At 36.6% G+C, this 60,984-nt stretch overlaps 4 protein-coding genes across 4 annotated transcripts; 2 read left to right on the top strand and 2 right to left on the bottom strand.

The window, feature by feature from the left end:
• The first annotated feature begins 5,793 nt into the window (after positions 1 to 5,793).
• On the top strand, positions 5,794 to 14,372 carry LOC110728877 (protein RRP6-like 2). The gene is made up of 3 exons (XM_021908547.1): positions 5,794 to 7,021; positions 14,036 to 14,260; positions 14,368 to 14,372. Exons 1-3 carry the CDS (start codon positions 5,794 to 5,796, stop codon positions 14,370 to 14,372), a joined length of 1,458 nt encoding a protein of 485 aa, XP_021764239.1.
• An 8,843-nt stretch (positions 14,373 to 23,215) lies between these two features.
• On the top strand, positions 23,216 to 24,003 carry LOC110728831. Its single transcript, XM_021908500.1, has one exon. It carries the CDS (start codon positions 23,349 to 23,351, stop codon positions 23,754 to 23,756), a length of 408 nt encoding a protein of 135 aa, XP_021764192.1. The 5' UTR covers positions 23,216 to 23,348; the 3' UTR covers positions 23,757 to 24,003.
• Positions 24,004 to 28,126: 4,123 nt separating this feature from the next.
• Positions 28,127 to 31,156, bottom strand: LOC110728876. Its single transcript, XM_021908546.1, has 4 exons — positions 30,926 to 31,156; positions 30,657 to 30,721; positions 29,364 to 29,703; positions 28,127 to 28,369 (listed from the first exon to the last, which is right to left on the bottom strand). Exons 1-4 carry the CDS (start codon positions 31,154 to 31,156, stop codon positions 28,127 to 28,129), a joined length of 879 nt encoding a protein of 292 aa, XP_021764238.1.
• A 22,743-nt stretch (positions 31,157 to 53,899) lies between these two features.
• Positions 53,900 to 55,977, bottom strand: LOC110728875. The gene is made up of 4 exons (XM_021908545.1): positions 55,804 to 55,977; positions 55,198 to 55,647; positions 54,001 to 54,762; positions 53,900 to 53,914 (listed from the first exon to the last, which is right to left on the bottom strand). The coding sequence occupies exons 1-4, from the start codon at positions 55,975 to 55,977 to the stop codon at positions 53,900 to 53,902; spliced, it is 1,401 nt and encodes a 466-aa protein (XP_021764237.1).
• Positions 55,978 to 60,984: the final 5,007 nt, after the last annotated feature.

The following is a 60,984-nucleotide window of genomic DNA, read 5'->3' as shown; positions in this document are numbered from 1 at the left end:
AAACATTTGCTACTGATAAGATCTAAGGAGCTTCCAGTATCTATAAGGATTCGGCCAACTCTCTGGTTGGCCACTTTACACTCAATAACGATAGGGTCGTCATGCGGCCCCCTTACCCCTCCTAGATCTTCTTCAGTGATGACAATCTCAGGAAATGAATATTTAGAGGGTCGTTCTTGGTGAACGGAATTTACATCTAGCCGCCTGATATTGTCTTTGTTGCCCCTAATAGTGGGACCGCCTCCTGTGAAGCCGCCTGCAATGGTGTAGACGACTGCATCATCTGTATCAGAGCTGTCGGCCTGTTGACTCTTTTTGGCCGACTACTTTTTCGAGAAAGTGTTCCCCGTAGATTTCTTGACATAAGAGTCAAGATCGCCCTGCTCAGCCAGGCGGTCCAGATACCGCATGAGACTGATGCATTCGTTGGTTTGATGACCAACATCTTCATGATAATCACAGAATTTTTCTTGGTTCTGGTTGCTTGCAGAACCCTTCATGGGGACCGGCTTCTCAATTGAGATCCGTCCCTTGATTTCCTTTAGGATAGCTTGGCTATCCTTGCTAAACGCATACTTTGGGGAGTATGGTTTGAATTCTTTTTTCTTCTTCTGGGCCGGCTGTTTAGAGGAATCAGCCGCCCAGACCTCTTTTCTTTTCTTCTCATCTTTGTTCGACAACTGTTTCTTTCGCCCTTCTTTTTTGTCGAACCTTTTCCTGTCCGACTGTTTTGTACTATAAAGATTAGTCGCCTGAATATAGGCTTCCGCTTCAATCAAGGCCTCTTGAAGAGTCGCCACCCTTTTTCGGACCAAATCAAATTTGAATGTCGATCCGTCTTTGAGGCCTCTGAAAAAGTCAGTATAGGCTACCTCATCCGGTAACCCTTGAATCTGTATTCTCATCAGGTTAAACCGCCTGATGTAAGAACGAAGCCCCTCCTTCTCGCTCTGCTGAATCGTTCCTAAATCAAGGGTCGTCTTTTTTGCAGGTATGTTCATGGAAAAGTTGGAGGTGAATAAGTAAGCAAGCGTCCTGAAGTTATTCACACAACCAGTCGGCAGGTTGCCAAACCATTGTTGTGCGATTCCTTTGAGAGTCGCTGGGAAACACTTGCACCAAGTGGGATCATCCAACCCTTGAAGGTACATCAGGTTGGTGAATGCCATCAAATGGTCTTCTGGGTTAGTAGTGCCGTCATAGGCGCCTACTAATACATTTTTCACTTTGGCCGGCTGAGCAGCTTCGGCAATTTCCTTGGAGAAGGCCGACGGCTGTTCCCCAAGTCTAAGCAACCGTAGCTGCCAGTCCATAGGTTGGACATTCTTTGCTGCATGCCCACCAAACAGAGGTGGCTGCAAAAAATATTGTTGTTGCGGTACAAATGGTAAGTTTGGTACCGCCTGGTCACTATGAAAGCCGGACTGACGGGAGGTACCGCCTGACTGACTCTCATGATGCGACTGAGTATGCCTCATCGAGGTATTGCGCAGACTGTCTTGGAAGTTTGAAGTAGAGGCCGATTCTGACAATCGGTCATTCTTCTTCTGTTCTAGCAATAACCGAGCATCTGTGTATGTTTTCTTCGACCCGTCCGCCTGAATATGCCGAACAGGTTTCCTCTTTCCTGGAGTAGGAAAGCGGTACTTTGTTAAATCAAGGGCAGGCGGCTCCCACTTCCTAGAGTTAGGATGAGGGGTCGCCTCTCGCCCTTGAACTGGCTTCCTCTTCCCTGAAGTGGAAGGTTTCTTAGCCGACTGCTCCTTGGCCAGAGCAGGCTTCTTGTTGAGCAACTCTTGAATCTCTCCCTTGAAGCCCCTCATGAAGGTCATGAGTTCGTTTCTTGTAATGGGAGCAGACCCATCAGCCGGCTGCTGCTGAACAGGCGGTGCGCCGGCTGGATCACTGGGTCCAGTTTGAAAATGTTCCCGTTCCCTCCTTTCGGTATGACGGGTGCGTCGGGCCCTTAGGGTCCCGTCTGAAGCTGTGTGAGCTTCAACTTCAAATTCATTCTCAGTATCGTGGTCCGACTGAACTTGAGGGTCGTCTAGGGGACGCCTCTCTTCAGGAGTCGGTACAGACATGGATGCCATCTCAGAAGTACTCTCCCCACAGACGGCGCCAAAATGTTTCGGGGTTTTCTGATGTCCTGCGGGAGAGTTACAATTCCGAGACTGGAACCGGACGCCTGTACCTGCAAAACAAACGGATGCTCCGGATGATTGGAGATCCGCCTCCGACGGTCAAGTTAGTACTTGATTAAGGAGTAATTAATGCGGAAATAAAAGTGATTGGGTCTCTCTAGGTGAGAGTGTTTAATGTGCGTAATCTCCCTTAATGAGGTTTAAGGGAGGTATTTATAACCTTGGGAAACGTGTCAATCCTAGGTTTAGGTTAACCTTGGGCTGATTGGGCTTCCCTCGGAAGTTGGGCCTTGGTGGCCGGTTTCTCCATTAGGCATGGAGTATGCCACGTGTCATGACATAATAGGTCCAAGGTGGACGAATAAGCGTGTGCCACGTGGCAAGCCCTGACAGTTCCAACTGGGGGACACTTGGCAGGACCTGATTGGCCCACGTGGCGCATTCCGATTGGTGGGAGCAAAATCCCCTAATCACTTGTGATTGATTAATTATCACTAGCTATTATACATAGAATGATGGACCTTGAATGCACGCGGCATATAACTTTGGTTTGTGTTAGATTTCAGGAAAACTCCTCAATTTGGAGTGTGTACTATTGATCAATATATATAGAGTTTTACAAGACTTGTAATGCTAGTACGATAAGGATACAAAATATATACAAATATTATCATAACTATAATATCTATCACACCCCCGCAGTCATAGCGGGAGGAGGTCGTACGCTAAGACTAGATCTAAAATCCAAAAATAAGTCTCGTGGTAGGCCTTTTGTGAAAATGTCCGCAAACTGATATCTAGAAGGAACATGTATAACCGAACTTGTCCCAAAGCAACCTTTTCTCGAACAAAATGAATATCCATCTCCACATGCTTGGTGCGTTGGTGTTGTACCGGGTTGCCAGAAAGGTAGATAGCACTGACATTATCACAACAAACAATAGTAGCTTGTCGAAGAGGACAATGTAACTCAAGTAAAAGATTAAGAAGCCAACATGCCTCAGAGACAACATTTGCGATGCCTCGATATTCTGCTTCCGCACTCGATTTAGATAAAGTATGTTGACGCTGCTACCCATTGTCTCTCCCACGCCCCTCCCTTTTCTTTTACCAGGCCCACCGCGTCCGCGGCCGCGACCTTCACCTCTGTCGGCGGGAGGCGCGCCAAAACGTTGTTGCTGTGGTTACGGTGAGGCTGGTGCTTAGGTTCCGTTGGCGGCGTTGCTAGTGGTATCCTAGGCTACGGATGAAATAGGTTGGGAACCTTGATCGTTTGCACGCCCAGTTTCTTCAAGGAGAAGACGAGACTGGGTTGTCTCGAATGACGGGAAGGGGTCGGTCTGCTGAATGGGTGGCTACGGTGTCATAGTCCGCATTCACAAGTGCGGAAACAAGACGGATGACCAGCTTCTGCTCCGTAACTGGTTGATCCACCACTGCTAATTGGTCTTTTAAGACCTTTAATTGCCTACAATAAGCGTTAGTCAGAGAAGTTGGACAAATGAAGGTTGTTAAATTGATTCTTGAGGTACACCGCTCTCGTATTTTTATTATCTTGAAAAAGATCATTTAATTTATCCCAAATTTTTTGAGCAGAGTCACCCTTGCATAGAATAGATTGAAGAAGGTCGGTAGAAATCATCCCGTAGATCCATTACTTGACAATGGAGTCAAGACACAGCCACAAGGAGTCGGAGATATCAGATGGTCGAGACACGATTGAGTCAATGTGATCAAGAACGTTGAAAGCGTGGCAATGAACTTCGAACAACTCTACTCAATTTGAGTATTGAACCTTTTCTCTATCAAGGATCAAAGGGATAGCATTCTTGATATTATTGACAGAAAGTGTGGGATGATACTCCGTTGACGGTGGTGGCGGTGGAGGGGGCGTCTCCGAATTTGCCATTATGCAGGGGATGCGCAAAGAAGAGTGTGTGTGCTATGCGGAAACGAACAAGGAAGATGCACACTCATAGATCCCAAATAAATCGTGAATAGAGCCAAAATTAAAAAAAAAAAAAAAAAAAAAAAAAAAAAAAAAAAAAAAAAAAAACTTGATTGAAGAGAAAAAAAATTTGGAGCTTGAAAAATTCCTTAATTTGGAGTGTGTACCATTGATCAATATATATATAGTTTTACAAGACTCGTTATCCTAGTACGATAAGGATACAAAATATATACAAATATTATCCTAATATGTGACAAATATTATCCTCAATCTGGAGTGTGTACCATTGATCAATATATATAGAGTTTTACAAGACTCGTAATCCTAGTACGATAAGGATACAAAATATATACAAATATTATCCTAATATGCTACAAATATTATCATAATTATAATTTCTATCAGTTTGTAAGTATAGCAGTTTATATATTGATTATTGCATATGATTGTATAGGTGAGGATCAAGGAGATGGAGGGATGGTTCCCGTGTGACGGGGGTTCGAGCCACATCCCCCCTCCCCCCTCCTGTGATAGGAGGGGGCTTTCCGTGCACCTTAGCAATAAAAAAAAAAATATATGATTGTATAGGTGAATATTTTATAGTTCAATGATATATATACTTAGAGATATTTTAATATGAGGCAAAAACAAAAGGAAATTCTATTAAATACGGAGTATAACACAAATACAAAGTATTACTCCGTCCTTAAATATAGTTTCTATTCGACTTATTTGGGTCAAACTTTGAAAATGTTGACCATAAATTCCCGTTAATTTATAAGAGATAATATGTTCATGTAGGATTTTATTGGATTTGTCACATTTTATATTTTATTGATATCAAGTTTTTATAATTTTTACACACATAAAAATATAGATATAAACATTTTAAAACACGTCTTAAAAACCGTAAAAAGCTAAACGAGAATTATATTAAATTAAGACGGAGGGTATAAGATTAGAATGAAAATTCAGGAAATATAGGTCGGCTAGAGTGCTAACTAAAGTAATTCTTGCCGTTTTAAGAAAACTGATCAATATTTTGGAAATCGATCAACATAATGTCGGCAAGACTAAATTAATTGGATATATTCTTTAATGGATAATTCCTCCGTTTCTTTATAGTTGCAACACACACTTTATCACTGTATTTAAGAAAATTAGACCTCACATAATATAATACTTTTAAAATGGGGTTTAGAGGTTGTTAGGAGTATAATCAAGTGGGTCATGTGTTTTATATAAAGGTAATAGTACAATTTCCACCATAAAAACTTTCCTTTTATAATATGTTGTAACTATTGTGACATTTCTATATTAGAGAAGTGTTACAATTATAAAGAAACGGATGAAGTATTATTTTCTTCAATATATGTATATATATACATATAATTCTACAATTGATCTCATATACCCAGTAAAAAGAATGTTCTATTAGATATAACAGAAAGATTAGAATGCAAATTTAGGAAATATAACGTCGGCTAGACTAGGTTAGTAAGTAATTCTTGCCGTTTTAGAAACCAATCAATAATTAGGAAAGTAATCAATATAATGTCGGCTAGACTAAATTAATTGGATATTCTCTGTAATAGATTTTTTTTTTTTCTTCTATATATATAACTATTGCATCAATTAATCGATTTCATAATTCATAAACCCACAAATTTCTCTAAAATTTCTCCCACAACTTCAACCATGACCGTAGTTCCGTTTCATGCTTCTTGGATACCGAAACCACAAGATGAATTCAACATCCAAACTGACAATTCGAATACTCCTTTCACTCATCCATGGCTGCCTAAATATGGATCACAACCCATCCACCCGGCTACGCGTTACAATCCCCTTGACTTCGCTTTTCTTCCTCCCTTACCATCACACGTTACTAAGCCTATTTCGATTGAAACTACCCCTTTTAAACTAGTCGAGAACGTAGCCGATTTGGATTACTTGGCCACCAAGTTATCCGAGGTTCAAGAATTTGCCGTGGATTTAGAGCATAACTCCTACCGTTCTTTCCAAGGGTTTACTTGTCTTATGCAAATTTCAACTCGTTACGAGGATTTTGTGGTTGATACTCTTAAACTATGGGATGATATTGGAAGTTACCTAAGAAAAGTTTTTCAAGATCCGTTTAAGAGGAAAATCATGCACGGTGCTTGTAATGATATTAAGTGGCTTCAAAGAGATTTTAATATTTACGTGTGCAATTTATTCGATACCATGCAAGCTTCTAAGGTAATGGATTTAGAAAGAAACTCTCTTGAATTCCTTCTAAAGAAGTATTGTGGTGTAACGGCTAACAAAGAATATCAAACTTCGGATTGGAGAATTCGACCCCTTCCTCAAGACATGATCAAGTACGCAAGAGAAGACACCCATTATCTACTTTACATTCACGATGTAATGAAGACTACGATCTTATCTAAGTATGGTCAAGATTCGTTGGCCGATGTTTGTAGGTTAAGTCATAATATTAGTGTTCGATTGTACGAGAAAGAAGTGTTCAACAAGGATGTTTCGTACTTGTATTTGTACGGATTATCGGAAGCGGATTTGGATGGTAAACAACTTGCGGTCGCATGTGCTTTGTATGAATGGCGTGATAATGTTGCGAGGGAAGAAGATGAGAGTACTGGCTATGTTTTGCCTAACAAGGTTCTTTTGGAAATTGCTAAGAAATTGCCTAACAATGAGGAAGATTTGATGAGGATTGTGAAATGCAAACATGATTTTATGGATTTTGATTTTATTGTCAAGTTGATTGAAGTTGCGGTTGATATTGAATCTTGCACTGCTAAGTTCAAGGATTTGTCTCTACAATTAAGGCAAAGGATACCCGTATCGGAGATTGCAAGAAAAGTTCAATTCTCGGGAAAATGTGAAAGCCCTAGAAAATTAGTTATGTATTCTGTTCCTAAGTGTTTGCCTATTGTATTTAACCCGATTTATGCACATTGTGCTAGTAGGGTTCCAATTTATATGTAATTAAAGATTTGAAGTTGCAATCAATAGTATTGAATTTTACGCACATTTCTAAATTCTAATGAAGTGCATGCAATCATATAAGATGGTAAAATAATATATTTAGTTTTTATTTATTACGGATCTCTTGTGTGAATGAAGTATTATTGGTTAAGTAGTTCGATTAAATTAAACAAGTGATTAGGTAGCCTAAGTTTTTAAAAACTAATTAAGTTTATTTAACAAACTAATAATGATACCAATTAGTATATACTGTAATAATTTCAGTCCAAATAAAGCCATGAGAATTGTACCACAATGAGTCAATGATTGAAAATTGAAATCATCAAACGTTGTAAAACTATGCACACAATTTAAGAGTTAAAAAAAAATATAAAAAAATGTAATTGATTTTATCATGTTAAAATATACGTAATAGATTTATCTCTACTTTTCCTATATCATAATTTACATTGACAAGTCATGTCCTTAAAAAAAAAATGTGTCTTTCAAATAAAATTTGCGTGTAAAAGTAGACCATCATGTTAAATTTCCCTTATCGTATTTTATAATTAAGGATGTAGGAGGATGATTTTTGTACCAACCAAAGTAGGTATGTTTTTATCGTTCGAATCACATAATAGGTCTATAATTGGATTTTGACTAATAATATATTGATTTTGATTAGAGGTTTGTGTCTAATTGGTAATCGCTTTGGATAAATTGCTCTAACCTTCAAGGGAAGGGGAAATATGCAAGATTTCTCTTTCTTGGGCTCATGTGTGTGGAATATCAATCTTTGAATGATGAACTTTTCAAGTGAAATACTACATGGCCTTGACATAATGTTTTGCCATAGCCCCTTGCTTTTTAATTGAAGAGTGGCCACTTGATTGTTCATGTTGTGCATATATATATACCTTGTTTTCGAATTGGCTTGGCATGCATATATATAGTGCATTGCTTTGACATTACTTAATAGCTCAAATACTCTTTGCACCTCTCTTTTTCATCTGATCATATTACCCAATAAAATTGGTCAGGAGAGGTCACCCCCTTTGATAGTTTGGGTGACATGCAACTAGGTAATTTAAGTAGGCTATGACACTCTTTGCCCAAGTATAGATATGCACGGATGCACCTCATGTACAAGGATAAAAAAAATCTCATTTTGTGACAGGCTCGTGTTAGTCTTCCACATATAGGCTCGTGTTAGTCTTTCACATATATACAAAGTCCATGCATGGCCCAATCCGCATGTGTTGTGTCATTTTAGTAGGTCCCTTAACAATTTTTATTTTTATAATAAACTAGTCATAATTGGGCCGACCCATTGGGTTCGTGTTGATGATTTCATGTGAAAATTTGAAAATGATGTCCGTAAATTTTAAGGTGGACTTGCGTCCAGCTTGGCTGGTCCAGTGACCAGAAATGAACATTTACTAAAATAAAAATGAACATTTAGTAATTGAACATATTTGAAAAGTAGCTGGTTTTCCCCAACAAAAATGAACATTTACTAGAAAAAAATTAACATTATTTAGTAATTGAACATATTTGAAAATTAACATTGAAACTGCAAATGTATATTAGAAAATTGAGATGAATATTTCATTAAATGACAATAAACACTTTTTTTTTTAATGAAAAATGAATTCCAAATCAAAAAAAAGAAATATCTAAAACTTGAAATTAACATTGTAATATATAAAAATGAACATATATAATTGTACACACCTAAAAATGTCTCCCCGACCAAAGCCCGATGACGAAACAACCTCTCATTGCCTAATTTGATCCGGTTCGCGTAATGGATCTAAGAATTACTTGAATAGTCCTTTTGTTCTAGCCCAAAATTATTTTAAAAGCCATTTTATTCATTTCGTTAGCCCAAACTTAGCCTATTTTCCCTTTTCACAACTCCAGTCCCAAAATCGGTCAAAACTGAATTTTGTGCCTCTAAATTTTTATCCAAATCTTGTATGGTTGGATAGACCTTGAAATAAGCTTTCCAATGATATATCATAAGCCCAATTTCGATTAGAAACGAAAAAGATATGATTAAAATACCAAACTCTATCCAAACTAACACCATTCCACTATTTCGATCATATCTCAAATTCTACAAAAGACATCAATCTGATTTCAATTGGATTGGAAAGTAGAATTCTAGAGCTTTCCAACGATATATTATTTAACTTATTCCGATTATTAGATCAAAAGTTCACTAACTTTCATATGTGGCTGGCCACACGGTTTGGCCTGCCGCAACTTTTTTTTTTTTTTGAAATTCCCCTCTCTCTCATCCTCTCGTTCTCCTCTTCTCTTTCTAGTTTTTCTTCTCTTCCTCTTTCATCTTCTCTTTCTTTCTATCTTCTTCTTCTCTTTCATCTTTTAACCACCACTGCTGAAACTGACCACCGCAACAATACCAACACCGACATCAACAACCACCAACAACAAAACCGCACAATAACTACGGCGCCAAACGGAATTTTTTCTCTCTTTCTCTCTCTTCCCATGCTCAAACGAAGGTTTTCAAGTCAAATTCGACCATGTAAACTCTAGATCTAGCGTCTTCAAGGTCGAATCTGGCCTCGTAAACCCAATTTCGAGGTTTAATGTGGTTGAATTAAGGTATGTATCTCTTTTATTTTTATTTTTATTTTATTTTGTTGTCGTTTTTTCGGATCTAGAGGTTTTATTGTTTAATTTGTGGTTGAAAATTTATGGTGTTGGTGGTTGGTGGTGGTTGGTGGCTGTTGGAGTTTGGGTTTTAGGGGTTTTTTGGGTAACTTAGTCTACTAAGTTGGTCAGGGGTTACTAGGTCGGTTGGGGGTTACTAGGTCGGTCAGGGGTTACTAGGTCGAAGGGGTTACTAGGTCGGTCAGGGTTTACTTAATTGGTCAGGGGACTAGGTCGATTAGGGATTACTAGGTCAGTCAAGGGTTACTCGGTTAGGGGTTACTAGGTCAGTTAGGGGTTACTTGGTCAGGGGTTACATGTGTGTTAACTGGCCGCACCTTGTAGCCAGCCACACACAAAACCTGCTGTCAAAAGTTATGATAAAAAAAAATAACCACAAAACTGTTGTCCTTCGCTACGCGTTTTCGAAAAGTTATCTTCTTTCAAAAATCTATCTTCACCCGATTTTAAGCCTATAATACCACCATTATTTCTGATTTTTTTAGGAGGAGAATTTGAGAACCATACAAATATTTTATCAATCCCAAATCATCCCAAAAGGCTTAGACTTAAAGTTTCAACGTACAATTTCTATTGTTCTTAGTTTTATTTCTAATAATCTTATTCAAGTAATTCAAAGTCCAAAACAAGATCCGAAGATTCTACCTTTTTTACCAAGGCATAAATGTATAATCCAGAGGGTGATATTAATTTCTCTAACTCTTTAATTTAATTCTTGATAATTATTATTTTTATTGAAGTTACTAACAATTTATTCATGATGTAATATTCAAAGTTGCACATTCAGAGTGAATATTTAATTCTTTGTTTTTCTAATTATTTTTATTGCTTTGATTACTATCATCATGTTTAGGACCGTATTTTAATTTCTATAGTAACATGCTAGGATTGTCATTAATCTGTTTAGTATCATACCTAAGATCTTACTATTAACGATATTTTTAAGATGATGATTTTGATAATAATTATATGTTGCTTGATTATCATTGATTTGTTACTTGCACTACAAGAAATAGACTAATTTTCGACGGACAAGAATATCCGTCGCAAATCACAATATTTTCAACGGATTTTTAACCCGTAGGAAATTTCCGACGGATTTCAAACAATTCCGACGAAAATTCCGTAGGAAACTATTTTTCGACAGAAAAAACCATCAAAAATTAAATAATTTCAGATGGATTTAATTCAATCGAAAATTTTCGACGGATTTTCTGTCGGAAATTGTAGACACCTGATTGTGTCTCCCCAAAAACCAAACTCAATTATGAGTACCTTTCACGTCTTTGATTAATGAGTTCAGTAAAGTGTTGAAGAGTCTCGTGAAGTTCCCCTAAGCCTTGACCGTATTTCTAACCTTTCCTAAAAGTTCTAATCCAAAACCAGTCATTTTGTGCCTTAAAACCCAAAATCATTCATTTCGTGTCCTTAAAATCATTCATTTCGTGTCCAACTCATAAAAACGTCCAAACCAGATTATTTTGGTCTATAATCCCGGTCGAATTATTGCTTAGTTGGATGAGGTTTCAAAAGAGTTTTCCAACGATATATTATAAATCCAAATCCGACTAAAAACGAATAAGTTATGGTCAAAATATCAAACCGAGCCCAAACCGGACAAGGGTCCCCCTTACCTACGACCCAATGATCATGTGAGGGTCCAAATACCTTATTTCCAATCCTAAACCCATTAGCAATCCTTAGGAGCTTCTAGAATCCTCCAGAAGGTTCTAATTTATCCTTTCCGAAAAGATAAAGATCAAAGAGTTCGAGTTTGAATAAAATTTCTCTTCTTGATAATCCTTGTTCTATTCAAATTAAAAGACGTTCAAATATAATTTGCATAAAAAACCATTTGAAACCAAACTCCGAATAAAATAGATTATCCTTTTGAAATCATCGCGCCACAACAGCAATTTCGCACCGCGATAGAAACAACGCGGCATGATAAACTCCAACGCACCGCAATACACTCCAACGCACCGCGATAGTCCCATCGCGCCGCGATGGACACTGTCGCGTCGTGATAGGTCTATCGCCCCGTGATGAAACCTGTTTTATTCTGATTCAAATTCTGATCTTTTTTTATCGTAAAACTTTCTTTTTTCCTTGTAAATAGAGGTTGTTTTCCCTGTTTTCAAATCAACTAGAATCATCAATCATAAGCTACAATTAGCTATAACCACCTAGCTCTAATCATCATCAATCCTTATTAATCATCCATGTTCTTAGCCTCACCCTAAACACATTCTTGATACTCTCCCATATCAGTCACAATACCTCATTCACGAGATTTGAATACTCCAAGCCATACTCGACATTGCCTTTGACCTCGACGTGAAAGGTTGATAGTTATGAGGGTTTGTTCCCAAATCTATATTTCAATTCATATTTGATTTATTTACTTTATTAATTTAACTTTCTTGAAGTTTACTAATGTGTATTGTTTTAATAGCAAGAAGGTTAAGGCATCAAAGTGAGTAATTTAATTACCCTTATTTTTATTCTTTGATTTTGGAATAGAAATCATGTTTACAATATTATGTTAATTCCTATTATCATGTTAGCATGTTGATTATGATTTCTAGTATCATGTTTAGGATAACGCTAGGATTTTGATTATTAGTGACATGCTAGGATTTGTTACTAATCCGTTTAGTATCATGCCTAGGATCTTACTAACAATGTTTTGATGATGATTTTCTTATGATGATGATTGTTGTATTAATCATATGTTGCTTGATTATTCATGATTTATTGTTATTGTTTGATCACGCCTCTTTTTGCAGGTTTAAAGGGAATTTATACTTGAAATCACGCCTAATAAGATAATTAATAATTTAATTTAATTTAATTAGGCTTAATATGACTTTAATTCAAGTGATCACCAATAATAGATTTTATTGTGCATTAATAATCAACCAACGTAGATTAAACAGGTTTAGGATTAACTTGATGTATGTATGTTGATCAAAAAGCGCACATGAATATCATAAGAATTAAGTAGAGGCCGATTTAGGGCGTGTTCAATCTCTTTTAGGTTGGATTCGTACCATCATCCCCGAACATCCAGTCATGGTTCCGGACCACTATAGTTAGCAATCTCTGTGATTGTGAATGGGGTGTAACCTTCGCACCCGTGAACGGTTTATAAGTTCCTAAAACTTGTTGTCGACTCTTTTATCTCTAGCTTCCTTCCCTTGGAGCGCCGCCATGCCTAAAAGCATGAATACATTGGGGCTCAAAAGTTGAGTTTGAAAAATTCCCTAGAGAAACCAATTTAAAAAATAAAAAATAAATAAAAATAAAAAATAAATAAAAACGAAATGAAGGAAACCCTAAGAAACATGTTAGCCGCCACCCCTCTTCTATTTCTTCTTCCGTTCTCTTTTTCTCTCCTCTCCTCTTCTCTATTCTCCTTTTCTCACGATTCTCTCTCTCTCCTCACTTCTCTTTCTTTCTCCTCTCATCTTCTCTGGCTTCCCCTCTCTCTCTCCTTACTTCCCGTCTATCTTATCTCTTCTTCTCACTTCCCTTCTTTCTCCTTAATTCCCTTCTCAAGTCTCAACCGACCCCCACACACTACTACATTTTTGACCAAATGCAACGGCCAAATAAAGGCTAATACAACGGTATTATAATTGCCGTTGCAATAGAGTAGGCTAATGCCACCGATTTAACTCTAATGTTCTTAGAGGTAGAGCTATTGCCACGGCTCTAAAGAACCGTTGCATTAGCCTAGCTATTTTAACAAAAAAGGGAGTTATTGCCACGGTAGTGTATTGTATGATGAAAAATTCATAAACACGCGGTGTACTTCCCTCTATCTTCTTGCCCAAATATTTTGAACAAAATATTTCCCAAATTTTCAGTCTATACTACCCATTTCTCCATTTTCCCCAATTCTCCATATTCCCTAATTCTTCATTTCCTCACATTCTCATATTTACCCTAATTCACCACAATTACTTCCAAATTATGAGAGGAAAATTACTCAAAAATTCCGAGGGCTTTGTTTCTGAGGGTGAAACACCACGCACAGTGGTGTTAGGGTTAGGGTTCCACCACAGAACCACTCCAAAACCACCTCCGTTGACGAATTAGGGTTTCAACGAAGACAATTGGGCGCAAACGAGGATTAGGGTTTTCCGATTTTTTTTTTCATTTGGATATGATGTTAGAGTTAGGAATTTTGGACAAAGTTGAATTTGATTTTGGTTGGTATGGATTGTGTGATGGTTGTTGGTGATTTGTGTGAAATTTTTAGGGATTGGCGTCAAACGAAGGATTCTTAATGGAAGAGTAGAGGGAGAGGATGAAGATAGCTTCGGAGAATTCAGTACTGTCTCCTTCGAATCGCCTAAGGGTTTGTCGTCTTCGCCGAAATCGACTACATTCCTCTCTGATCACCGTGGGAAAGGTGGAGGTGGTGGTGGTAAGGCGCCTTGTGTGAAACCTCGTCATTCGAGGAAGGTTGTCAAAGTCAAGAAGGGTGAGTAAAATTTTATTCACAATGCTGTTAGTTTAATTTCCATTGATTTCTTCTGGTATTATTCATTGTGATTAATCTGCCAATTTTGTATGTGTTGTATGTTTTAGGTTGATTGATACACTATTTTGTAATATAAAGTACTGCTTTAAACAATGAAGATGAAAATCACTCTTTTATGTGTTAATATTAATCCTTTCCCTTATTATCGGACAACTTTGAGTTTTGAAGTTGAGTGCTTTCTTTCTTTTTTTGTTTTTCCCAATATTACATGTAGTAGTGTACATCAGCCACACAACATCACTGCAACGACAACAACTAACACCACCGCCCTCAATTTCAGATCTAAATCGTAAATTCATGCCGCAATTCGACCATGAAAACTAAAGGTTTTTCATTTTTTAAACAAACCAATGGTTTTTCATATCTAATTCCCCCGTGAAAACTCTAGATCTAGAGTTTTCATGGTGGAATTGTGCCTTAAAAACCCAATTTGAGGCTAATTTCGAGTATGCTCTTTATTTAAAGGTATGTTCTTTGTTTTTTTTTTAAAAAAAATATAATTTCTCTTCTAATTTGGTTTTTGGTGTTGTTTTTTTTTTTTAATGGTGGTGGCCATTTGAATTTCGGTGGTGATTTTATTTTTTTTATTTTTTTTTTACGGTGGTGGTGGCCATTTGAATTGCGGTGGTGATTTTTTTTAATTTGTTTTACATATGTTAAGGGTGGTGGGGAAGGGGTACGGATGGTAGGGAAAAGGGGTACGGGCAGCAGGTGGGGAAAGGGGAGGGGTTGACTGCAAGTGAATGTGCGTGAGGGTGGTTGGGGAAAGAGGTGTGCTGGACAAGGTGGCCGGAGGAGGTTTGAACGGGGTTATTTGGATTGAACGGGGGTTATTAGGGGTGGTGGATGGTGGTGGTTATATGGGTGGTAGGTGATTTTTTTTGTTTTTTTGCAACATTTTCCGATAGAATATCCCAGCGGAAAAATTTCCGTCGGAAATTTCCGACGAAATTTTCCGGGCCGAAGAATCTCGTCCGACGGCTGAAATTCCGTCGGAATACGGGGTATCTCCGACGGATTAATTCCGTCGAAAATTGGATGTTTCTTGTAGTGTTGATCACGCCCCTTTTTGTAGGTTTAAAGGGAATTTGTAAATGAAATTACGCCTAATAAGATAATTAATAATTGGATTTAGGTTTAACATGGTTTTAATTCAAGTGATCACAAGTATTAGATTTAATTGTACATTAATAATCAATCAACGTAGATTAAACAGGATTAGGATTAATTTGGTGTATGTATGTTGATCGAAAAGCGCGCATGAATGTCAACAAGGATTAACTAGAGGCCTATTTTAGGGAGGATTTGACCTCTTTGAAAGTCAATTTCGTACCATCATCCCCAAACATCCAGTCATGGTTTCAGACCACTATGAAGTTAGCAATCTCTGTGATTGTGAATGGGGTGTAACCTTCATAATCATGAACGGTTTACAAGTTCCTAAAACTTGTTGGCGACTCTCTTTCTCTAGCTGCTTTCCTAGGATCGCCGGCATGCCTAAAAACATGACCTATAGTAGGGTGAGATAAAAATTCCCCTCAATAATATAAGAGTAAAATAAAGAGACTATGAAACTGGAAAAAAAAAAAATTGTACATCTAATATTATTTGACTGAACATTTCAGTTGTAAATAAAAATGAACATATTATGTTGTTGCTTATTCGTCAACATTTTTCTAAGCTTCAAGTGAATCATAATGCATGAAAATGAACATTTAATTATTGAGAAATACAAAACATCTATAATACAAATGAACACCTAATTTCATATTTTTGAAAATTAAAATAAATAATAAAATATATATCTTTTTATTAACGTGATATACAAATGAACATACAATTTTATAATTATGAACATTTTTCTAATATTAACCATATAATATACTCTTCAATGGTAAGTTATTCACAAATGAACATAAAACATATAAGAATGAACATATATTGATTTCATAATGAACAAAATTGTAAAATATGTTCAGTTAGTAAATTTTCATTTTTGCTATAGTAAATGTTCATTTCTGGTCGTGGGACCAGCCAATACTAACTGAATGATGTCCACGCTGCACAACTCATGGTCCATCGATGTGTCTCTCATGATGTTCGGGACATGTAATAAAATTATTTTTGGTTGGACTATTTAAGTGTTGTGTCTAACTAACCCTTACACTAGTGTGCCCCATGCCCGGAATGAGGCATCTTCCTTCTTTCAAAAAACGACTATTAGAAAATAACTATGGGGAATGAAAAATTAGGGAAGTTTTTACACTTTCCTTAAAGCAATTTAAAAACCCACTATGATTGATTGTTTTTTTTTGTTGATGTACTTTTAGGATTTTCCTAGGTATTGAGATCAATATAACAATGTAATCGAAACTCCCTAAGAACAATGAGAATAGAATACGAATAAAATGAAGATATTTTAAGTTAAGTTACAATTGGAGGCTTTGAATGTATATAGTGTATTAAGTATTTAGTCAAGATTTATCATTTTCTAAACTTATTTAATTTAGATAATTAGATTATTTAATGAACAGTCACGATTATCTTCCTTAATTACTCATACGAAACTACCGACTGCACACTCACCCAATCAAACTAAGCCCGCCGGATCGGGCAAATAAACTAACGGAAATGCAACTAGATTCACACCTGATCAGGCCTTAAAGCCTTCAAAATACAAATTTGGCTTCTCGCCCGCTCGGGCTAGCGTAACCCAATTAGGCAAATAGACTATCGGTTTTCTAAATATGTTGTGCGCCCGACCACACTAACCTAGCCTGATCGAGCTCGAGGTCAAAGTCCTTGACTTCCATTAAATTGGTTCTTGTATGTTCAAAATATTTAAACTACTTATACACTTGTTTCAAGGTATACCTCTCCTATTCTACCAATGTAAAACTTTCTTCCCAATGTTAAGTTATAAATAAAATAAATCGATCAACTTAATTCTTCTATTCTATCAATGTGAGACTTTCTTCCCAACATCACGCTATATAGATTAAAGTGGAGTACTAAACTACATAAACCACCTTGTATTCTACCTATATGAGACTTATTTTCCATCATAAAATAACACACCTACTATGAATAATACTCAACTAACACATTGTGCCAAGTACACGTGAATGACCAGTCCTACATTCCCTACATATTCGCTGCGTGTTAATTTTTGGGCCCCTAATAAGATCTAGGGCCTACTTATCCAATGCAATCATGTTGAATAATAGGTATCCCAATTATCACCACATGTAATTGTCTCACATTGGTTAAAGAAGAGAGAGTTAATCACTTTATAAGGATAAAGGGCTACTCCTCTTATTGCCATATGGTTTTGGGATAGAACCTCCTTTGTACTTGTGAAGTGAACTCTCTCTCTTGGTTTGCGAGTGCGGTCTAGACCCATATTTTACATGGTACCAGAGTTAGGCTCACAATATGGGACCCTAAATGGCTAAAGTTCATTGGGCCAATAGTAGGTCCATGTGAGGGGAGTGAAAAAGCACTCTAACCCGAAAAATCACATGAGACAAAGATTTAAAAGGGATCTTACATGTGAGGGGGAGTGTTGAAGAATAGGTCTCCCAAGTATCACCACATCTAAGTATCCCACATTGGTTGAACAAGAAAGAGTTAATCACTTCATAAGGCTAATCCTATTGTCATATGGTTTTAGGATGTAAGCTCCTTTAGACTTGTGAAATAAACTCTCTTTCTTGATTTGCAGGTGCGGCCCAGACCCATATTTTACAATTCACTCAAATCTTGCAAAGTTGCAAAGACACATAAATCTCTTACCAAATTTAGAAATAACCAGAAAGTCCAGAATCTCAATACAATCTTCTTATGCTTCGCACGAAAATAAGACCCCTAATTTCGTTGGTATTTTGAAATCTTACCTCATGTATCTTTAAATTACATATACCGTGAATTTGTCTCTTTACATTTGCTCTATATTGACTCTAAGAATTACAAATAGTTTTGGTCAACTTTTGGCAAGGTATAATATTGTTGTATGATAAGAAATGTGTTTTTTTTTTTTTTTTTTTTATAAATAATAATAATAATGATGGATAAGTAATTCACCTTATACTACCTCCGTTTGTTTTTAGTTGACACATTTTGAGTTTAGCACTATCCACTCACACCCTTTTGACCGTGTTTTGTACTTTATACCTAATGAAAAAATATAGTTATATGGGATCTTATTAGATTCGTCATGATATATATTTTCAAAATATCAACATTTTATAATTTTTGTTTATCGATAATTAAAGATATTAATGGTTGAAGTTGTGCATTGGCAAACGTGACTAAAGAAACGTGTCAACTAAAAAGAAATGGAGGAAGTTTTTCTTAACATGTTTTTATTTAGAATTCGTATTGCAAATGAAATATTGAATTCTAAACTCTTATAATTTAAATGTGTAAGAAAATAATAGCATATATACGGAATTTGTTTGATTTTTATTTCAATTTGTAAGCTCAAAATATCAACTTTTAATCCCCACTTATTACATCACTAGGGCGGCTAACGCGTGCGCCATTGTTAGCTATGTCCGGATAGCTCTTTTGGTTGGGTCTTATGTCACAACTTTAGTTGTTTGTAAAAATTATATGTAAACAAATAGTTTAGAGGCATAAATATCTGCACACTATTCTTAAGGGTTAAAAAAAACAATTAACATTAATGAGGGCTAATAAATAAATAAATATTTTAGAGGATATAATTGTTCAAACACTATTCATAAGAGTTATCTCGTACTTTTTAAAAGATAGGGATTTCAAAACAATAATATTTATTAAGAGTAATTTAATTTTAATACAAATAATTTAAGTACAGCAAAAATAAATTTAATCGATAAAAATAGTAACTTCAAGAACTAAAATAATTATACATAGTGATTAGTGAATCAGTTTACATTTGTTTTAGTTTGGTAAATCTAACTAATTTAAGTTTAGCAAACATAAGGTGAAAGAACATGATATTAAGAGCAATTTATACAACAATAATATGTACTTCGTATTGAAAAAGTACCGATTTATTCCCCGTAAACAATTGAATTTGTGGGAAAAGGCAAAATGTAAACAACTTAAAAACCGAGAGAGTAGAAAGTTAATTATAGCCCATTTGAGTGATTTGACAACATTCGAAAATGGAGTTTTTTTCGAGAGTTTGTCACACTTCATAATTTTTCCAAACTTTTGTTTTTCTTCGAAATATTATCATTGAAATTCTATCTCCGCCAAATTGGGAAAAATAACAACACTTACAAAGTTTCGAACTACTATAAATATCCCAAATGAGTCACGATATTTCACGTGTCTAACACGAGAAATATTAAAAAAATCAATCCACAAACAATTTTTGTCCCAAACTAGAAATTATATCTATATTAAATTATTTTAGTAAAAATGTAACACCATACGAAATAGATACGTGTTACTTCCTAGCTTTTCAATTTTGTACTTTCTGACATTTGGTTGGTTGTCTTTGGAATTGGCCTTGTGTCACTTTCGATTCTAAAGGAGTTTTATAAATATTGGTTGCCATTTGGTTGGTTAATTTGGTATTGATGTCATTGTCAAGTGTCATTGTGGTATATACTATAATACTCTTCTAAAGTCATTGCTAACTTTTAAATGAATTATGAAGAGATTCTTAGATTCAAGCTTATCCAATCAAAGTTGTTACACAAATGATTCTATAATTAGGTCAAATTATGAAACTATAAATAATGTTCAATTACATACCTCATATGACTCATGAGAGTTCATGCAAATTGAAGTTGCACGAGGTGTTATGAACGAACCTAATCCCCATCACGGCTAGTTAATCTCACCTAGGAAGGTTGTTCACTATGAAAGTTCGTTATTTGTGTTTGATTTAGTGCTTGTTTAGTTTACTGTACATGCGTATTAACTTTAACACAACTTCATTTAGGAAAGTTAATACTTTTGAGAGCTTTCTAGACATTAACATGCATGATTATGTTTATTTGACAATTTAACATATGAAATTTATGCTAATAGACAAGAATTTGTGGCTGACCTAGAGGATATTAGGTAAGTAACTTCTCATGTTTTATGAATTTCAACTTTTCAAAGAAGTTTCACTTTCCCCCTTTCAACCTTTTTCATATCAACCAAACAACTAGTCATATAGGAAGTATGCATTTTTTAGGAACTAAATCAACTTTCCCCTTCTACTTGCTTGCACCCAAACACACACTTCTGCTCAAGAGATGAAATCACCGCCTTTCATCATTATAAATACCTCTATTCAACGATCACATGTGTTAGATTATTGCCCACAATAACACAATTTTATTTCTTGTCTTACTTGTAATTAAGACTTATATTAGGTCATGTGTGTGATAGATCACACATTCAAATCCCCCCACACCTTTATTTTTATTTTTTTATTGCCTTTATGGCCCTGGTGGAATTAGGTATTTAATTGGACTAATGACCTAAAAAGGAATAACCCATTCACATCAAGGAGGCAACTTCTATATACTGGTACAAAAGAGTACAATAATACTCCTAAGTAGATACACATGACCATTGATTAAATAAGCATTCTATTCAAGTCTAATCCAACATAACTATGACAATTTATTTCCTTAGTCTCTTAAAGTCTTAATAATGATCAATACTCGGTACAAAATAAAACAAAAGAACAAAAGATAAATAAAATATAATAAAAATAAAATGACAACAACACAAATTTATGACACAAACCAAATGAATAGCGATAAGACGGGAAAAAAGAATGAGCAATCAATCTATTTCTACGGTGGTCCGGACAAGTGACTTTGAGAGAAGTAATCCAATTTTCCTCCTTAGCTAGGTTCATGCACCTGTTCTTGTTTGCGCATCGAGCCACACCTCTTATACCATGACTCACACAGTCACACTATATAGACAGGCTACCTAATTAGAATAATCCGAATATAAATATTCAGATTATTATTGGATAAGATGTGAGGTAAGAAAAGCGAACGAAATTAAAGGGATTTATTTTCCTTTCTCTTTTAATAAATTAAATTCCTTTATTGTTGCATATTAATTTTGAGTAATGTTTTGAGCTAACGTATTAAGTATCATGATATCAACTTTTTTTTTTAATTTTTATAAACATTTAATTGTGTATAGTACCTAGTAATAGTCACACAGATGCATTGGAAATTATGTATGTTAAATGTGACTGCACAGGGCCAATAAGTTATTAGGGCCTCAAATCAATTTAAGCATATTAGAAATCAGTTATTATCATTTTGAGAATATCCGTGTTTAGCTCAATGGTCTAATGTTGGGGCTTTTTTTTTTTTAAAGCAGTTTATGGTTCGATTATTGTGGGCGTCACTTTTTTTTTTTTATCTTTTGGTACCTACACTTGTTTTTCTAATCCACACATGACACAATAATAAATGTCTGCTAAGCTTTAAAAATTCTTCATCCTACTATCTCATCACCAATAAGCAACACTCCAAAATCATACACATTTAACAAATACATTGAATCAAAATCAAGGAAAACATATCAACAAAAGTATAAATAAGGAAATTTTAAGAAAAAGAGAGCACATAATTCTATTTGCTAGACTAATAAAATCCAAAAAAAAGCAAGAAATGGTTTGATCTTATTCTTTAGATATCAACCCTTAAAAACTTTAACAACCTTCATAAATCATCCACAATTTGCTAGTAATTGTGATTGTTGAAAAGTTGCATTTAATTTTATGCTATAAATTGAATGAGGAGCCAATTTATTTTTCATCGCACAGGGCCTCCATATGCTGTGGGACAGCCCTGTTTTGAAATGTAGGGAGTTCTTACATTTTCTATTAACTACTTCACATATTGATAATACAGATTTATCAGTATTTCAAAAGCTACTATCAACTCAATACAACTCTTAAGATCATCTCCATTGGTGAGACTCAATTTTGAGTATTGAAATACAAAATGAATTGTTTTTCACCTCCAATGGTGATACCTAACCCACTTCTCAATTTAGCAACTCACGTAAAATCTAATTTTTCAATGGTGAGACTCTCTAAAGTATACTAATGTCACTTTCAATTAATGGCCCACCAAATCCATATGGTAAGTTTTTCAAAAAAAAAAAAAAAAAAAATTGAATAAATTACAAAATATATTATAATATTAATAAAGGGCCCACACTTTTTGTCCAAATGATACTCAAAGTTGACTATCTAAACTTAACAACTTTCCTTTGGAGTTTAAGTTTAGATACCAACTTATTGGTACCCTTTGTAAAAAATATTCTCTCTCTCTCCTAAAAAAACTCTCCCAAGTTTCACCATTGGAGATGATCTAACTCTCACCATTAAAGATGGTCTAATAAAGTGATACACATACATGGATGGCTCAATTTTCAAGGGCCGAATATAAAACTAAGATGGTCAATGTGAACCTTGTACTTATACCTGATCCAACATAAGAGAAAGAAACATTAAAGGAAGTGAATAGTGGAGTACTTTCCATAAAAACCAAATTTCAGGACCACAGGTGTTTCATTAACTCAACATACTCACATAAACAAACTAACTACTAGTCTACTACTAAATCCAAAACATATTTCATCATCATTAAGAAAAAGAAATAAAATTATAAAATAATTAAAAGATAATAATGGAAATACAATCCCATAGATAAATCCAAAAAAACCATGGGCACCAAAGACCTACAGATTCCATCATAATAAAGTTGCAATTCATTATAGTCCACAAATTTTATAAACCAATCAACTTTTTAATCATTTTGCAATAATTGTCCACTCCAACTCACTTTTTTAACATTTTAATAATAATATTCCCAAAAAATATTCCTCTTTTTTATTTATGTTTTTTCAAATCACTCCAATTGCCTATATATACTTCCTATTCCCATTTGTTTACCTTACAATTCTAAACTTCTAAAGTCTCTCATTTTTCACTCTTATTACCCTTCACAAACCCACAATAATTACTCTCTCTGTCTCAAATTAGTTTTCGTATAATATAATGGCGGATTTCTTTGAATTTGAAGAGTCGGAGATTGTATTCTCCGACGATTCCTCCTCCAATCAAGCCAGCAATAACAATGATCGCCAATCCAACTCGAGATCGATCTGTGTTAGAACAAGCACGATCTCGAGGTGGAGGAAGGATGAACAATCCTCTGTTCCGGTGAATATTCCGGGGAGTCCTAACTCTTCTTCATCATCTTCTCCTCCTTCTCCTTCGCCTCAATATGAGAAGGTAGATTTTGGTGGGTATTTTTTTGAAGATGACAATGAAATGGTTCCTCCTCATGTGATTGTTGATCGAAGATCAAGTGGTTTTGATAGTTATGAGAAGAATGTTAGAGTGAAGAATATGATTCATGTTCGAAATTCTATCCTTAAATTGACTGGTTTTCTTGAATCTTAACAATTTCTCTTTTGTCAAAACAAAATTATTGGGGCAGTTATTTGGGAAAAATAAAAATTATAATCTAGAATTCTATAGATAGGAATTTGTATATACTTCATAAGTTTCCCTTTTTGGGTATTTTTTTTTTCCCCATGTACAAGAGTTGATGTATTGTAGTTTGCGAGAATATATATGTTCTCAGATTTTGTAACCAAAGTTGCAATTATAATTTTTGCAATTAACAGAGTTTACTAATTTTATTTTACTTTTATTTTTTTTCTGTTTTTCTGGTGAAATCTTCGTTTAAATCAGCTTTTCTTATATAGTTATGTGCTAATGTCATAAGACAAGATCATCGCATGATTTCAATCATATGTTAAGGCAACGTCTGTTTCTTAAAGTTATATGGGTAATGATATATGTATAAGCATTAAATTTGCTTCCAAAAATAGAATTGAGTTGGGAATTCATGACAAAATCACTCACAGATCGATGTAATTAATGTTACTTTATTCTAAATATTTTCTTTTTTAGTTTTTAAGGGCTATGTTTATCATTTTCCAAGTTATATATATGGAATATACTATACACTTTCAATCTATTTTATTTTATTCTTGGTAAAATATATGAAGTATTTACTAGAATACTCCATAGCTTATACAACCGACTGTACAATACGGATAGGTTTTATAAGTTTCTGCTCTGATAAAATACGAAGTATAACTAATTACGAGTGCAAAAAATTTGCAATTTCATGCGCACATCTTATTGCGCTTAAGATTAAAGTATTGAGGGTTTTGTCAATATATATGTATATTAAAGTCTTGAGAAAAGACTTTTCAAACTTTTGTGTATTTTTCTTATTTTAAAAAAATTGCACTTAAACAAATACGAGTAGGTGACTAGGAGTTAACACCTAAACCAATTACGCTCTCTATCATTTTTTTTTCTAGGCACATAGTCCACACTTGACATTTGACAATTCAATCCTTGAGAGGGAATAAGAGCTAGAATGCAAACGGTGATTCTGTATAAGTAAATACTTCCTCTGTATTTTATTAGATGCATTATTTTTCTATATATGAATGTTTTAATTTAGTTGCAATATTTTTCATTTTAATCAATAAATTCTCTCTCTCTCTCTCTCATATCATATGTGCGCTTTTTATTTTTTCTCTCTACTTCTCTTTACTTCAAAAATTGTCTAAGAGCTTGTAATTTTAAAAGTGATGCGTTTAATTAAAAAGCAGAGGAAGTACTCCCTTTGTCGGGAACTAATACACATACAATCATTTGATTGTATGTGGTCCCAACATACATCATCATTGAGATTGCGCCATATCAGCAAGAGCCAAAAAAAGAAGAGGGAAAATTAGGGGGGAAATTATCACCTTTAATGGCGCCATCTTCACCAGTGAGCTGAAGGTGGGGAAAAATGTTGGCGCCAACTAGCATTATTACACAATTTCATTTGTTTTTATTGTTCAGAAATTTTATCCATTTATTTAGGATATAATTACAACCATTATACAAGTAAAAGTAAAACAACTTACCTGGAGAAGATGAGCAGACTGCCGGAGAAGATGACGAAATCCAACGCCGACGAATTTTTTGGTGAAGTAATAAAGTTTGAATTCGCGAGTTTGTTCAGTTTTGGTCAAACAAATTCGATTTTGTGTTCACCAATCCACCATGATCGATTTAGTTATAATACTTCTTTAATTTTAATTAATTTTACGGTCACTGATCTCAGTTTTAATTTCCATATTCAACGATCCACCATGAACGGGGTACGAGTTGTTCAGTACATAATATCAACTTAGTTAATATATGTCTTTATATTAAAGTAATGTCATTCATTTCTTGTATTAAAATTTCGACGAAATTTCGAATTACTTGATTCTGAACTACGTTAATTAATTTTCTGCCACGTCCCTGTGACCCAAAGATAGGTATTTATTTAATAACAATAACAATTGTTTAAGTAAAACCATATCATTTGATTAATCGTGTACAAATTAAAATGTGTTAGATACAAATCAACTTTCTTACGTTGTATTATTTATGTCACGATCAATTGCTAATTAGTCAAATAAAAAAACCTATCCCAATCTATATTATGAAAAAAAACTAAATATTTACAAAATAGCGTTTGATAAATTTTAGTACATATAAATGAGATATACTTTATGTATTAAAATTTCTATGAAGGGATGTAATCATTTTTTTTTTCTTTTAATTGTACAAGTGATGATTTTAGAAGGTCTTATCATACTCCCACAACGAAGGGTTGCAATTATATCACTAAATGTTACATTCAATCATTATTATACTACAACTTATTATTGTTATATAATCCCACGTGTTTAAAATTTATTTTATTATCAAAGAGATTTTTTTTTTAATGTCAAGCGGGAATAATTTTATAAAATCAAATTCGCTTCGAATCATCATCGATATCGCTTCTAGCAATTAAATGAGCTACCATATTTCCCGCTCTTCTGACATGGTTACAATTAAAGAAATCAAACAAAACACTCAAGCGATAAATGTCATCAGCACAAGAAACATCGGACTAGCATAATTTTTCAAATATACTTATTATCATTATTGTGATGCTTATCATTAGTAAGGATATGAGGACCAATAATACATTTAAAGTTTTATACTCCGTAACATACAAAGTTCCTTTGACAACTAATTTAAACGCTCTTTACTTATTGAAAGGAAGTTTCAACAAAATTAAAGTAATTCGTTCATAATTTTTTTTTTTTCATTCATGAGTTTGCACTAGAATGACATTGCATCTTACAATAAATGAATAGTTAGATTGCTATCAACTTATTACTGCTAAATTATCCATTGTATTTACAACTAAATTCATGAATTAGCATCCCATGTTACTAGTAAATTGAGTTATATATTAATTTTACACTAACTTATATACGGTTACCAATTAAATTACTAAGAATATGAACATAGATGGGAAAGGTAAATAAATTTACTAGTATTTAATTATGGGGTGTCTAAGTTATTTAACAATAATAATAATAATAATAATAATAATAATAATAATAATAATAATAATAATAATATATTACAATTTATTAGTTAAAATAAATAATGTAATAAATAATTTTATACAACAATAAACATACAATTAAGTTACTTTTCACGATGTTTCAATGTTACAACAATAAAAATACAACTTTAATTTATAATACAAATACATGATATAGGAAATATTAATATATAATGAGAATATAATATACAGAAATATTTATAGTCAATAACCACTAATAATGTATCATAAACAATACATATAATCAATTTAACTTGATACAATTTCAATGTTGATATTTTCAAAAAATCTTATCATTATTGTAATTCTATTAAGGATATGAGGAAAAATAATACATTTAGGGGGTGTTTGGTATGGAGTTAGTATAGGAAACGGAATGGAAATAAATTAGGAGGGGAAAGGGTAACAAATTACCCTTACTAGTTGTTTGGTACATCAAAGGAAACAGAAACAATTATTACCATTTCGTTTCCTCTTGTTTGCTATAACAAACGGAAATGAAAAATAAGAATGAATAATACAATATTGTCTATGCTACATATTTTACGGTTAAAAAAAAGATAAAAATAAATAAATAAGATAACCTGTATTGCATATATATAAAGCAAAGTTGGCACTCATTAATTATCCAAACATTGACTAATAATATGTCAATCATCATATGAATATCCCAAGACATAACCTATATTGCTCAAGTTGCATATGTTCAACAAAAAAACAAAGACATGGCAACAAGACCTCCACTGCCATTTGGTTCATGGACTATCATTGGCCATCTACATCTTCTCAGAGAGCTTTCTCACATAATAGCACACAACCAAATGCTACTTCTTCTTAAGAAGATCAATTGCATATTGTTTTTTCATATTAAATGGTGCTTGATAGAAGATGCGAAGCTTATGTTCCTCCGCCATGAGAATATTAGCAACCTCTAAAGCTTCGGATGGAGAAATACCATCTAACTTCATCACCTCGTCCAATACCTTGTTCACCTTTTCATCCATCCTTTGCTCCCTTTCTTCCGCTTTAGACCATGCACTAGCTATAGTCCCGAGATTAACATTGATATTTTCAAATATCTTCCCAAAATTGTTGGAAACATCATGGAGGGAGGCCACCAAATCATCATCATCATCATTCCTACACAAACTCTTCAAATTTACCTTGTTCTTTCCTTTCACCTTAGTCTCCTTCGCCTTTATAGAGCATTTTCCGGATTGAGTAGTAGAATCACTTGCGGAAGAATGAATTGTAGAAGCCTTCACTTTTGCCATTTTTGAAGGAGTTATATGATCATCCTCTATCTTCATGGGGCATTTTCCGGAATGACTTGTAGAAGAAAAGTGTCCGAATGAGTAGAATTCACATCATCTTTTTCATCACTCTCGACATTGAATGGTTGCTTATCAATCTCTTGATCCATTTCTTCTATAGCATCAACAAACGACTCAGTTGCATCTCCGGTAGTTTTGTCTTTTGCGTATATCTCCGCAAGAGTTTCATAGTGAATGAATGGAACTTCAAACAACCCTTTAGCTTTCTTATGAGTCTGCCATATAAGAGAATGCAACAAGTCAAAACATGAAAATCAGAACTGAACCAGGCAACTGATAAACTTGCACATCTCACAGTATCTATGAAGATGTTTGGTGAAATTGGCAAATAGAAGAGTCGATTAGCGATTCTCCCAGCCTACATTATTGAAGGTATTGTGGTCAAATTAAAGGCTAAAATAATGATCTTCATGACAATAGTGTTGACATTCTTAACAAGGTTCTTGCAGGCTGCTATTTAAAAAAAAAAAATCTAAAAAAAAAAATTACACTATTATAAGTAAAATCTCTACAGAGACCAACTAGCCATACGAAATTTTAGGCTTTTACATGACAAATCCAAATGTCAGTATCAGCAGATCAATCCTTTTCATCAGTAGCACCTTTTGAAAACCTTGTGTTACTTAGTATTTCTCTAGCTATCTATCTTACGTCTACCTGCTATGGTCGTATAGGTATTGTAAAGTTGTATTTGGATGGCTTTGAGCTGCTCCTGCTGCACTCAATCTTTCTTTTGCTCTGATGGCTTCTGTTAAAATTATGTCCTAAAATTATATCCCCTGCAACTTATTCCCCTCCCTGCCCCTTCCCTTACACACATTGCTTCTCTCCCTACTTCTCTCATATTCACTATAAGTAGTGCCTTTAAAGAAAAGCACTACTTCAGAAAAAATAAATCTTAATTTGGACTATCATCAAAACTCGTGAAATGTGGACAGAAACTATTCTAGATCATTTACATGGCATGAAACACCTATATCAACCAGCATATTATGACATAATCAGAAACTTAATTGACAAACAGATTAATGTAGAAGCAGTGGCAGTGAGTTAACAACAATTACAGAAGACCAAAGAGGGTGCAGACTACATATGAACTCAGGTCATATGAACTGTCCAGCAACAGTTCTACAGATTGACCTTTAATAGCATTACAATCTTCAGAAGAAGAAAAAAATGAACAAAGAGGAATGAAATAGCATTTCATACCTTCACCCATTCATCGTACACGGCCTTGTCTACTTGCAACAATTTCTTTTCAGCATCCCATCCAAATCTTGAGGTGGATAGCATTTCTGCAAATGCACTATATTTCTCCGACCAATGCTTGATCCTCGACTCAATGAGGGGAACCGCTCTTAAGCCACAATTAGGAAGTACACCATTGATCATCTCTTCCAACTTACTCATGTAACCATTCTTAAACCCATTCTCACACTTCCACTTCGGATCGCAACTCAACTCATGTAAATATCTTATTAGAACAACATCTTCTTCATACGTCCAATACCTTTTATTTTTACTTCTTCCTCGATTGCTAGCCTTCATCCTAAACAAATTGTAGATTAGAAATGAACATAACATAAGGTAAATTAGAAATGAACATAACATAAGGCAGATTAGAAATAACAGAAGGCAGATTAGAAATAAACAGAAAACAGAAGGCAGATTAGAAATGAACAGAACAAAAGGCAATTCAAAGTGGCAGTGGCTTCAAAATGAACAAAAACAGAAAATACACCTATATATATAATGTAATCGAAGGGAAAAAAAATTCATACATTTTTTGCTATTGACCATGTCTATCTCTCGCCCTCCAATCATTAAACATATCTTGGGCTAATTATTTCTAAAATTGGTCCAATGATCCGAAGTAGCAACACTTGTAATAAATTCCCTTTCATCATCGGAATCACTTTCGGAATCATCATCGGATTCATTCAATTCATCTTCGTTTATATCATCCGTAGGCATGAATTTTCTAATTAGATTATGCAATAAGCAACAAGCCATAACGATACGTCCATGAGTTCTTATAGGGAAAAATGAAGGACTTCTAAGAATACTCTATCTTCCTTTAAGTAGGCCAAAACATCTCTCAATCACATTTCGCGCCCTAGCATGCTTCATGTTATAGAACTCCTCGGCACTTTCGGGTTGTCGATTCGTCCATTCTTTTAAATGGTATCTTTGACCTCTATATGGAGCAAGAAAGCCCTCACAATTCGTATATCCCGCATCAACCAAATAATAATTACCTTCAAAGTTATTAAAAAAAAGGATTACTACCTACGAAAACTAACAAAACTTATACACTCACAAAAGAATGAGCTTCACTTAGCTTGAGGTACCCTAAAATCGTTTGGTCTAGAGAGAGCATTGCGAAGTACACGCATATCATGAGCCGAACCTTCCCAACCAGGAAGAACATAAATAAATTGCAAATTGGGTGCACAAACACCTAATACATTCATAGCAATTGTTCCTTTTCTTGTTCTATACTTTGGTCGTTCTTGTGAAGGCACATTTACATTAATGTAAGTCCCATCTAATGCCCCTAAACAATTCTACAAAAATAAGAAAAAATTTTACTTACAAACAATCAAAAATTAGAAAATCCTGGCAAAATTTAGGGGCTTAGAAAAGACCAATACCTTGAAAATTTTCCACCTTTCATCTTCACAATCATCCAATATTGGTGTGGGATTGTAAAGTAATACTTAGTGTAATTTGAGAAAAGCCCTTAGACAAAAGTGAAATTGTCGGCTCACGGTTTCTCCACTTCTAAAGAAATATTGTCCAATAGACCTATTCTTCTTATGGTGAGCTAACGTGTATAAAAACATAGCTACGATCTCTTGAAACGACATGTGTTTTGTTCCACTCAAACCTCCAATGTCTCTAAGCATCTCACAAATAATATTGAAAGTTCTTCTATTAACGCGAAGCTCACTCTTGCATTTCACATCACTCTCTCTATAAAGCTTTCTCAAAACTAACATTCGTAGCAACTTTTTTTTTCTTTTTCTTTCTTTCAATTGAACACCCTTTATTGTAACAACACACATCATATGCCACATCCAATACATCATCAAAATAATAATAACCATTGAAATAACTAGTTGTATTTGTTTTAGCTTTTTCTTCCTTATGGAACACATAAGTCGAGGCATTGTAGAAACCTTGAAAAACCAGTCCAAAAAATATACAATAGTATCAATATACACTAGTATCACAAATAACATATATTACCCATCAAACACTATAAATTTAGCAACTAATCTGATATTGATCAAAAACGTATCATATATTACCCACAAATAAAAATCAATTCAGTTAATAATTAATAATTTGCACTTAAACATATGCATTTAGACAATGAGAGCTATGATTAGTAGTAGAAGATAAGCTTGTCCATGCAACACTACATGCTACTTTGGAATAGATACGAAAGTATTCTAGAAAAATCAGCTTGTAATTTCAAGGAGTAAATTTCAACAAATAAGTCAATAATAGCAGCGCAAGCAAATAAGTCAGATCAAATAGTATGCTAGTAACAAGCAAATTAACCAGCAAAACCATCCCAAATCAAAATTTTAATTAAAATTAGAAACTTCCTGATAATTGGGGAAATTTAGGGGGGAAACACAAAATAACCAGCAATTACAACAATAATAGCAATATATACCATCAAATTCAGTAGAAAATCAACAAAATAGAAGAAAATTTTAATCAAACAAGCAAGTGTAAAATTCAAACCAGGAACGGCAATATTGATATCGCATAAACCCTAGAAATTGAACGAGAGAAATTAAGATAGCAAACCTATGATGATTTTTGAAGATTTGAAGTAGATAATTAAAAAATTTGTAGAAAAATCTGAAGAATCGCAACTTTCTCTGTAGAATTGTCGAACAAATTTAGGAATTTCTCAGAAAATTTTCGAACGAAAGAAGAGAAGATAGAAGAGTTTTCTTTATTTTTTGTGTTAGAGAAAAGAAACACAATGTGTTTCCTAACTTATTACATCGGAAACAATTTGGTGGAATGGGTTACCACCTACTAACGGTTTGTGTTACTTTAGTCATTAACCAAACCCATTGAAACGGAAACACTAAACCGATTTCGTTTCCACTACTCTAAAAAACTTATACCAAACACCCCCTTAAAGTTTTATACTCCGTAACATACAAAGTTCTTGAATTTGACAAGTAACGCTCCTTAATTACTTTTTTTGAAGGTGAGCCTTCAACTAAATTTAAAGCACGTATTTCGTTATTTTGCTCGTGTATGACATCTTTCACTAAATGATTATTTCGATTGCTATTAACTTATTATTGCTAAATTATCCATTGTGTTTATAACTAATTTTATGATTCGGTATCCTCTGTTACTAAAAAATGAAGTTATATATTTTTAATTTTACTCTAATTTATGTACGGTTACTAATTTATGTACTAAGTTTATGAACCAAGATTGGGAGGGGGGGATGGTGATAATAATAATAATAATAATAATAATAATAATAATAATAATAATAACATATATTCGGTTGACTTCGTTGGTTTTTTGTAATAATAATAATAATAATAATAATAATAATAATAATAAAATAAGAATTGAAGAAGAAGAAGAATGATAAAAATAATAGTTATAATAACTTAATCATGATATTTCATTTTGCAATAAGCATAACTATTTTATCAAACTATTTCATTATATTATTAAAAGAAAAAAAGAATGATTATTTGTGACATTTTTCCGAAGCTATCTAGCTACATGAAATTTTTATTATATATTTCGTTACAAAAAAAGTTCAATGTACAAGTCAATTACTTGTGATCTTATTCAACACTTATTATTGATGTGAATTGAAAGTCTATTGTTATTTATTACTTGATTACCTTTACTTATTCTCCTTCACTTCTTATTACTTTCCATTGATTATGTCTTTCTCACTTGATGTGAAAGTCTATTGTTATTTACTTGATAACCTTTATTTATTCTCTTTCATTATTACTTTCCATTGATTATGTGTTTCTCATCACATTATCTTAATCTCTAAAGACTTGATAGGGGCTGCCTTTTTTTTCTCAAAACATGAAATTATTTGAAACAAATACAATTACACAAGACCAATGTTAATTTAAAATTACAAATTAAATTCCACTTTTGTAACTTTTGAAAATATAATTAAATAAACAATTACACAAGATCATTGTAAGGGTAACAACAAAAAGTTTAAAAGAGAAAAATATGCGCTTGTGAGGAATCAAACTTGGAATCATGTAACAACATGTCAATGTTTGCATATCTATCAATTATTCAATGCTTTCATCACATAGCTTCTTGTGTTACTAAAAAAATTTCAAACATTATATAATGAACTGCTGTGTCGTTTTCAGATATGTGCTTACCAAACATAGCTGCTTGTGTTACTAAAATATTATCAAACAACAATGTTCGAAATTATTGGGGGTTTTCTGCCATTGGTCACGACCTTACATCATTGGGGGTTTTCCGCCATTGGCCACGACTTTACACCATTTCCAACAATTATTGTTGTCGGCCTTCAAATCTCATATTTATTTATTAATCAATAGGTTAATCATGTGCCTTTAATAATTATTTAATTCAACACAAAATCCAAAATCATTTCGAGAGGAAGAATAAGAAGACTCATTTCAATATTCAATAGAAAAAGGGTATATTCTGCAAATAGACCCATTTCCTTAATTGGAGACGATTAATGGAGGAAGAATAAGTCCTTTTAATTGCAAATGATAACACCAGTTTACATTGTTAATTAGAATATAACTTATTTGAACACCACAAAATCGAAAATTCGGAAACTAATTTAACTCAAAATTCTTAATATTCTCAAGAGGTTTAATTTGTCCAATTAAATTTGATTAATTTGTCCAATTACATCGATTAATCTGACTAGAGGATGTAATTTCAAGATTCTATAACGATAATGAACTAGCTTCAAAGTTTTTTTTTCCTCATCTTCCATGGTCGCCCTTTCGCTATTTCTCTAGAACGTTATTCAAAGAATTAAAGAAATGAACATATTTTTTTTAAAAAAATAAAAATAAAAATGAAAATAAAAATGTATTAAATTACTAGCTTTGAAAATGTCAAAATATTTGAATTTTAAACATTAGGTAAAATTAGAAAATTCATTTCAAATTTGAACGAAAATTCAAAACTAGTGGAGTTTGGGGTCCATACTAACTACCAATGAAAATTTGCCATGCAGCATTGTATGTGGAGACCACATACAATAGTTGTATGTGAAGCCTTTTCCCTCCCTCCGTCCCTTATTTACGGCCACTGATTTCCGCACACCCCAAATTGATAACCGCACACCCTCTTTTGGCCCACTATAATTTACTTTCCTAATTTCCTTCTAAGTGCATTAAGTCTCATGTGCCAACGTTTTACCTTTTTATTTTTTTTATTAATTTTGAATTTTGTGGGTAAATTACCCAGCTCCCAAATCGCAAACATTGATTTTGCTTGTACAAGAGTTACAACTCAAATATCAGCAACTGCCTCTTACTCAAAAAGAAGGTATTCGAAAACAAATTTCCCAATTTGTTAGTTCTTTCAAGTCCTTTGGTTCTTGAACCCATGATTCGTCCATCTAAAACTCTTGGAACTAATTCAAGAAAAAAGAAAAAACAAAGTATTTCTACAAAGAGGGATCCTTTAGCTTTTGAGATGGTCGAAAAGGTCAGAAGGTGCAGCATGTGTGGCAACACGAATCATGATCGTAGAAGATGTCCTGAAAAAACTACTCAAAATTCTTCAATGTCCTTCATGCCTCCAATTTTGAATGACTTGACTAGTCCATCCACCTCTTTTGTTGTTGATTTGAACTTTTTGCCTCCAAACTCGAATTACAATAACTCGTCGTAAGGTAAAATTTTTATTGGTAAGTTGTGTTTATATTGTCATGCTATCAATAACTTAATACTAAAACAGACACCGGGAGTAACACGTGTCACATCCTGGTGCTGTTTTTTCCCTCCAAAATTCCCCTTCCCTTTTTAACCTTTTTTTTTTTGGGTGAATATTTGATACAATTATAATGTCATTTCAAATCTTTTATGTTATCTTTATGACAAAAATATTCCTTTTTATTTGGTGCTTATAATTTTTCCCTAAAATATTAATCTAAATCCTTTTTAATTATCTGATAGACGAAGTAACATTAGAATTTGCTAAAAAAAAACTCTGTAATACAATTGATTCATATTATTGATATTAAAGAAATTACTTTAAAGCATCACTTTTATTTGTTAGACATAATAATTTTTTTTTTAAAAAAATTACACTTACCATGCATGGCACGGTGCCTAAATTAGTTGTATTATTATATAAAAGATATTATATTAACATGTTTAATTAATATTGTGAAGGTCAAGAATATTTGATTTTATATGATGTCCACAATACAAAGTGCAAAGACACTAATTAAGGTAATGCCTTTTTTTTCGTAGTTTGGTTTTAGGTTTAATTGTCTAAACTAATTATTATATGCTATTGTAGTTTTGTCATAATGGATGCAGGTTTAGTCATTGGAATAGTTTGTTTGAAGTTACTGGCACAAGATTGGAGTAGCTTTGGTTGATGAATCGTATTCATGTATCTTTTAAGACAATATTTGTTCTTTTAACTTTTGCCCAACATTTGTATTTTGTTAAAAACTTAACTTGAGATAATCATAGTTATTAATTGAAGATGTTTAATATTTTACAATATCAGATTGATTTTATATTGATGTAAGAAAATAAAAAAATAAAAAATCAAACTTGACTCACAGTAGAAAACTACTGTTAGTGTGCTAGTAATACTTAACACTTGTTTCAGAATTAGAACAAACAAAAGCTACTACAAAAAAAAAAAAAAAAAAAAAGAAAATAGATTAATAACTAAAATAGAATACATAAAGCAAAGAAAAAGTCAAATATCAATTTGCTTTCTCACGTGCAAAGTTGTGAGATTTGATTATGGGGTGTGCAGTTATCAACTTGGGGTGTGCCGAAATCAGTGGCCCTTATCTACATGCATACTTTTCTTTTTTGGGGTTTCAAAATTACATGTCTATTTCTATTTAAACAATATACTTTTTGACAATATTCCCTCCTTTTGTACTTTTAACATCATTTTCCAACACTTTCTCTCTCCATCTCATCAATAATTACCAACTACCTTTTCTTTATCTCTAGCTCTCTCTAACCCCACATGCATATTTGTACTTCCCAAACATGGGTTTTAAGAAATCTCTAAGTTCCTTAATTCCCGTAAAAAATGGAAAGTAGGCATGTAAATAAAGGACGAAGGGAGTATCTTTTTTATCAGAAAAGTTGACATTCAAGTTATACATATAATAATGTACTCGTATGAAGGAATGAGATATATTATTAAGTAGTAAAACAATAGTATTAGATAATGATGAAGTTGTCTACAAAAATAGTAGGAGATAGTTTTTAGTTTTTTTTTTTTTAAAAAATTAAATCTAATATCATATCATATCACTAATAAATAAAACTGGTCTCGCAGCCAGGCCACGAAACAACGACACTTGACATTCCAATTTTTTGCCGAGTGTCGTGCTATGTAGGATATAAATAGGTATTATTGTGGCACATATGATGCTAAGTAAGCGATTTTTAATTTGGATAGATTTTTTAAGATAAAATTGTTGTATAGAGTTTTATTATCAATATAGTTCTAATATTTCATATATACAAAATTAATCATAACTTTTAATAAATATTCTATCTCAATTCTACTTCCATCATCAAATTCGCTTTAAAATGTTTTTTAAAATAAGATCCATTTATAAGATATTTAATGACAAGCTTTTATATGTAGCTGGTCAAAATGTGTCACCAACTATTACAAGAGTTACTTCGTTAGTGCTATAGGGGTTACTTGGTCAGTGTTATAGTGGTTACTCAATTAGTGTTATAGATAGGGGCATAGTCATTGTTAGAGATTGCTTAGTTAGTATTACAGGGGTTATTCGGTCATTTTATAGGAGTTACTTTGATGGTGTGGCTAGCCGCATACAAAATGCATTGTTATTTAATTTATTTAAAAAATATATTAGAGAATCAATAAAAATAAGTTTTAATCAGTAAAAATAATTTTAATTTAGTAAAAATAATTTCAGTTCAATGAAAATAATTTAAGTTTAATAAAATTAATTTCAAGTCAATTAATTATAAGATAGATATCTATTTAAAAACAAAACTACAAAAGTACACTATTATACAAATATGAGCCATATGATATCGTATATCTAAATATCCTACATTATGAAAACGAAATATTTGACCGTATTTAACATTCAAGTAAAATGTGATCTTAAAATTTTATCAACCATCTGGGCATCCCCCGGGCACAAATAGATATCATTTAATTTATTCAAAAAAATAAGTTTTAAACAAAAAAAATAAAATTTTGGTTTGCTAAAATACTTTCAGGTTAGTAAAAATAATTTAAATTCAATATAAAAAAATTTCAAGTTAATAATAATAATATAGATATCTATTTACAAATTACAAACTACAAAAAGTACACTATTATATAAATAAGAAATATGATATCATATGTCTAAATATTCTGCATGATCAAAAGGGACTATATGACCGTATTTAACATTCGAGCCAAAAAGTTTATCCTAAATTTTTTATCAACAATCCGGACATCACATGGGCACAAAACTAGTCACTAATAAATAAAGTCAGTCTCGCAACCAGCCCACGAGATAGCGTCACTAGGCATTCTAGTTTTTCGCCAAGTGTCGTGCCACGTAGGGGACAAATAGGTATTATTGTGACACATATGATGCTAAGTAAGCGATATTTGGATAGATTTTTGAAGATAAAAATGTTGTATAGAGTTTTATTATCGATAAAATTCTAATATTTCATATATACAAAATTAATCATAACTTTAAATAAATATCCTATAACTCAATTTTATTTCCATCATCAAATTCGTTTTAAAAAGTTCTTTAAAATATGATCCATTTATAATATATTTAATCATAAACTTTTATACATAGCTAGCCAAGCCGTGTCACTAACTGTTACAAGAGATAATTCGTTAGTGCTATAAGGGTTACTTGGTTAGTGTTATAGTGGGTTACTCAATCAGTGTTATAAATAGAGGTTACTTAGTCATTGTTAGAGGTTATTACTCGGTCAGTTTTATAGGGGTTACTTTGTTTGACCAGATGGTGTGGCTAGCCGCATACAAAATGCATTGTTATTTAATTTATTTAAAAAATATTAAAGAATTAGTAAAAATAAGTTTTAATCAGTAAAAATAATTTCAGCTTGGTAAAAATACTTTCAATCCAGTGAAAATAATTTAAGTTCAATAAAAATAATTTCAAATCAATAATAACATAGATATAAATTTACAAACAAAACTACAAAAAGTACACTATTATATTAATATAAGCTACATGATATCGTATGTCTAAATATCCTACATTATTAGAACGAATTATTTGACCGTATTTAATATTCAAGTAAAAATGTTATCTTAAAATTTTATCAACCATTTGGGCATCGCTCGGGCACAAAACTAGGTAGACATTCCAGTCTTTCGCCAAGTGTCGTGCCACGTAGGCAATGATAGGCGTGTCGCGTACCTAACAAAATATAACCTAACTGACCACTACTATGTAGCAGGGCAAGCAAGGGTCGAATCCCAAGAGACTAAGGTTCAAAAATAATTAAATAGACTCAAATTCCTACTAAGCAAGAATCAATGAAGATCGATTAACTAAGGAACTAATGTATGGAAAATTCGAAAATAAACTAAAGAATATGAAGAAATCAAGTAATTAAAACATCCAAGATCAAGTATCACCACAATTACGAATGATGCAATTATAATTCTACCCCTAACATACAATTCCAATTGAATGGGGAAAAGTAAACCCTAATAAATACCAAGGACCTCTCTCGAGTATCAATGACTTCTCTGACATACAATCAAGCCTATTCTCATGGTATCATGCATATTAGAGACATTAAACACATTACTCTTACTTCCCAATCATCAATCCAACTATTCTCATGTTGAAAATCAAACCCTAGATTGATCTACTCAAATCCGTTTAAATCCAACTCTCGTTGCGATAGAAACAATGGAATAATCACAACACCAAGATTACGTCTAACCAAGTATTGGCATAATCACAATCAATTTAGCATAGCAATTGCAAAAGTCATTAGAGAATTTAAAGTTTTAATTCATGCATCAATCATAATTGGGCTACCCTAGATCTTGGAATAGAAAATCTACTCACACATATTGAAAGAGACAATAACAATCATAAATATGGAAAACATAATTGAAAAGCAATTATAATTGAAAGAGAATGAAGTAGAAGTGAATACCAAGGATTCTTCAATTGAAGGGAATTAAATTGTTGAAGAACAATGCTCAAATCTTGTGTAAGGAATTAAAATTGCTTCAAAATGATAAACTAGAATTCTAGAGAGAGAAAGAAGAATAATGGAAAACTGAAAATTGTCTCTAATGAAAGTTACAAAGGGTATTTATACCCCTTAAGACCTAAAAAAAGAAAAAAAATTAAATCGGAGCTGCGCCATAACTGTGCCCGGTCTGCCCGGGATGTGCCTGCCCGATCGGGTACTTAGGATTAAAGTTGCTAAAATTGCTTCCGCTGGAGTTCTTCTTCGCCCGGTCCAACCGGGCAGGTTGAGCCCGATCGGGCGCGAGACCAAAATCATTCTGCTGCCTTCTCTTGAGATTCGTAGCAATGTCAAGCTTCTTCTACCACGCGCCCGGTCTGACTGGGCATGGGTTGCCCGATCGGGCGCATGGCACTGCCATTAGCCTGACTTCCTCTATTGCGCCCGATCTGACCGGGCATTCCTAGCCCGGTCGGGCACAGCTATAAATGCTGCTTTTCTTCCTCTTTTCTCCTTAGTCTTGGTTCGTTGTTTAGCTTGCTTATACGTCCTCGTCCACTAACATCTCCAAATTGCTCTAAACATGTCCAAATTGTCCGGAAAACTCCAAATTCCTGTAAAACTTATAAAAATACACCGAACACACTAGAGAAGAGATTGTTAGCGGGAAATGGCTCGAAAGAGCCTAAAACCATGCAAAAACGTAATGAAAAGTTGGGAAGATATATGTATAAAACGTGTATATCAAATTCCCCCAAGCTAAACTCTTGCTTTTCCTCAAGCAAGACAATCAACATCAATCAATATCAATCGACAACCAAACAACATGCTTCACCCCATCATGCAAAATCAAACAAGGATTCAGAATCGAAATCAAATGAGCATGCTTCCTAGTCAACCAATCAAATCACTCAAACCGTCGATCCACCTAATTAATCGTCAAATGAGACCAACCATTTATAATTCAAGAATCGAAGACTAGAGTATCTCACATCGGTGGTCACTCAACACACTTTTTATGTGGCGAGCTAAGAATGAGCTCGATCTCTCACCATCCCCACTAACAATGCAATCCCCCCATCTCACAACACTCGCGTGTTCAGAGGGTTATAATAACGCTCAACCTAGTCAATGTCGACTCAAAATGCAACATATACTCCAGCATTTTGACCAAAGACTCCATTCACATAAACGCAATGCTATTCACGAAGATCGGAAGGACTTTGTGAAGCTTGTAACGTAGGCCGGGAATAAGAATGGGTAGGAAAATAATTTGGGGAATGAGAGCTGTTTCGGGGTTTTCTGATGTCCTGCGGGAGAGTTACTATTCTGAGACTGGAACCGGACGCCTGTACCTGCAAAAAAAAACGGATGCTCCGGACGATTGGAGATCCGCCTCCGACGGTCAAGTTAGTACTTGATTAAGGAGTAATTAATGCGGAAATAAAAGTAATTGGGTCTCTCTAAGTGAGAGTGTTAAATGTGCGTAATATCTCTTAATGAGGATTAATGGGCATATTTATATGCCTTGGGATGCGTGCCAGTACTAGGTTTAGGTTAAACCTAAGGCTGACTGGGCCTCCCACAATGATCGGGCCTTGTTTGCCAGTTTTCCCATTTGGCATGGGTGGACACGTGTCACATTGCAATTGGTCCAAGGAGGACGAATCTCTTGATGACACGTGGCAGGCTCCTATTGGCCTACATGAAGGACACGTGGCGAAACCTGGCTGGCCCACGTGTCGGATGCTGATTGGTGGATAAAAATCCCCTAATCATTTGCCCCTCACAGGTGGCACGTGACTGGTCACGTGTTACCTGTGACAGGTGTCGCACCGTGACAGGCGACGGCCTGCTACAGGTGTCACTCGGTGAAAGGCCGAGAGATTCTCCCGCCCAAATTTTGAATTTTGGAAGTGACCCTTCGCCTTCTCACTTTGCCTATATAAGGGTGTGTTGACTTCAGTCATTTTCACACTTGAGAACTTTTTAGAGAGAACATTTGGACCCCTGAACTTGCTCTGACATTCCGGACTCTTTCTGCCTACCGCCTGCTCTGACAAGCCGGCTACTCAGGATTGTCAGAACTCCGTCAACTTCAATCGTTCAGGTAACCGTCGGTTCTCTTACTCTTAATTTTCTCTTTATTTTATTCTTTTTTGAAATGGCACCACGGAAGCACACGACACGACCTAGGTTAGTGATCAGCCGCTCACCGGGGACGGCTGAATCTAGGACTAGGAGTGCCGCCTGCCCTTTTCCGGACCCATCTTTGCCCTTTATACAAAGTCCGACTGTCTCTGTGTCTATGCAGAACATGATGGCCAGAACAAAAAGAACTGCTAGGATCTCGAACTCAGACGGCTCCTCCCACAGGGTGCCGATTAGTGAAACATCTGACCAGGCGCCAGATGTGGAGGTGAACCAAGGCGGCTTGACAGCCGACAGTTCTGAGGGAGGGGTCAAGGTGACCCCTTCCCATTTTATAGTTGACATGTCTACATTCTCTCCTACTCCTTTTGAAGGAGAGAAGGCGGGCCCCTCTGGGAGAGGGGAAGAGTCGTCCTCTTCGGACTCGTCAGAGGACGAATCCGAGTCTAGTTCTTCAGGTCATGCTTCTCTGGACACGGAAGAGAAAAACAACCGCCTACAAGAGGCGAGGCTTTCTCACGCAGTTGAGAAGGGGGACAATTGGGCGGAGCCATCCGCCTCTTACCGAGAGCAAAATACCCCTTACTACTGCACTGTCCCACGGGGCCGGATCACGACCATGCAAGAGAGAGTGGGGATCTTTATTGCGAACCACACAATGGGCCCCGGCTTTTTAGTTTTTGTGCCGGATCCAGAAGACACAGTCGTCTGGCCGGCTGGTACTAGTTATGATAGCGCCTGCTTTGGCTGCTACGAGGCGGCCATCAGGGCTGGGCTGCGCTTCCCACTACATCCGGCTGTTCAGCGGATCTTGGATGGGTATGAGTTGGGGTTATGGCAGTTAGCCCCAAACTCCTGGGTCAACGTACTCGGCTATGTGGCCGGGTGCGAACTGCACGGGGTGGAGCCAAACTTCGAGGCTTTCGCCCACATGAACTACCTCAGCCGGACCCCTAAGGCAGGCGGTACCGGCTGGTATCAATTGACGAGCCACAGAGGCTACCTCATGACAAGAGGTAAAGCAAACAAGTGGAAGGATTGGCGAAGCACCTTCCTTATCATTGAAAGTTCAGACACAGAGCTGAACAAGCGCTTCAACAGGTGGAACAGGAATCCGCCTCTTCTTGCAGGCGGCCGCAGCATGCCGCCTGTTCCCCCCAAAGCCAAGAAAGAGATCCTGGATAAAGGACTCTTTAAAGTAGAGTCGAGGGTCGATTCTACTACAGGGGTACGAGAGCAAGTACCCTTGCACTGCGTCCCGAGCTTCAAATGGCTCTATGACGAGTACTTTCTGGCCGCCTGTGGCCTTAGCAGTCGGTGTTCAAGAGGTAGCCGGCCTGTCGAATACTCTTTTTTTGCCACGAGTTACTGTTTATCTTTTTATTAACTTGGTATCTTGTCTTTGTAGCAGACGCCATGAGCAAGATCACCGCTTCCAAGACTGCGGCGGCCATGTTGCGAGCCTCTATTATGCAACAATCCTCAACCGACTCCCCCAATAAGGGGGCGCCCTTGGTGAGCTCCGAACCTTTCACTCTCTTTTTGGAGTTGGGTTTATGCATATACTGACCGAGTGTTTTTTTTTTTTTTTTTTTTTCTTTTTTTTCAGACGGGCACTCCAAGAACCTCTTCTTCCCAACAGCCGGACTCCAAGACCCGGAGGACGACTGTTGCGGGCTCTCCTGGTACTGCCAGGAAACATGCGGCGGCTGAGAAACAGCCGTCCTCTCCTTCTAAAACTCCAATCAGGCCGCCTAGAAGTATGAAGCTGTCCTTGTGAATTTAGACTTGCTCCCTTCTTTACTAGGCCTAACCCGTTTGTTTATGCTTGATGCAGCCGGCCCTCAGGAGCCAGACTTGGTCAAGGTGGCCAAGTCTATGATCAAAGCCGTCCCTCCGGCTGAGAGGGAGGCGGTCAGGGGTGTCGGCACCCTTGACCTAGACGGGATTGCAGGGGTCCTTGCTGAGGTATACTTAGCATATTTTTGGTTATTTAAATTCCAGGACGCCTGTTTTTTGTTTGAAAACTGACGCCTGTTCCCTTTTACTTAGGCCCTGCTCCGAGTGAACGGCCTTCGCAAGCCGCTTGACAGGAAGAACAAAGAGGTAAAGGCTGCAAAAGCTATGGCCGCCTCTGACTGTGATAAGGCAATGTTTCAAATTGCCCAAAATGAGATTTTGACAACTGATATTCTTTATTATCAGGCGCAGGCTACTTCTGCTATCCGAGCTCAGTTGGAGACGGCCCAGAAGAAAAATAATGAGCTGGAGGCGACCATCAACAATCTCAAGGCCGAGCTGAGACCTCTTCGCCAAAAAATGTCCTCATACGACACCTTGGAGAAATCCTTGGCACACGTTAAGGAACGCCAGGTGACCCAGGAGAAGATTCTTACTCAGGAGCTCTCGGCAAAGGCCGAGCAAGAAAAGAAGGAACTGGTCCGAGAGATGATGGAAGACTCTGCTCAATGCCGACTTTTCCCCAATGCTGAATTTTCCTCATGGGAAAAAACGTACCGCCAGTGTTCTGATAGATATAATCAAGAGATCCTGGCGGCTGCTGAGGACGAGGCGTTGGAGGAGGAGGAGCCGGTAGTGGCGCTTGTGCCGCTTGGGGTGGATGCATCGAAGAAGGATGCAGCTGAAGCCGAGTCCAGCAAAAAGAGTGCTGACCAGGCGGCAGCTGCTATTATTAAAGATCTTCCCCCTTCTTAAGCTTTATGTCTTCTTTTTACGGCCTGCGTGCCGTTTGTTTCTGTTTACCCGGCCAGGGGGCCGGGGTTTTGAATATTTTGCCGGTCTTAATGACCGGCTTCTTTTTGTATCTTTTACCCGGCCAAGGGGCCGGGGGTATGAATATTTATGCCGGTCCTTCTGGCCGGCTGTTAATATAACTCAGGAGACCATTATTTTAGGTCGCCTTTTTGCCAAAATGTTTCGAATTTGTTTCGACTTTGCTAAGTATCGAAACTCTGATATCCAATTGCATACTATACCGACTGTTTTGCATGGCCGATAGTTGCGGACAGGTACGAGGTAGTTAGTCACGCCACCTATGCCCCTGGACGACTGGTTGTCTATTTCCAGGCTAAGCGATCAGTCGGCCACTTTAAAGACTGGATCCCCTTCAACCAAGTAGGAAGGTGGTTTCCTACCTGCCTTGTTTGTTGTTTTTTTTTTAGGCTAGAGACTCTAGTCGGTCCAGGCCGACTGTTCCCCGCCACATTTAATCTAGTGTGAACAGGCGCTATATGAACACCTTTTTAGTTTCATACCAAATTTTTAATGAGTGACCAAGTAAACATGATTGTTACCTAGTCGCCGAGTGACTGAGTAGTAGAGGTTTCAAGCGGTGGGTACCGGTTGTTCCCCTTTATTCGCCAATGTTTGTTGGCTATTAACTCATAAGATACCGACTGTTCTTATCCCAAGTAGTTCAGTCGGTTGGTTGACACGGATGGTTACTACGAACACTTGTTTGACCTGATTAGTCAGTTAAGTGAGAGGTATCCTTGTCCGAGAAACGGCTACGTGGTTGTCTTGGTTAGACAGTCGTATAGGTGCCGTGTAATGATTTTATAGAACAATGTTCCACCCAAAAGGGAGCTGCTCTCTGCGATGAATTTCATCCGGATAAATGCCGTCAGACGCCTGCTATAATGTTGGGACAGGTCGAATTAAACTTATATTTGGATCAGTTGGCTTGGCGCCTGGTCTGATCATTTCAGCCATGAGCCTTTGATAGTTCTTGGTGAACTGTGTTATGGGAGAGTAGCCGGTTGTGTGGAACAAGCGGCGTGCCCCTCTTAAGTAAGAATGAAAATTAAACATGGAGAGTAGCCGACTGTTTGTCAGTAGGCATGCCCCTCTTAGTACAAAATTGAATGAAACAGCAAACTTTTATTAAGTAGCCCTCGACTATTTACATCATTCAAAAGAAATATTTCTTAAGATTATCTACATTCCAGGTTCGAGGCAACGGTTGGCCGTCTGGTGTTTCCAGACGGTAGGTACCGTCCCTGACCTCTTCATAGATTCGGTAGGGTCCTTCTCAGTTGGGAGTTAATTTGCCAGACTCATTAGCCCTACCAACTGCTTCCATTTTTCTAAGTACAAATTCCCCCACTTTGAGTGGACGCCTGTGTACTTTTTTATTGTATGATCTGGTCATTCTCAGGCGGTAAATTCCATGGCGCAAGACAACATTGCCCCTCCTTTCTGGGAGTGAGTCTAATGCCAGGCGCATGGCTTCCCAGTTTGCTCTTCGTCATATAGCATTACTCAAAGAGTCGGTTCGTAGTGTTCAATTGGAAGAACAGCTTCCGCACCATAAGTTAGGAGGAATGGAGTTTCTCCAGTCGCCCCTTTTTCAGTCGTCCTAATGGCCCAGAGAACATGTGGTAATTCATCCGCCCATAGGCGCCTGCTCGTTCAATCTTTTTCTTGAGACCGTCTGAGATAATTTTATTAAAGGCTTCTACCTGGCCGTTTGCTTGTGGACGGCCGACTGATGCAAAGTGGTGTGCAATTCCTTGGTCACCCAACCAGCTTTTGAGAACAGGCGTCTCAAATTGGGGACCATTATCAAAAACCATAGACATGGGAACCCCGAACCGAGTGATGACATTTTTCCAGATGAATGAAATTACATCCTTCGTCTTGATTCCCTTTACAGCTTCCGCCTCCACCCATTTAGTGAAGTAGTCGACTGCAACAAGTATGTACCTCCTTCCGCCTGTAGCAGGCGTATAGGGACCCAGAATATCCATGCCCCACTTAGCAAACGGTAGTGGGCTATGAATGGTAGTGAGGTCAATAGCCGGACGGTGAATTAGTTTGCCAAACCTTTGGCACTTGTCACATTTTTTCACCATCTCCATTGCATCTGCTTCTAAAGTAGGCCAAAAGTAGCCCTGCCGCCTTGTCCGTTGAGCAAGCGACCTACCGCCTATATGGGAAGCGCAGTAACCAGAGTGAAGATCGTCTAGTATCTCTCGTCCCTTTTCTGGAGTAACACACTTTAAGTAGGGTTGAAGGTACCCTCTTTTGTGAAGTTCTCCCCTTATCATTTCAAAACTGGCTGCCCGTTTTTTCAGCGCAGCCGCCTGGTGATGATCATCCGGCAGGGTACCGTCTGTCAGATATGCCCTGATTGGATCCATCCAGGTTGAGCTTCTGTCTAGGATTCCAATAGGGTCTTCCTCGATGCTTCTCTTCTCCATTACTTCCCAAAAAACAGTTCGAGGAGTATCACAAGAGGCGGATGATGCTAATTTTGAAAGTGCATCCGCCTGGTTGTTTTCTGATCTCGGCACTTGAGTCAGATGAAAATCTTCAAGGGATCCAACTGCTTGTCGTACCGCCTGTAAATACTTGATCATGGCCGGATGGGTTGCTTCGTATTCGCCACTATACTGACTCACTATCAATTGTGAATCGGAACAGGCGTCTATCTTTCGTGCCCCTGCCGCCTTGCACATGCGGATTCCGGCTAGTAAAGCTTCATATTCTGCCTCATTGTTTGAGGCCTGAAAACTGAAGCGTAGAGCATACTCGTACCTGTCGCCCTCTGGCGACTGACATATGACGCCTGCTCCACAACCATTTGAAGTAGAGCTTCCGTCCACATATACCTTCCAGACTTGGTCTGGATCTCGAGAATCAGGGGGACGAGTCATCTCAACAATAAAATCAGCAAAGGCTTGCCCCATCACTGCTTTTCTAGGCTCGAAAGTAACTTCGAGGCTCTGTATTTCTATGGCCCATTTGATCATCCGGCCTGACGACTCCATGGTGGTCAGTGGCCGCTTGATAGGTTGATCTGTATACACGACGACTGCATGTGCCAAAAAGTAGGGCTTCACTTTTTTAACAGCCATGAAGAGTGCAAGACCAAATTTCTCCACTAAGGGATACCTCAACTCGACATTTTTCAGTACATGACTGACAAAGTAGACCGGGAGCTGACAGCCGTCTCTTTCAGCAAGAAGAACAGCGCTTAACGCATGATCAGAGACGGCCAGGTACATGTAGAGTACTTCTTTGGGCAAAGGGCTGACCAGCCTCGGCAAGGAATGCAAGTGAACTTTCAATTTCTGGAAGGCCGCCCAGCATCCGGTCCCCATTCAAACCTTGCCTTCTTCTTAATGGCCTGGAAGAAGTATAAGCATTTGTCACCTGATCGGCTTAGAAATCTTCCCAAGGCCGCCAGACAACCTGTTAACTTCTGAACCTCTCGGACGGTACGAGGCGACTGCAGGTCGATGACCGCCTGCACCTTCTCAGGGTTCGCCTCTATTCCTCTCTGATTGATAAGGAATCCGAGAAATTTCCCAGACTCAACTCCAAATACATATTTCTTGGGATTGAGCATGACATGGTGCCGCCTGAGTGTGGCGAAAGTTTCTCGGAGGTCCGACAGATGATCTATCTGAAGCTTAGACTTGACAATCATATCATCAATGTATACCTCGACGTTTCTCCCAATCTGATCAAAGAACACAGTGTTTATCATTCGCTGGAAGGTGGCCAGGGCATTCTTAAGACCAAACGGCATGACCGTGTAACAGTATAACCCTTGATCAGTGACGAAGGCCGTCTTCTCCTGATCTTTCTTCCATAAAGGAATTTGATGGAAACCAGAGTAGGCGTCCATAAAGCTCATCAAAGCATGGCCGGCTGTTGAGTCGACCAGGTTATCAATTTTAGGCAGAGGGTAACTGTCTTTGGGGCACGCCTTGTTTAAGTCTGTGTAGTCTACACACATTCGCCAGGTGCCATTCGGCTTTTTAACAAGCACCACATTTGCAACCCAGTTTGGGAAGTAACATTGCCGAATGAACCCTGCATCAAGTAATTTTTTAACTTCGGCGGCTGCCGCCTGACTTCTTTCTTCGCCATGGTTCCGCTTCTTCTGCCTTACCGGCTTCTTTTTCGGATCCACAGCCAGTTTATGTACCGCCAGGTCAGGACTAATTCCTGGCATTTCGTGGACTTCAAATGCAAAGATGTCCTTGTATTCTTTCAACAGTTTGTGAAAGTCGTCACCCAGGACTCTCAGAGCAGTCGTCCCAACTTTAGCTGTTCGGTCAGGACGCGAGTCGTCTAAGATCAGGTCCGTATGCTCACCAGCCGGCTGAGGGCGGAATTCATCCGACCGCTCCTCTGCCAATGATTTCTATTTTCTGTCTTTTCTTGCGGCCCCCGTCAGGGCTGCCTTTCTCTTCTTGCCGCCTGCTTCTTGAACAGGCGCACTCTCCTTGACATTGTCAAGGTCTGTTTTTCCACCACTTGACCAAGCGGCCATAACAGTGGGCTTGATATCCGAGAGATAGCACTCTCGGGCCATCCTCTGATCTCCCCTTAGGGACCCGACTGTTCCATCATCCCTCTCAAACTTGAGCAACATAAGAGATGGGATTATAACAGCCTTGGAATTATTCAGGGTTGGTCATCCCAGAATCATGTTGTAGGCCGAGAGTTCTTCTACTACCAGGAACCGGACTACCATGTGTCATCCTTCCCCTTTTTCACCCAGGCGGATGGGTAAATCCACTCGTCCCACTGGGTGGACAACTCCTCCTCCAAACCCTACTAAAGGGTGGGATGCCGGATGTATGCAATCAATCTGATATTTGAGTTTTGACAGACATTTGCTACTGATAAGATCTGAGGAGCTTCCGGTATCTATAAGGATTCGGCCAACTCTCTGGTTGGCCACTTTACATTCAATAACGATAGGGCGTCATGCGGCCCCCTTACCCCTCCTAGATCTTCTTCAGTGATGACAATCTCAGGAAATGAATATTTAGAGGGCCATTCTTGGTGAACGGAATTTACGTCTAGCCACCTGATATTGTCTTTGTTGCCCCTAATAGTGGGGCCGCCTCCTGAGAAGCCGCCTGCAATGGTGTAGACGACTGCATCATCTGTATCAGAGCTGTCGGCCTGTTGACTCTTTTTGGCCGACTGCTTTTTCGAGGAAGTGTTCCCCGTAGATTTCTTGACATAAGAGTCAAGATCGCCTTGCTCAGCCAGGCGGTCCAGATACCGCATGAGACTGATGCATTCGTTGGTGTGATGTCCAACATCTTCATGATAATCACAGAATTTTTCTTGGTTCCGGTTGCTTGCAGAACCCTTCATGGGGGCCGGCTTCTCAATTGAGATCCGTCCCTTGATTTCCTTTAGGATAGCTTGGCTATCCTTGTTAAACGCATACTTTGGGGAGTATGGTTTGAATTCTTTCCTCTTCTTCTGGGCCGGCTGTTTAGAGGAATCAGCCGCCCAGACCTCTTTTCTCTTCTTCTCATCTTTGTTCGACGACTGTTTCTGTCGTCCTTCTATTTTGTCGAACCTTTTCCCGTCCGACTGTTTTCACGTACTACAAAGATCAGTCGCCTGTATATAGGCTTCCGCTTCAATCAAGGCCTCTTGAAGAGTCGCCACCCTCTTTCAAACCAAATCAAATTTGAATGTCGACCCGTCTTTGAGGCCTCTGAAAAAGTCAGTATAGGCTACCTCATCCGGTAACCCTTGAATCTGTATTCTCATCAGGTTAAACCGCCTGATGTAAGAACGAAGCCCCTCCTTCTCGCCCTGCTGAATCGTTCCTAAATCAAGGGTCGTCTTCTTCGCAGGTATGTTCATGGAAAAGTTGGAGGTGAATAAGTAAGCAAGCGTCCTGAAGTTATTCACACAACCAGTCGGCAGGTTGCCGAACCATTGTTGTGCGATTCCTTTGAGAGTCGCTGGAAAACACTTGCACCAAGTGAGATCATCCAACCCTTGAAGGTACATCAGGTTGGTGAATGCCATCAAATGGTCTTCTGGGTTAGTAGTGCCGTCATAGGCGCCTACTAATACATTTTTCACTTTGGCCGGCTGAGCGGCTTCAGTAATTTCCTTGGAGAAGGCCGACGGCTGTTCCCCAAGTCTAAGCAACCGTAGCTGCCAGTCCATAGGTTGGACATTCTTTGCTGCATGCCCTCCAAACAGAGGTGGCTGCAAAAAATATTGTTGTTGCGGTACAAATGGTAAGTTTGGTACCGCCTGGTCACTATGAAAGCCGGACTGACGGGAGGTACCGCCTGACTGACTCTCATGATGCGACTGAGTATACCTCATCGAGGTATTGCGTAGACTGTCTTGGAAGTCTGAAGTAGAGGCCGACTCTGACAATCGGTCATTCTTCTTCTGCTCTAGCAATAGCCGAGCATCTGTGTATGTTTTCTTCGACCCGTCCGCCTGAATATGACGAACAGGTTTCCTCTTTCCTGGAGTAGGAAAGCGGTACTTTGTGAAATCAAGGACAGGCGGCTCCCACTTCCTAGAGTTAGGATGAGGGGTCGCCTATCGCCCTTGAACAGGCTTCCTCTTCCCTGAAGAGGAAGATTTCTTAGCCGACTGCTCCTTGGCCAGAGCAGGCGGCTTCTTGTTGAGCAACTCTTGAATCTCTCCCTTGAAGCCCCTCATGAAGGTCATGAGTTCGTTTCCTGTAATGGGAGCAGAACCATCAGTCGGCTGCTGATGAACAGGCGGTGCGCCGGCTGGATCACTGAGTCCAGTTTGAAGATCTTCCCGTTCTCTCCTTTCGGTATGACGGGTGCGTCGGGCCCTTAGGGTCCCGTCTGAAGCTGTGTGAGCTTCAACTTCAAATTCTTCCTCAATATCATGGTCCGACTGAACTTGAGGGTCGTCCAGGGGACGCCTCTCTTCAGGAGTCGGTACAGACGTGGATGCCATCTCAGAAGTACTCTCCCCACAGACGGCGCCAAAATGTTTCGGGGTTTTCTGATGTCCTGCGGGAGAGTTACAATTCTGAGACTGGAACCGGACGCCTGTACCTGCAAAACAAACGGATGCTCCGGACGATTGGAGATCCGCCTCCGACGGTCAAGTTAGTACTTGATTAAGGAGTAATTAATGCGGAAATAAAAGTAATTGGGTCTCTCTAGGTGAGAGTGTTAAATGTGCGTAATCTCTCTTAATGAGGATTAATGGGCATATTTATATGCCTTGGGATGCGTGCCAGTACTAGGTTTAGGTTAAACCTAAGGCTGACTGGGCCTCCCACAATGATTGGGCCTTGTTGGCCGGTTTTCCCATTTGGCATGGGTGGACACGTGTCACATTGCAATTGGTCCAAGGAGGACGAATCTCTTGATGACACGTGGCAGGCTCCTATTGGCCTACATGAAGGACACGTGCCGAAACCTGGCTGGCCCACGTGTCGGATGCTGATTGGTGGATAAAAATCCCCTAATCAAGAGCTATAATAGTCTAACTGGGGGGAACTATCAAATGCGATGAGTCACACCTCGATTCATCAACTTCGATCAATGAAACATAAACCCAATTACAATAAAAACACAACCATCATCTCATCCACCTACATCCTCGACTCTTCAACCTTCTTTTACTTATTTGCTTCATTTCTTCATTTTTTTTTTATTTTTTATTTTTTATTTTTTTTTTATTTCAATCCAACAAATTTTTCATTTGAAACTTTTTCCAAATATTTTTCTTTCTTTTCTTTATTTCTCTCTTTCTTTTTCAAGAAATGTTACTTTTTTTTTTCAAGTAATTCAATCAAACCTCCTTTTCTCACTTTTTCTCTTCTTCTTCCTTTTCTTTTCAATATTTTTGCATCAATTGCAACTTGAAACAGAATCACGCAAAAATACCGCATAAAATAGCTCCCCCAAGCTAGACTTGGGAAAAGTAATCAAATTGGGGCCAAGGGGTAATTTTTGTGGAGTTTATGAAAAATATAGTCAAGCTACAACATGGGTAAGCAAGAAGGGAACTGATGTTCTAATTTTGTCTGGAGGCTACCTAATGAACATGGCCTTCGTAATTTCAATGTGCACGTGCAATGCATTACGACACACTACTAAGAGTCTAAAGTCAAAACTAAGATCAATGCTACACCAGGAACTAAACACACACAAGAATGAATATATAAGGCTCAAGCCTCACGGTTAACACAGTCAAGCTCCTGAATCATACATAGTTAAATAACCTTGACTCCTACTAGGGATCAACCAATTCATGGTCAAATCATGATCTTTTAGTCCACTATGCAAGTCTTTCAATCGAAAATAAATCAAAACCTTTTGGCATAAAGGATAGGGGCACAGGGAAGTAGTTCAATGGCCGTTGGCCGTTCATTATCATGATTCTTTTATTTTTCATTTCTTTTTCCAGAAGAAAGCATTAAACCTTACTGCTAGTGAAAACGCACTAAAGTAGAAAGAGAGAGTGAAAGATGTACCTTGTCTTGTGTACACAAGAACTTCCCCCCAAGCTAAATCAGACAATGTCCTCATTGTCTTAAAGGGAAACTTGTAGTCAAAACTCATCTTCATAATCACCCAAAATAATGTCACCAAAGCCTCGAGGATTGCAATGCATCTCTTTTGAACAAAATTGAGCAAAAACGAAACAAAGTGTTAGTGGGAAAAAGAATAAAATTGAGTCATGTGCACTGTTTTGATCATAACTTTTGATGTATAAAAGATAATACAGTGATTATAATTGCATTGGAAAGTAGACTTAAAGATCTTTCCAACGATAGGTCACACGCAAAAATCCGATAATTAACCAGAAAGTTATGGCCTGTCGAAATTGAGCAGTTTTGCTGATCCATACGCGCGCCCGATCGGGCGAGCTCTTCCTGATCGAACTCGAACGCAGTCAAGCGAATTCTTCTCCTTTTAAATCAGCCTTTTAGATCAAAATCTGCACCAAGAGAACTCCCACAAGCATAAGATTTACTCTCCTTACCTCTCTAAGAACCAAAGAAAAATGAAAACACACAAAAATTAGAAAAGACTAAAATAAAAATAATGAAATACGGGTTGCCTCCCGCAAAGCGCTAGTTTTTCAAGGTCTTTAGCTTGACCATATTGATACTCATTGGCTCAACCGGGATCACCACACGGAAGAGGAACTCCGCAATGTCGCCCATGGGAATGATTGCCTCCAAGTGACTCCTTCATTTTATAATTATCCTGCCTCGTATCCGAACTTACCTTCATGCGGCCAAACACATCATTGGGTGGAATTTTGTCCTTGCTTCTCACAAAATTTCTATCAAATACATACTTATCAACAAAAGGGTTAGTAGCATCGATTCTTAAGCAAGTACAACCATCAAATTTAGAGTTATGTTCATCAAAGAGCTTGAATATGACTTGTTTATCCTGGGCCCTAATGGTCACTTGTCCTTTAGGAACATCTATTAGAGCTTGACTTGTGGCAAGGAATGGACGACCAAATATAATCGGGATCTTATGGTCTACTTTCATGTCCATAACAACAAAATCAATAGGAAAAATAAGTTCACCAACCTTAATTAATACATCTTCAACCACACCCTTAGGGAGTCTAGAGGTTCTATCAGCCATTTGAAGATAAATAGGGGAAGGTTTAAGTCCTTGCAAACCTAAATTCTCATACAATGAATAAGGCATTAAGTTAACACTAGCACCTAAGTCGCACAAAACCTTATCGAAAAATTTCTCGTTTATCGTGCAGGGAATAGTGAAACTACCAGGATCATGCAGCTTAGGTGGTAGGTTATCATATAAGAGAGTAGGGCCCTTCTTATGTGCTACTTCCTTATCCTCATGTCGATCTTTAATATTCTTTACAAAATTTGCAAATTGAGGCATTTGAACTAAAAGATCAGAATAGGGAATAGAAGCGTGTACCTTCTTGAGGGCTTCACAATATTTGCCAAAATGTCTATCGAGCACGGCTTTTGACAACCGTTGCGGGAAAGGCATCGGTTCCTCATAAGCCGGTGGAGCCACATATTTGGAGCTTTGAATATCTTTGCCCTTTTTGTCTTTCCTAGACTCCTCACTGCACACCTTCTCAACAACTTGCCTCGGAAAGGCTTCATCTCTTCTCAAGAAAACAGCATTGCATTGTTCTTTTTGAACCTTTGCTTGATCTTGAAGAGTTGATAGGCGACTCACCTGTTGTGAAAGTTGGCTTATTTAGCTTTCCATGAGCTTACTATGGGCTTGCAACTGTTGGATGGAGCTACCTTGTTGTTGGATGGCACTATTGGTTGTGGTAATGAAGCTCTCCATCATCAACTCAAGGCTAGATTTTTGGGAAAGTAGTTGCGTTGGTTGTTGGTTCATAGGTGTTCTTTGTTGGAAACTGGGTGGTGAGTTGTAGTTGTTGGATAGGGATGGTTGTGATGGTGGATTCTGTTGTCCTTGGGTGTTCTTATAAGAGAAGTTGGGATGTTGTTTCCAACCTTCGTTGTAAGAATTGGAGTAGGGATCAAAAGGTTGTTTGGGGTTCGAAGAGTAGAAAGCATTGGCTTGTTCAATAGACATATCACTCATATTCTGCGGGCAATCCGATGCGATGTGGCCCTGCACATTGCACATTTGACAAACCTCCAGTGGGCTAGTAGAAGTTCCAGATTGGAGCTTATCAAACCTGCTTGTTAGTGCCTGCACAGAACTGGCTAACATAGTCAAAGCATCTACATCAAGCTTACCTCCTTTTTTCACATTCTGACGACCTCCTGGATGATAATTATCATTGGCCACCATCTTCTCAATTAGCTCCTTTGCCTCAGTTGGGTTCTTTGTCAAGAGAGAACCCCCTGATGCAGCATCAATGTAGATTCGGAACTCATGGGTTAGGCCATTATAGAAGGTTTGAATCAACAGCCACTCTGGGATACCGTGATGAGGGCATTGTCTCTGTAACCTCTTGAACCTTCTCCAAGCCTCATAGAGAGACTCGTCATCTGACAGTCGGAAGGTGGATAGCTCGTTCCTCAACCTGGCAGTCTTCTCATGTCCGAAATACTTCACTAAGAAGGCCTTCACTAGCTTGTCCTATGTATCGAACGAGCCAGTGCCTTCATCTCTCAACCACTCTTTCGCCCTATCCCGTAGTGAAAAAGGGAAAAGGCGAAGTCTGATAGCATCATCTGTAACACCATTCATTTTCATAGTATCACATTTCTCCAAGAAACTATCAATATGATTTACTAGGCAATCATGTGGTAGCCCTGCGAATGAGTCATTGGAGATGAATTGGATGAATTGCGGCTTGAGCTCGAAGTGCTGAGCTGTTACAGGTGGTCTTATGATGCTAGAAAGGACTCCGGTAGTCGTATCAGGAATACCGTACTCCAAAAGGGATTTCGTTGGTTGGTCTACCATGTTTCTCCTACGTCGATTTCTTGTTCTCCTTCTTCTTATAGTTGCCTCGATCTCAGAATCAAATGGTTCAAGATCTTCTGAACCTGAGCGTCGTGTGGGCATGCACAAGAAAAACTAGAGAAAAAGTATCAAAAACACAAGAGAGAATAGCCGAAGCAACGAAATAAGCTTAGCAAAAACGAATCACAAATAATTAGATGAAAATCGTTAGTCCCCGGCAACGGCGCCAAAATTTGATAGGCGTGTCGCGTACCTAACAAAATATAACCTAACTGACCACTACTATGTAGCAGGGCAAGCAAGGGTCGAATCCCAAAAGACTAAGGTTCAAAAATAATTAAATAGACTCAAATTCCTACTAAGCAAGAATCAATGAAGATCGATTAATTAAGGAACTAATGTATGGAAAATTCGAAAATAAACTAAAGAATATGAAGAAATCAAGTAATTAAAACATCCAAGATCAAGTATCACCACAATTACGAATGATGCAATTATAATTCTACCCCTAACATACAATTCCAATTGAATGGGGAAAAGTAAACCCTAATCAATACCAAGGACCTCTCTCGAGTATCAATGACTTCTCTGACATACAATCAAGCCTATTCTCATGGTATCATGCATATTAGAGACATTAAACACATTACTCTAACTTCCCAATCATCAATCCAACTATTCTCATGTTGAAAATCAAACCCTAGATTGATCTACTCAAATCCGTTTAAATCCAACTCTCGCTGCGATAGAAACAATGGAATAATCACAACACCAAGATTACGTCTAACCTAGTATTGGCATAATCACAATCAATTTAGCATAGCAATTGCAAAAGTCATTAGAGAATTTAAAGTTTTAATTCATGCATCAATCATAATTGGGCTACCCTAGATCTTGGAATAGAAAATCTACTCACACATATTGAAAGAGACAATAACAATCATAAATATGGAAAACATAATTGAAAAGCAATTATAATTGAAAGAGAATGAAGTAGAAGTGAATACCAAGGATTCTTCAATTGAAGGGAATTAAATTGTTGAAGAACAATGCTCAAATCTTGTGCAAGGAATTAAAATTGCTTCAAAATGATAAACTAGAATTCTAGAGAGAGAAAGAGGAATAATGGAAAACTGAAAACTGTCTCTAATGAAAGTTATAAAGGGTATTTATACCCCTTAAGACCTAAAAAAAGAAAAAAAATTAAATCGGAGCTGCGCCATAACTGTGCCCGGTCTACCCGGGCTGTGCCTGCCCGATCGGGCACTTAGGATTAAAGTTGCTAAAATTGCTTCCGCTGGAGTTCTTCTTCGCCCGGTCCAACCGGGCAGGTTGAGCCCGATCGGGCGCGAGACCAAAATCATCCTGCTGCCTTCTCTTGAGCTTCGTAGCAATGTCAAGCTTCTTCTACCACGCGCCCGGTCTGACCGGGCATGGGTTGCCCGATCGGGCGCATGGCACTGCCATTAGCCTGACTTCCTCTATTGCGCCCGATCTGACAGGGCATTCCTAGCCCGGTCGGGCACAGCTATAAATGCTGCTTTTCTTCCTCTTTTCTCCTTAGTCTTGGTTCGTTGTTTAGCTTGCTTATACGTCCTCGTCCACTAACATCTCCAAATTGCTCTAAACATGTCCGAATTGTCCGGAAAACTCCAAATTCCTGTAAAACTTATAAAAATACACCGAACACACTAGAGAAGAGATTGTTAGCGGGAAATGGCTCGAAAGAGCCTAAAACCATGCAAAAACGTAATGAAAAGTTGGGAAGATATATGTATAAAACGTGTATATCAGGCAACAAATAAGTATTATTGTGACACATATGATGCTAAATAATCGAATTTTGGATAGATATTTGAAGATGAAAATGTTGTATAGAGTTTTATTATCAATACACTATTAATATTTCATATATAGAAAATTAATCATAACTTTTAATAAAAATCTAATAACCTGGTTCTAAATCCATCATAAAATTCATTTTAAAAAATTCTTTAAAATAAGATCCATTTATAATATATTTAAAATAATAGAGAATTAGTAAAAATAAGTTTTAATCGGTAAAAATACTTTCAGTTTAGTAAAAATAATTTAAGTATGATATCGCATGTCTAAATATATATCGTGCATTATTAAAAGTGATTATATGACCGTATTTAACATTCAAGCCAAAAGGTTTATCCTAAAATTTAATAAACAACCTAGGCATCGCCCGGGGCACAAAACTAGTATATATATATAAAGGGGAGTTTTTTCCCGAGATTTTAGAATAGGATTTTAATATTTTAAAAATTATTAGAGCGCCACGTAGGATTAATGTTTTTAAAACGCTACAATAGGATTATGCCACGGAAGATTAGTTTTTTAAAGTGTTACGTAGGATTATAATAAAAAAAATCACCACGTATAATTAATATTTTTAAAACGCTACAATAGGATTGTACCACGTAAGATTATTTTTTTTAAAAAGTGCTACTTAAGATTACGATTAAAAAAAAACAAATTATAAGAGCGACACATAAGATTATTATTTTTAAAAATCACCAAGTAATCCCGACCACACAATGTGGCCAGCCACATATGAAACTTTGTGAAATAAAATATTATTTTTCTATATTAGGAATTGTATCTAAATATGAGAAACAAAATTAATTTTTCATTTTATTATAAAAAATTCAAGTAGTATTAAGCGAATATCACAAAGTTTATCAGATAAATATGTATTTAGTAAAATATTTTATTTTTAAAAATACAAACAAACCGTGCATCGCACGGATTTCATCTAGTAAATTGCATATTATTGAGTATTGAGAGTATAGAGGTCGATGTGATTAAATGAAATGGAGAGGTAGAATGGTAGATATTTTAACAAAGCTTTTGATGATGTAAATAAGAGCATGTCAAATAAAATAAAATAAAATGAACATGGATCAAAAGAAAATGAGGTAGTGTCAGTAGTGGTGATGTGATTGCAAGAAAAAAGAGGTAGTGACGATAAGAAGATAAGGGGAAAAGGGGAAATTATTACCCTCATTTTGGTGTAATCTCCTAATATCTTTTTTTTTATTATTTTTTTTTCATAGTACAACTAACATCTTTCTTTTATCAATACCTCATCCTCATTAATTAGCATCATCTTCATTTGCAATCATTTTTGTTGGTTCTAACATTTTAGATATGAGTATCATTTTGGTTGTCGACTGCCTCATACTCAATTATACTAATTTCGACCATTAATTTGCCAATATATGTGTAGGCAATTAGGCATGGAATAATTGTGACTGTGCCACATTTGATTTTATTGAGTCAAAAGTTTGACATAATGATTATTGCAAGGTCAATTGAAATAATTAATTTGAGTGAACAAACTGATTTAGCCATTCTAAATACTAGTATCATAATTAAGTACATTTGAGATTTGATTTAAAGTTTAGAACCCAATAAAACGGATTACATTATAATGGGCCATGACAATGAAGTCCAAATCAAAGGCAAGTAGAAGAGAAATCAAATTGCAACTCTACAAAGTTTAAACACTCCCATTCCTTACAAAAAAAGGGGGGGGGGGGGGGGGGGGTTGGGTTGTTTAACAATCTCAACCAGTTCATTTAACGTATAATTATAGTTTAAATAAATCAATTCATGAGCCAAATTAAGTTTAAGGGGAACCAAATCAATGAATGAAGTCAATAAATTAGTTCTTGGTCAATCAAATTAGTTTGAAATGAAATAAATATTAGAGCCGTTCAAAAAAGAAAAAAATAGAGATTGTAACCCTATGTACATATCAATAAAATTTCGATACCTACTATATGTATTTTGACTCTATTATTTACTGATTAATTATATGTGTTTACCATTATCATGCATTGAAAGACCTTAGAATCCATTAAAGATCTTCATGACTAGTACATGTTATTTAAAAAGCGCATATATTGAACAATTTATTCCTTTTCAAATATCCAAATATGAAATAATCTCCAAATCACGAAATATATAATTTTCTTAAGGATTTACAAATTAAAGTAAATTACTACCAAAAGCTTCGTTTTATTTATAATGATTATCAAGATTTTGTGATAGGCTTACTACTAAGTCGGCTGATAAGTATGTTAAAGAAAGTCAATGATAACATACGCGATTGCAAGTCAAAGAGTAGAGTTTTGTAAATTTAAAACTAATTTAGTTGATTTGATACGATTCATGAGACTAAATTATGACGTATAATTACAACAAAATAATCTAAATTAAAGTCATTATGCTGACAAGTATGCTTATGAAACTGACAGTTGAGTTAACTAACTTCCAATGATCAGGTGATCACAACTAATTGATAACTCAATTTAGTAAATTAGACATTCTTTATGCTGTGCCACCTGTTCAAATAGATAAGAACAAAAGCTTAGTTTAAATGAATCTACACCATATTATTGATACAAGTATTGATATTTTTTTGGAAACTTTGATAATGGGTGATTGATATTGTAGTGTAGTTATTGACACTTCATATCAACTTTGATACCATTATTATGATGAATTGATTTTGGGATGTGTTAGGTGAAATTGGTGGATTTGGAGTTGCAAGATTGGTGCTTAACAATAGTTGTTTATGAGATGAAGGTGATTATTGATTGTTGTTAAGGTGTGCTCGGCAACAATTTTGGTGGAGTGGCGGATGGTGGCTTGTTTCAAGCAGCCATTAATTATTCGTAAAACGCTGCTAGATTAATCTTTACATTACTTTTATTAAGAATTATAGCTATGGAGTAATTTATTTTGTCGAACACGTCCTTTGTGTTGGTTGGATATTGGCCATGCTAATTACATTCCTTTGTTGCTAGAAGAAACTGTTTTATATATTTATTATAGATCTATCAACTCATCAATTAGAACTTTCAATTAGTTGAAATTTTAATTGAACTAGCTACCTAAACATGTTAACATCATGTATGTATATATAGCAAATGATGAAAAAAGCAAGTATTTCATATGCAATAATTAAATGAT

Source organism: Chenopodium quinoa, unplaced genomic scaffold (genome assembly GCF_001683475.1).
Source record: "Chenopodium quinoa cultivar QQ74 unplaced genomic scaffold, ASM168347v1, whole genome shotgun sequence".
Classification (NCBI taxonomy): domain Eukaryota; kingdom Viridiplantae; phylum Streptophyta; class Magnoliopsida; order Caryophyllales; family Amaranthaceae; genus Chenopodium; species Chenopodium quinoa.
The sequence above is the reverse complement of the archived record's forward strand: the minus strand, read 5'-3'. Positions and strand labels throughout refer to the sequence as shown.

What these genes read in the sequence shown, in the direction of transcription:
- LOC110728877 (XM_021908547.1), top strand. Translation starts at nt 5,794, where the DNA reads ATGACCGTAGTTCCGTTTCATGCTTCTTGGATACCGAAACCACAAGAT. An exon ending in TATGTATTCTGTTCCTAAGT is followed by an intron (nt 7,022 to 14,035) that starts GTTTGCCTATTG and finishes TGAAATTTTTAG; the next exon opens with GGATTGGCGTCAAACGAAGG.
- LOC110728831 (XM_021908500.1), top strand. Translation starts at nt 23,349, where the DNA reads ATGGCGGATTTCTTTGAATTTGAAGAGTCGGAGATTGTATTCTCCGAC.
- LOC110728876 (XM_021908546.1), bottom strand. Translation starts at nt 31,156, where the DNA reads ATGTTAGTTTTGAGAAAGCTTTATAGAGAGAGTGATGTGAAATGCAAG. An exon ending in TCTTTAGAAGTGGAGAAACC is followed by an intron (nt 30,722 to 30,925) that starts GTGAGCCGACAA and finishes TTATTTTTGTAG; the next exon opens with AATTGTTTAGGGGCATTAGA. An exon ending in CCTTCACAAGAACGACCAAA is followed by an intron (nt 29,704 to 30,656) that starts GTATAGAACAAG and finishes CAATTTGTTTAG; the next exon opens with GATGAAGGCTAGCAATCGAG.
- LOC110728875 (XM_021908545.1), bottom strand. Translation starts at nt 55,977, where the DNA reads ATGGTAGACCAACCAACGAAATCCCTTTTGGAGTACGGTATTCCTGAT. An exon ending in GGCTACCACATGATTGCCTA is followed by an intron (nt 55,648 to 55,803) that starts GTAAATCATATT and finishes TTCGATACATAG; the next exon opens with GACAAGCTAGTGAAGGCCTT. An exon ending in CTTCTACTAGCCCACTGGAG is followed by an intron (nt 54,763 to 55,197) that starts GTTTGTCAAATG and finishes CTTTCACAACAG; the next exon opens with GTGAGTCGCCTATCAACTCT.